Source organism: Nansenia antarctica (assembly GCF_963989245.1).
Source record: "Nansenia antarctica genome assembly, chromosome: 3".
In the NCBI taxonomy this organism is placed as follows: domain Eukaryota; kingdom Metazoa; phylum Chordata; class Actinopteri; order Argentiniformes; family Microstomatidae; genus Nansenia; species Nansenia antarctica.
In genome coordinates this window covers 47214346-47284328 of record NC_137688.1, presented here as the reverse complement: position 1 = coordinate 47284328, position 69983 = coordinate 47214346, and the positions used below count along the sequence as shown (strand labels likewise).

The following is a 69983-nucleotide window of genomic DNA, read 5'->3' as shown; positions in this document are numbered from 1 at the left end:
ACTGCCTAATGTTACACATATATTTTAAAATATTTTAAAGATCTTACAATCCTATCTAAAACTTGACATGAAATAAAGTTTTATTTTTTTTATTTTTATATATATATATATATATATTATTATTTTTGTTAAAAAATATCTAATAATAAACAAACACAACGTTACGTTAGCGACAAATATGTGGGGAAAAATATTTTCGCTGCAGTGGTGGATCATCACTGCAGCGACATCTAGTCTTCATTGGCTCCCTGTCCATGTTAGAGTGGACTTCAAGATGCTGCTACTAACTTACAAAGCTATAAATGGCACTGCGCCTTCTTATTTAAAGGACCTTCTCGACCCATATGTGCCCTCAAGGGCTCTGCGCTCACAAGGCTCTGCCCTGCTCATTGTTCCTAGAGTCAGAAAAAAGACAATCGGTGAGCGTGTGTTCTCCTTTCGTGCACCAACTCTCTCTGGAACCGTCTTCCATTGGACATCAGACAGGCAGAATCAGTGAAAGTGTTTAAAACTAAGTTAAAGACCCACCTGTTTTCTGTTGTCTACATGTCATAGGCTGTGTATTTGTGCTGTGTAATTATGTGTGTTTTTAAATTGAAATAGTTGTTTTTAATTTGTTTAAAATTGTTGTTTTTACCTATTGTATTTGTGCTGCGAAATTGTGTGTTTTTAAATTGAAATAGTTATTTTAAATTGTTTTAAACTGCTGCTGTTTCTAAATTGAAATAGTTATTTTAAATTGTTTTAAACTGCTGCTTACCTATTGTAAAGCACTTTGATGTAAGTGCTATACAAATAAAGTTATTATTATTATTATAACTTTTAGCAGCTTTTCGGTATGCTTTCGGGTGCAGCAAAGTGCAAAAAAAACAAAAATTAAGAGGAAGAAAGAGAACGACAGGGCTTTACACAAGTTTCTCTCGGACCCTTCAAAGCCCACAAGCCAGCCTCAATTACCGGCAGCAACTACACTTTTCGCTGCTGAGAATGGAGGCTGGCTGCGCAGATGATTCCTCTCCAAAAAAAAAAAAAAAAAAACACAAGCAACAAGGATGGACAGCGGATGAAAACAACGACAATGACCAAAAAAATGACAGCATCAGCATCACAGGACAAGACTATGAGAGAATGTGAGCCAAACGGTTTTGTTCACAGAACCTCTGGACCCAGACAGGGTGAGAGCTAGCTAAAATTTTGCCTTCAACCTTCAACTTACCACCACCTTAAAGCGGACAAAAGGCACTGGAGAACACATATACATTCACACCCTTTAATGAAGCAAACTAATTGTGGTGGTTCTGGGCACAGAGGGAGGTCAGCACACGTAGCTCCCCCTGTCAGTCACCATCATTTATATTTGTATAGAATTACATAATTGATGGGCTGAGGCTAGTTATGTTACAGTATGTATATCAGGGCAGACTCTGTGCTCACCACTTATATTGTATTGATTGTCTTGTCCTGTGTTATATGACGATATATTACATGTATTGTTGGCCTGTGTATAGTACTGTGAAATCAAATCCCCCCTGGGACATTAAACAAACTTAGTTAGTTAGCGTTACATCTTAGGATAGATTTGAGTCATGTTCTGTATACATACATACTACCATAAGGGCATACTTAATGTGGTTACTCCATGTTTACTAGCTGTAACATTAACGTTACATCATTCTTTTTCACTTGTTACTCAGTCAACCAGAGTGCAGATATCAAAGACTATCAGCCTGTTATTCACTTTATTTGTATAAGTATTATCCTTTGTTTGATTTCTTACCATGTACCGTAACTAGGGATGCTCCGATTTATCGGCCACCGATTTAAATCGGCCGATTTCACTCCAAATGACTCGATCGGTGATCGGCAAAAATGGCCGATCGCAAAAACCGATCTTTTTTTTTTTCTTTTTTTTTCTTTTTTCTGGGGAAGACAGATAACTGAACAGAAAACATAGGAGGACGTAACAGTATGTAAACCATGAAGGCCACGTTTATGATGTCTTTTATACAGCCATATCGACTGACTTGGGCTTCAGGCCCTAACTGGGTGATAGGCCAGACCTTTACTATGCCATAAAAATGGGTCTGCGTTTGCTTGGTGCCTAATGGATCAAAACTTTTGTCTAAAAAGCAACAAATATGTAGGCTATCCAGTCAGTAGGCCTACAATTATGTATTTTAAAAAAAAATCGGTATCGGTATCGGTATCGGTTGATCTTGAGGAAAAAAATCGGTGATCGGTATCGGCCCCAAAAATCCAGATCGGAGCATCCCTAACCGTAACAGTACCTTGCTATGTTTCATTTTCATTATAACATAACGTTATGTTATGATAGCCAGCTAGCATTAGCAAACCGGAAAAGTAGTGTCAGTGAGTCAGTCACCTTTCTAATAAGATTCACAAACCTGAAACATCATCACTGCTGGTGATGTTATTGTTGTCAGCTGCTGATACTGCTGCTGCAACAGTTCTTGGCGCTTGTTTTGTTGAAAACAACTTTGGGATATCCATCCTTACAATTTTGCAAGTCAGGCACTGAATGAGATCACTTCTTCTTCAGGGCAGGGCAGGCTACGCAGTACGCAGGCTAATGTCGCGCAGCTGCTGCCTCTCTGTTGGACTCCGGTACTGCACGTTACTCATGAGAGTTTTTTTTTTTTTTTTTTTTTTTTGTAAAACATTCGTGGCTTTTCAGAAAACATCCGGTAGTAGCCAAGTAGCCACCCCCTAGCGCCGCCCCTGCATCTGACCTTGTCAAACCCCTGTCCAAATATTGGGGATTTTTCTGCAACACTGAGAAAATATGGAGACACTAACTGAAGCTTAAGTAAGGAACATTTCCAAATCTGAATAACTAAAGACACATTCAAATCTAACACACACACACATACGCATGCGCGCACACACGCACGCGCACACACGCACACGCACACGCACGCGCACACACACACACACACACACACACACACACACACACACACACGCAGCTTGTTGTGCACGTTTACAACACCGCGTTTTACCGAGTGTTATAATAGGTCTTTACTGGGCTTGGCTTTTGGAGTCGGAAAAGTTATCTAGCTAGCGATTGTAAGGGTTGGAAAGAAAACCTGATAGTATTGTAGGCACCGGTAAGTGGAGCTGTTTAGCTGGCCGCCCCCCAGACAGGACAACTGTCTCTCATGCCACCGGACAACAGACTGGAGAGAGGACGACTGACTGACTGGCTTCCTCCGTGGGGCGTGCACCCTCCTTAGAAAGACGAGCATCATTGCAGATACACCGATATACAGTAAATGATCTATACAATCCACGACATTGGTTTTTATCTCTGACTTACCATATATAGGTAACAATTCCTCCAGACGAAGCGTTTGCCCATGCGACCCTTATCATACATGCTGCCTTTGATGCTGCTGCGCTTGAAAACATCCGGCGCGAGCTGAGAGGAAGTGAAACTAGCGCTACAGCGCCACCTCGTGGTTCACACGAATGAACTGACAGTGGTCATTTAATCATGTTAAGTTATCAAATAAAAAAGTGAGCGTTCTGCAAGTTGGCCTCCAGCATTTGGCTGCCCAAGCACCTCGGCTAAGGTGATCACGGATGAGTGGTGGTATTTTCACTATTTTGATCATTTACAATGGTGAAATGCATTCTTAGACATGTCTACGTTGTCATGATTACAAAGATGCCACTTGAAATGCATGACATCCATGTTTATTCGTCTTACACACACACACACACACACACACACACACACACACACACACACACACACACACACACACACACACACACTTGAATACTTTATTTGGTTCCACAAATTATATTAAACAAACAGGGAATCAAATATTTCGGGGCTAAGCAGCACTGAACACTTAAGGGTACACATAACACCTCCTTCTCCACACGGCCAAGCTGCCAATAATAGCTGAGACAGAGCAAAATTTGGCAACCTGTTTGGCCTTTCTTTTAGTCATTACAGCAATTCTCAGACCCCTCATGGTGTGTTGTCGATGTGTCTCTGTCCCACACACACACACACACACACACACACACACACACACACACACACACACACACACACACACACACACACGTGGGTCTAGCCCAGTCACGAATGAATACATTTTTAGGAGACAGGAGGAGAGAGCAGAGGAGATGAAATACCAAAGGAGCTACTGGAGTGGTGGCCCTGGACAGTCTGGATGGATTGATGGCAGCTGCTGGATTGAAAAATCAGGTGTAGTGCTGAGGCACAAAAATGTACATTTCAAGCCTGCAAACTGCGACACTTTAAATGAATGTGCAATAACACTATGTGCAATATGACAACCCTAGGGTACATAAGGTTGCAGAGAAATAGGAAATGTTAGAATAGGTATAGCATAGCATAGAGTACAGCACAGTGTATTATCTGTACAGTATAGTATAGTGGATAGTGTACATAGCCTTTATTTATGTAAACCAGCTCCTTTCCCTTCTTGTTTTTTTAGTTTTTTTTCTCTTTCCTAGCACCAGGGGAGCCCCCCCTCCCAAATGTCGTTGTTTGGTACCTGTACTATATCAATGACAATAAAGACCATTCATTCATTCATTCATTCATTCATTCATACCAAAGTCTCAACATCAAATAATAACAAAAAACTGAAAATGGTTTATGTGCATCAGCATTTTAATTGGACAAAGCAAGAACACATGGTTGGTTATAGTAGCAGAAACATGATCAAACTCCAGGGATAACACTTTTCAAATCAAAAAGTCTGGAAATGTCAGTAGGCACTGCCTAATCTTAATGATAATGTGTCAGTTAAAAGAAATCAACTCTATAAGGCAACACAACAGGTTTTTGTCCATTTATCTGGCATTACAAAGGGGCAATCGTATCATTTGATAGTGCTGCTACTAACAATTTTTATTTGTCCTCAGTTATCAAAACAAAAAGAAAGCAAGTAAGCTCTCAGGGTGATCATTAGCATTTGTGCAGTCCAGTTTCAAACTAATGGATGGTTATTCACACATGAAGAATTTCTTGGGGCTGTCCAGAGGAGATGAAGGTGAAAACCGGAATGCAAAAAGAAACCCTCTTGGGAATCAAAAGAAAAAAAGAAAGAAAAAAAAATTAGAAGAAATATATAATACAAGAGAATTGGGTGCAATATGGAACTGCCCTTACAGAAAGACAGTCCAAGACTTCACACATGATTCGCTGTATCAAACTCTAATTATTTAATGTTAAAAATGACAACCGTGTTGACTGCTCAAGAGAAACATCAAATGTAAACAAACCAAAAAAGAAGCCAATTCCAAAACAATCTTCTTTACAATTATATTAATTAACAGTTATTTTAAAAAGGTATAGCCCTGGCATGTACAGTCACTACCACCAGGGAATAATACCTGGGTGATTCCACTCCTCCATGACGTTTCCCCTTCCCCTTAACCTCCCATGAAATCAATTCCATAGGGTTTATAGAGGCTTAGACAACTTCCCCTCTAATTGCATGTACCAATGAGTCTTCATTCAAATTCAATTCAATTCAATTAAAAAAAAAAAAAAAAAAAATCAATTCAATTCAATAATCTGCCACAAAAGGAGGGGGGCACCAGCAAATGTGTAAAAGGTTGAACTTGACTATCCGCCCTATGAGTGCGTGGGGTATCCTGTGGCTCCCATACCGGACTGGTTTGCTAGCATACTCCCATTCAATCCCTGTGTAGGCTGCATAACCCCACCGTTACTGAGGCCCCACAAACACACGCACGCACGCACGCACGCACGCACGCACGCACGCACACACACACACACACACACACACACACACACACACACACACACACACACACACACACACACACACACACACACACACACGTGGGTCTAGCCCAGTCACGAATGAATACATTTTTAGGAGACAGGAGGAGAGAGCAGAGGAGATGAAATACCAAAGGAGCTACTGGAGTGGTGGCCCTGGACAGTCTGGATGGATTGATGGCAGCTGCTGGATTGAAAAATCAGGTGTAGTGCTGAGGCACAAAAATGTACATTTCAAGCCTGCAAACTGCGACACTTTAAATGAATGTGCAATAACACTATGTGCAATATGACAACCCTAGGGTACATAAGGTTGCAGAGAAATAGGAAATGTTAGAATAGGTATAGCATAGCATAGAGTACAGCACAGTGTATTATCTGTACAGTATAGTATAGTGGATAGTGTACATAGCCTTTATTTATGTAAACCAGCTCCTTTCCCTTCTTGTTTTTTTAGTTTTTTTTCTCTTTCCTAGCACCAGGGGAGCCCCCCCTCCCAAATGTCGTTGTTTGGTACCTGTACTATATCAATGACAATAAAGACCATTCATTCATTCATTCATTCATTCATTCATACCAAAGTCTCAACATCAAATAATAACAAAAAACTGAAAATGGTTTATGTGCATCAGCATTTTAATTGGACAAAGCAAGAACACATGGTTGGTTATAGTAGCAGAAACATGATCAAACTCCAGGGATAACACTTTTCAAATCAAAAAGTCTGGAAATGTCAGTAGGCACTGCCTAATCTTAATGATAATGTGTCAGTTAAAAGAAATCAACTCTATAAGGCAACACAACAGGTTTTTGTCCATTTATCTGGCATTACAAAGGGGCAGTCGTATCATTTGATAGTGCTGCTACTAACAATTTTTATTTGTCCTCAGTTATCAAAACAAAAAGAAAGCAAGTAAGCTCTCAGGGTGATCATTAGCATTTGTGCAGTCCAGTTTCAAACTAATGGATGGTTATTAACACATGAAGAATTTCTTGGGGCTGTCCAGAGGAGATGAAGGTGAAAACCGGAATGCAAAAAGAAACCCTCTTGGGAATCAAAAGAAAAAAAGAAAGAAAAAAAAATTAGAAGAAATATATAATACAAGAGAATTGGGTGCAATATGGAACTGCCCTTACAGAAAGACAGTCCAAGACTTCACACATGATTCGCTGTATCAAACTCTAATTATTTAATGTTAAAAATGACAACCGTGTTGACTGCTCAAGAGAAACATCAAATGTAAACAAACCAAAAAAGAAGCCAATTCCAAAACAATCTTCTTTACAATTATATTAATTAACAGTTATTTTAAAAAGGTATAGCCCTGGCATGTACAGTCACTACCACCAGGGAATAATACCTGGGTGATTCCACTCCTCCATGACGTTTCCCCTTCCCCTTAACCTCCCATGAAATCAATTCCATAGGGTTTATAGAGGCTTAGACAACTTCCCCTCTAATTGCATGTACCAATGAGTCTTCATTCAAATTCAATTCAATTCAAAAAAAAAAAAAAAAAAAAAATCAATTCAATAATCTGCCACAAAAGGAGGGGGGCACCAGCAAATGTGTAAAAGGTTGAACTTGACTATCCGCCCTATGAGTGCGTGGGGTATCCTGTGGCTCCCATACCGGACTGGTTTGCTAGCATACTCCCATTCAATCCCTGTGTAGGCTGCATAACCCCACCGTTACTGAGGCCCCACAAACACACGCACGCACGCACGCACGCACGCACGCACGCACGCACGCACGCACGCACGCACGCACGCACACACACACACACACACACACACACACACACACACACACACACACACACACACACACACACACACACACACACACACACACGATTGAAACCCCCCAAAATAACTTTGTCCCCAAAAAAGGATTTGAAACGCAAATGAAAAACGTATCTATATTTTTTCTCCTCAAAACTTTTACAGCTGTATAATATTTGATTGCAACAATATTTTTGGGGCTTTTTAGCAGTGTTGTTTGTTTCAAAATCTCGACAAAGACACAAATTGTGAGCTTAGAATTATACGGTTCTATCTCCGTTTAGGGTAGTTCAGAGATATTGAGCGTTTTTACATTCCATTATGTTTTGTGAGATGGAAAATGTCAACATTTTAAAAATAACACCACACAGGCATTAATAAACACCTAATGGATCAGATTATGTAAAAAAACAACAACTAAATTTTGACAATGCAGAAAAAATGTGAGGTATTTTTGTTCTAAATACTTTTTTTTGCTTGAAGTTTTAGTTTTTTTGCTTACAACTTACAACTTTGGATTGCAGCGTTAAGACACAAAGGTACCTCCATACACAGCCAGGTCAATCACAGAATGGATGGAGGACCACCAGATCAATACCCTGTCATGGCATCTCCAGACCTGACCCCCATTGAAAACCTCTTGAATGTGATCACCACCAGAGAGCCTTCAAACAAAGCTGAGCTGCTTGTTTTTGCACAAGGAGTGGCATAAAGTCACCCAACAGCAATGTGAAAGAATGGTGGAGAGCATGCTAAGATGCATGCAAGCTGATTGAAAATAAATCAAGTTTATTCCACCAAATATTGATTTCTGAACTCTTCCTAAGTTAAAACATTAGTATTATGTTGTTTAAAATGAATATGAACTTCTTTTCTTTGCATTATTTGAGGTCTGAAAACACTGCATATTTTTATTTTCATTTTGACCAGTTGTCATTTTCTGCAAATAAATGTACTAAATAACAATATTTGGGGGGGGGATTTGAGAGAAATGTTGTCAGTTTACAGAATAAAACAAAAATGTAAGTTTTTACTCAAACACACTTTTTTCCAAAGCTCTACTTATATAGAAAACTATGCAGCATCACCTGCTTGCATATTGACACTTACGTAAGTACACATCTACACTTCATGTGTTGTACTAGTAATGTATCCAACCTTTGAGTGTACAGGGCTGAAAGAAAATGACCTCACAAGATCGTAAATTACTTAAGATTTTATTCAATGGAAAAAAGACCTTCAGGAAAATACAAGAATTCCCATAATACACAGAGAGGACATAAATTAGAGAAGCATGGTAGAAACACTTGAGGAAAACATTTCACCTGGCACCCGGGCAGCAGAGAACATTGTCACAACGTTGCCACACAGCCAAGGGCACACTGTGCGTTATCCAAGATAATCAGTGATTCACACTCTGAATTGTGTAATTTGAAAAGTGAGCAGAGGTCGAGGGGGTTATTCCTGTACATGAGCCTCGAAATGATAATACAAAAGGGATAATACAAAATACAAAAGGGAAAATTGCCCTCAAATAAACCATAAATATTTATATCGATGCACATTTGTTTAACAAAACATTGCCTCTGTAAACATTTTCAACATAAGGTGTGCATTACAATTTCTTAAAAACCACTGCAGTCGCATAATTATCATGAGGGTTACTTAAAAATTACAGAAACAAAACTAAAAGCTAAATCTAAGGTTAAAAATATGTCCTTTGTCAATGCTTTTTTGTAGAGGTTTTGTAACACTGTCAGTTAAAAGGTGAGACTTTTGCCATTGTTGACATGCACTCTCTAAATTTCACAGATTTCAGAGAGTGGAAGCTTCTCAAATTAATATTCTTACAGCTCTCTGTTCTTAGAGTAGTCTCAAATGAGAGAGAAGCCTTGTCCAATTTTCGAAAAAGTAGGAGACAGCCCAATGTAAGTGGGTCAAGTTTTGGAGTGGCCATGGAACCATAGAAACCTCATTCTTTAAAAAGTCACATAGCCTACAAGAGATCAACCAGGGTGTCAGTCTCTCAAAAAACAGTGGCAGAGAAGACTTGAAACAGACTGGCTAACCCAGAGAGAGTATCAGGAAACATTGACAAACAAGTGCAGTCCCGATTTGTTTCAGGTTGGATGAAGAGGCAAGAAGAAAAATTAAAAGAACTGAAATATCAAATCAGGGCTGCTGGGGTTTAAAGAGACTTCCAGTTGTTGTCGTGCATCCCTCTAATCCACGAGCCTACCTCTGCTTGGACTGTGACACAGACTTGAACAACCCAATCCTCTTTTTGGTAAACAACAAAATGGCCTCACACTCTAGATGCTAAATATGCAGGTGGTGAAGCTACTCGACTATGGGAGACTAAAGGCCGGTTTAGGCTTCTGCGTAAAGTCGACGCAGAAGCCTAAACCGGCCTTAAGTCAGTGATGAAGAGCCCAACATCGAATCACACAGCTATTTCAAACAAATATATCAATCATGTGGGACCCAAGCTGCATCATATCAAGTCTTCAGGCCCTACTGTAGGCAATTGAAAATACATAATAGGGATCTTACCGGTTGATCAATCAAAGGCACAAAGCCTGCAGTAGCCATGCTGGAGAAATAGTATTTGAGTTTCAATCAGACATAGTATACTCGACATGTTTCTCAACCAAGAAACACACTTAGAAACTGTACAGAGAGATGGAGGAAGGATGCTTCGGAATAAAAAATAAATCTCACTATGTCTGAATGCCTCTAACTACATGTGTCCTTTAAACAAGGCTCAGATTCTTTCTTGAACCATTCCAGAAGTGTCTCCAATCTTCATTCTTGACGTGACCTTGCATTCAATGAGTTACATTTAATAATTCAATATCACCCCCCAAGGTACTGAATTGTTACATTTACTCCTTCCCTTACGACACTAGCAGAGTGACATCACCCTCGTCATGTGGATAAAGACATGTGTAACCAACCAATGTCCTGAATTAAGTGGAGGGGCCCTTAAAATAAAAAAAAACAGTGGTTTATGATACATTTAATGGGGATGGGGTATTTAGTTAAATAGGACACTTGTTCCAAACCATCCACTGGTCCTCATGCTACCTAATGGCCAAGACCATAACTGTCCTCTATGACTGTACATAACCAATTCACAGTTTGTCCAACATGGCCAAAGAGAGGCAATGTGGCACACACGTCAAAGTTCAGAGGGGGTCTCAAAGAGACCCTCAGGAGCTCATGGGAGGGTGGCCCAGAAAGGTCACAGTCTAGTTTGAGCATTCAAGTTGAGATCTTTGATATTGTTCCCTAGACAAGAATCCCCCCCCCCCTGTGTAACCCTTAAGAAGAAGGCCAGAGTGAAGAGACATACACTGGAGATTCAAAATGTCTAGCACAACAAAAATCGAAAAATATAACCATGTTTAGAGGGATTTATTTTATAAACGCTCAACACAGAATTCTACCCTGGGTCAAAAACCGGTTAAGTTGAACTGAACATTACCTGGACTAACACAGTAACAAACAACTATGGACCTGTCTAGCATACACGCCTCCCCCTCCTCAGTCCACACCCATGACCCAAACTGGCCCTTTCATCCCTTTCCTTCTATCACTCTCTTTCCCTCTATCCCACACACACTTGTCTTCCACCAATCCATATTGAAACCAACAGACACACACACATGAACATACACGAGGGAGTTTCAGCTCTCTGACACTTTGGGTCAGAGTACAGGGAGGAAGGGAAAGGCTCACCCATGTCAAAGACTAGCAGGGCGTGGGGGTGGTGGTGGGAGGGGGGGGGGGGGGGTAAACCCAGGGAAGTGGACACATTGTCTGTCTGTTGCCAGTGTTGTGCTGCCTGTGGGCTTGATGACAGCGCCTTCAACCTGACAGACACAGACACATACACAGTCCCATCACCCCCCCCCCCCCCCCGCCCCAGGCTAGTTGCCCCGCCCCCTTCATGATTATAGTCCATCCAGTTACTTTGCCGTATTCGGCGTGATCGTTTTCTGGACGGGTGATGTTGAGGTCCAGTATTGCACCGCTTGGTACTCCTGTCGTACATCAGGTTTCAAGGTTATGGTCTTCATCATCATCAGTCATCATCGTTTGTCACTCCGTGGGGAGTGTCTTCCATGGCGCCAGGTGTGTGTGTGTGTGTGTGTGTGTGTGGATACACACTACCAGGTGAGCAGGGAGGTGCGACCCAGGGTCATGAAGTAGACTTGGCTTGAGCCTCCGGAGCGCACAGACGCAAAGAACACCTGAGAGAGAGAGAGTGAGAGAGAGAGTGAGAGAGAAAGAGGTAGATAGACACACAGAGAGAGAGAAAGACAGAGAGGTAGATAGAGAGAAAGAGAGAGATAGAGAGAGAGAAAGAAAGAGAGAGAGAGAGAAAGAGAGAGAGAAAGACAGAGAGAGAGGTAGAGAGAGACACACAGCAGTTTAACACAGGGAGGTTCATAAGTCAATGCATTCTACACAATTACTATACGTGCCCCTAACTTAGCTTCCTTAGAGGAATCCTTCAATGCAAGCACTACCCAGGTGTAGGGATCTCATGTCATCACATTTCTCAGTGTGTGTGTGTGTGTGTGTGTGTGTGTGTGTGTGTGTGCGTGTGTGTTCACCTTGTCATTCCTCTCACACAGGAACTTGAGTCTCTGGGCCCTCTTGTGCATGAAGACCCCGTCCAGATGTCCTGTCTCCACAGAGCGGATCTCTATGGCCTTTTCCCCCCAGCCCATGATCTGGTTGGACCTAATGTAGGCTTCACACGGAACGAGACAACCTAGTTAGTGTGTGTGTAGCGTGTGTGTAGCGTGTGTGTGTGAGCATGTGTGTAGCGTGTGTGTGTGAGCATGTGTGTAGCGTGTGTGTGTGTAGCGTGTGTGTGAGCATGTGTGTAGTGCGTGTGTGTGTGTGAGCATGTGTGTAGCGTGTGTGTGTGTGTGTGCAGGCAACGTACCCACTGAGGTGGGCATCTCCCCCCACTGCAGAACCACGTCTTTGGTGATGCGTCCGTAGGTGTTGACGTAGACGCCCTCGTCCTCGTAACACACCAGCAGCTCGATGCCGTCCGTGTTGGGCAGGATGATGATGGCGTGAGACTGGATAATGGTCTGGATCTAGGGGGGGAGATGAAAGAAAGAGAGGGAAGAGAAAGAAGAAAAAAAAAGAGGGTGATTAGAGAAGATACAACAAGAGGCAAGGAGCGAGGAAATTATAAAAAATGTTTTAATAAAAAACAGGGATGTAAACTGGTGATGGCCCAAAAAGGTGACTTTTTTTTTGCCTGGAAACAAAGAACATGAAAATTGTTGACCTTTTTTCAGGTAAAAAACGGCTAAAAGGTGACAAGTTTGCACCCCTGGAAAAAATGAACACAAACATTTACATTTAAAAAACACATACATTTTAAAAATGAACACGTCTCTAAAGCGTGACCTTACATGCGTGGGCAGGTAGATGTCGTACACCGCCCCAGAGTCCACGTCCACAGCGTGGAAGCCTGAGCAGGAGCCGTAGATGACCTTTAACCTTTGACCTTCCTCCACTGTCAGGTCTACCAGGAGGGGCTTGTGCACCAGGTCACCAAACGACTGCAGGGAAGGAGGAGCATGGTTACTAACCAGGATGTCGCTCGTATTTATTATTGTGTTGTTATGACTACGGTGGCCCATCTGGCCCACCCACCGGGTGTTAGCTTAGTTCCTCAGAAGAAACATAGCTGTATGCAGGGCTCCCCACACCTTCTGAAACATCAAATTCAAGCACCTTTCAAAGACTTTTAAGACTCAATTCCCTCAAATTCAAGGACCCAACACGGCATAGTTTGAGACAGATCTAGATGAGAATTTATATAATAGGAACTATCCGCTCACAGACAACAATTAAAAAGAGAGGCTTGAATGTGTGAACACTAGATGGTCTCTTGCCTATATATTGTGAAATATGTGTAAAGTTAAGCAATACAGAGACTTATTTAGTTGACGAGCTAAGTACGAGCTAAGTAAAAGATTTTTGAATATATATACTTTTTTTTAGAGAGAGAGAGGGGAATTCAAGCACTTTCAATGACCCATGTCTATTTTCAAAAACTTTTTTAAGACCTTGATTTTTTTTTCTCTCAAATTCACAAACTTTGAAGGATTTCAAGGACCGGTGGGAACCCTGTGTATGCATTTAGAACATTCAAATCCAAAACATTCAAAAGGGTCATGTTTACACATGTATCAATGGTAATGATTACCCTTGCCTTTAGCCAATTTAGTGGACTACGTTGCCATTGACTGTGTTCTATCATTTAATGAGCTATTTCGGTGTGGGTGCGCACGTCTAATGGAATGGCCACGTGGGAGTGTGAGAGCATGCCAACTCACCTTGAAGGCCATGAACTTGTGGTACGGCTTTGGTGCCCACGCATACACCTCTACAGAATTCTTTAGGGCAAGGACCAAGAACTTGATCCTCTCGTATTTAACTGTAAAAAAAATATATTTATTAAATGTTATTTATCTATATGCATGTATGTTTTTTCCACTGCACATGACTGAGTCTTAAAATTAAACCTTACAATGACAGAATAATGGCAGCATCATAGTATGAGATGTACAATGTCCTATATCCTTTTAAAAACATCCCTCCCCGCCTTGACATCTGGGGTAGGAGAAAGCAAACTCCCAAATACAGCCGGCTCATCAATACAGCTTTCACTAATCAAGGAAGGAGAGGAGTATGGTAGCTTCCTTTGGCCTCGTTGGCTGCAGGGAGTAGAACGTACCAACTTTGTAGTGGACGCAGCCTTCTAGCTCCCCCACAGTGGTCCAACCCTGCTTCTTCTCCACCTCAGGGTCGTTGTGCAAAATCTTGTTCCTCAACCAGGACAGGTAGTACACTCGCAACTTGTTCTTCTTGCCTGTGTGTACAAGAGAGATGTGTGTGAAGGATGCAAGGTGACAAAAGTGTGTCTGTGTGTGTGCTTATCCGTGTATCTGTGTGTGACGCGAGGCCACCTAATATTGTGGTAACCAGGACAGTGTGTGTGTGTGTGTGTGTGTGTGTGTGTGTGCGCGCGCACATGCAGCAGCCTACCTGATATAGTGACCAGGACATTGAGGCCCTCAAGCACGTCCATCTGCTGGATGCGACGGCGGCTGATGAGGGGGTAGACCTTCCCCTGACCGCTGCGGTCCAGCAGCATCAGACCGCTCTCCGTCCCCACCAACAGGTTGACACCTGGGGGAGGAACAGCACTCAGTCAGCCAGTCCCCTGGAAGGCCTCTGGGATGAAACTGGTCATCAACTTGGTTGACTGAATGATTTATGATGCAGAGTAGTAGATGCACGTGTCTGTGTGGGTACTAGACCAGAATCTAGCGGACACGTTTCAGATAGTTGAGCTGAGGTTGATTTAGGTTACTTGTGTAACACATGGAACCAATGGAACAGCCCTAAAAAAAAGTACACCTCAAATATTTGTCTCATATTTAATCGTCTCTCTTGGACTACATACCCCAGAGTGCAGCGCACAGGATCTCAGAGTTGAACCTCTTCTTGTACTTGCGGATCTCGGGCGTGTCGCTCTGCGGGCGCGTGTTGACGGGGTTCACGTTCACCACCGAGCCCTTGCGGGACGGGTCCGCCTTCAGGGCGTCTGTCAGGCGCCCGTCGGTCCCGAAGGCCGCTGTGAGGAAGCCGAAAGGTCAGAGGTTAAAAGAGACGAAGGGTTTGGTTGTGGGAGAAAGCCAGGATTCCTTTTAACCCGTTCTGTGTGTTCTTGATCTACCCATGGATGAAACTGAAACTTCCTCTGGTAGGACATAAAACCATTCAAAACGCACGCACACACACACACAAACAGGTTGAGGGAAACGACTCACCCATGTTGTTGAGGGAGCTGCCGCTGGAGGGGGAGACCTGCAGGAGGCGCGGGTCAATGAAGGGGGTGAAGGAGGAGGACGACTTGTGTTTCTGCATGGTGCTACTGGCCGACTGAGTCTGTGACACAGGCAGGGGAGGGTGAGAACACACACACACACACACACACACACACACGAGGAAAGATCACCATTTACCTACTCTGTGTCCCTATGGCATCAATATCGCCCGTAGTCTGTTTCTTTTGGTGTCATGTTTGCATTGAGGAATACTATGGCAGTAGAGGGCGCTAGTGTAGCAATAGTGAGTCTGAGCTATAGATCTATTTGACGACACTCACGACAGTGTAATAGGAAAAGCCCAGCTGGCTTTGGAAGTTTAAACTGAATAACTCACACTGAACAAGCTGCCTTTGAGACTAGAGCCTCACAAAATGGCATCTAGCCACCTCTGGATGTTATCATACAGTACACAGCAGGACATTTCCAATTCTAGACATTTAAAAACAAACAAGGAATGAGATACACTTTATGGACGACAAAACAATACTTCTCCCAGAAGGCGTGAAACTTTTTTTTTTTTGCATGCAGTTATGCAAGTTGTTTTGAAGCAGACAGACACAAACACAAAAAGGTTAGTGATCGGAAACGGAGAGACTAGCAGAAGAACCAACATGGAAGACAGAGAATGATGTGTGGAGGAAGCAAACAGAAGGGTGAAATAATGGGATGGCGCTTGTGAAATGTGAAAAGAAAGAAGTCCAAATGCCAGTGTAAAGCACACAGATTTGAGAATAACCAAACTCCACCACCAAGAAGATGCAATGCTCTTACAAGGGCATGTAGGCTATTCCCACTTATTCTACACTTTTCAATAGCTTGTGTGTTTCCTTGAAAAGCCCTTCCCTTTGTATTGATGACATTCTCGGACACTCTATAATATTGTTGAAATAGTTCTCAGAAGGTAACTGACGTTCTAACTGCAGCGTGACTATTCCAGGGCAGGACACCTGGACAACTCGCTAAGACGGGGCAGTGGGCACAAACCCTTTCCTGACACTGGGTCTTGTCATGCTATTCTGAAGCATTTGAGAGGGTAGAGTGTCACCAACTGTCCAGACCACGGTTATTGTTGTCCTATGATAGCCTTTTGTCTTAGAGAAATCCCTTCGTTGTCTTTTCATTCATGTCCCAGTGCTTAAAATGTGTGTTGATAATTAGGTGGTAAAAGTCAGTATGTGCGTGCGTGCACGTGTTTATCGCACGCTAGACTAACGATACTGTGCGTTAATGGGGTTTTGCCATCTTCCATGATAGTAAGGGGAGGTTCTTGTGCTAACTAGCATAACACACACACCACTTGTCTCGTGAGGGACAAGCTAGCACTCTTCAAAAACACCACACCAAGCATGCTACCACCCAAGCAAACTACACTCCTCTCGGGAAGTTCTACAAAACTGCAACTGCTGTTGCAAAGCGCTTGAGCCAAGAAGAAATGGGAGGTGAAGTCCAATTAGATCCTCCACAAACTCTCAACCTTTGGCTACATGGACTAATTGGACTTTATCTCCCAGATAGCACCAGGGAATAACAAGCGTTTTGCAAGTGGCTTGTGTTCTAGCATTAGTAAAGGCCTTCTGCTTGCTCGTGGCTAAGGTCCCCCTCCAGGGGGCGCTGGTGTTAGAAGAAGGCAATGCTGTGAGAGAGGAAGGAGAGTTCAGCGCCCAGCAGCCCAGAGAGGTAGTGAGTCAGCCAACCAGCAGGGGGCAGCGGCGCAGAACAGCCAGCACAGTGGACAGGGGGACATACCTCCATGAGCTTTTCCAGGGGGGTCTGGGGGGACATGGCGGGGCTGACATTGCTGGAGGAGGGGGTGTTGGCAGTGGAGGAGGAGGAGGAGGGGGAGTGGTGGCTCTGCTGGATAAGGTCTGGCAGGAGATGAATGCGGCCGGCAAAGCCGTTTTTCTCCTGGTGAGTGTGGGAGTGAGCATGGCCGTGCCCCGGGTGAGGGCCAGGGTTGGGACCAGAGGAGGTGGTGGTGGTGGAGGAGGAGGAGACATTGACTGGGCGCTTTTTGTCACCTGCGCTCTGCAAGCAAGAACAGGCAACGTTTGGGTCTGTGCTCTGACGAGGAGGAGGAGGAGGAGGAGGAGGAAGAGGACTAACTCTAACCTGCTGGTCTCTATATCAGTCAGTAGCCCAATAATATCATCATTGTAATCATCCGCGTTATACATTTGTGAACAATGTCCATCTCCCTCAAAGCTCTCAATTATGTATCCTTAAATGATCCACATTTCCAACAAGCAGTATCCAGGAGATGGGTTAAAAAGTAGGTGCTCTAATTACAATTCCATTCTGAACATACAAATGAGCAAATAAGCTAAGTGACAGATTCTCCATTAAACTTGTGCTCAATCTAAACTGCAAGGCTACACAACATGATGTGCTTTACCAAGCAAAAAAAAAAGGAGAAAAAAAAGAAGACCATTAAAAACAAGCATGGAGTAGGTGGGGGTGAGTGAGTGAATAACTGGCCAACATTGACTAAAGGACAAAAAAAAAAAAAAAAAAGTGGGAGAGTGGACATTTCTCATGAGCGTAGAGTGACAGACAGAGGGGCGGCCTCCCTTCCTCTCCTACCTGTCTGATGACCAGGGTGCCGTCTTTGCTGGGCGTGGTGGCCTGGTCACTCTCTGAGTCGTCGTGGGCCAGCAAGGTCTTCAGCGACTCCGTCTCGCCGTTGCTAAGTCGTCTGAGGGTAACAACAGGGACGTTCGTCTCGTAAGAATAATGTTTTTACGTGGCATCGTTTTTTTGGACTGTTTTGGTTGTTTCTGCATGTTGATTGATCCAGGTAGGCAAATACACTTTTATAGTTGTATTACTTCAACTGAGGTTGAGTTTACTTTAGAGGTAGATAGCTAACATTACATTGATCATACTCGTAAGACTTTTCACTTTAAAAAAAAATGCAGGTCGAGAGAGGACGCTGGCGTTGCTTGTTCGTCGCTTCTCTGCCCGAAATCTAGGTGTAATTGCAGTATACAGAGTAGATTGTCCTACAAAGTAGGGCTGGGCAAACGATCAAAATTTCTTTTTCGATAATCGCAAGAATTAACGATCAATTATCGATTAATCGATAAGCTTTTTTTCCATAAATTAAAACTAGACACTACAGTCAGATAACAATCCTCTTAAACAAGGCAGTGAGTAGCTTAAATTGTTTAACTTAAAAACACATTTTGCGTTATAAATAAAAATATAGAAAATAAGTAACTCACCATAGGAGCAGTAAAAAAACAGTTACTCACAAATAGGAGGATGACTGAAAACGTTAGTGTCCTTAAGAGCGTCCAGCTTAACTTAAATTTAAACTCCAGCGAGAGACTGTAGGCGGCAGGCCTACTGGTTCTTGTTCAGAAAGATGATCATGTTAACATGTTCAGGGGTGAGAGACGAACGCAATCTGGTGACACGTGGACAAACTAATTTCCATTATTATTATAAAAAAATAAAATAAAATAAAAATATTAACGATTATCGAGCAAAATATTTTGTGATCGACCAAGATCCTTATCGATCGTCGATCATTGATGCCCACCCCTACTACAAAGACACTTAGATTTAGTAATCTAAAAATGTATTAGACCGCTATTCTTTCTTTTATTTATTTATTTGTTTCTTTTTATTTTACTACTCGATCTTTTCAGTTTGTAAAGCGTCTTTGAGTGTCTAGAAAAGTGCTATAAGTCTAATGTATTATTATTATTATTACTTCATTTCAGGAAGAGTTTAAAAATGGGGGGGGGGGGGGGGGGGATACATACCCCGCCCTGGAGTCTTCGGCCCCCGAGGTGGACTCGTCGGCTCCGTCCTGGTCCACCTCTTCGTCGTCGTCTTCGTCGGTGGTGCCCGAGTCCTCGCTGGAGGAGGAGTAGTCTGTCACCTTGTGGGGCGGGCGCACATCCTCCACCGCCCGCAGCTCCTTGGCCAGGGCCGTCAGGTCCTAAGGGTCAGAGGGCAAAGGTCACCTATGAGACGAGCTGCGGACGGAAGTCTCAATAAATATGTGTCTCTCCTTCCCTTCCTGGGCCCGGTGGTTCAAAACTGTTCATCTGGATCCGAATGATCCTGATTCTTTTCTTTGCTATCCAGGATCAGCTCTTATCTGGGTGATTTTGAGTCGTATAGGGGGAAATCAGCCCGCCTGATCTGATTCTGGATCAGAGAAAAGAATCGGAATCATTCTGATCCGGGTTAAACGTTTTGAACAACTGGGCCCTGGAGAGTAGTGGCTGATTTAACATATAGGATAGGTGAAAGCAGGGGGTTCCATGAGGTAGCCTTCACCCATCCAGCTGTGTTAGATCAGCGGTTATCCTCAATAACACAAGGTGAGGAAGGAAGGAGGCATATAAATCAGCCAGAGCAGGAGGGGATGGTCATCAGGGCCAGGGGGTGAAGGTTAGTCACAGCCTGGTGAAGACCAGACAAGCAGCCAGGTGGACAACCAAACATACAGTGAGGGTTAACCCTTAAACTGCCAGGTGAACACTGGTGACGTAGAGATGGCTACATTGGGAATGTAGCAAGCAGAGGCAAGAGGACAGCAGGGTGCGTGTGTGGGAGTGTGTGAGTGTGTGTGAGAGTCAGAAGCACATCATCAGCCAATCAAATGCTGAGAGAACAACAGCCGATGACGAGCAAGCCGAGAGAACAACAGCCAATGATGGCCAGGTGCAAAATGGGATAGGCGACGGGGTCGTGAGCTTGTCTAACAACTGTGTTGACAAGAGACCGTCTGTCACCGAGGCAGTGAGTGGGGGAGATGATTCACGCAAGCACAGCAATGGCATGATATATACTGTAAATATGACATCCTCCTTCCACTGCCTTACCACGTCACCCTACACAATTGCCCCCCAATAACCACCCCGTTGGAGTCAGGTGACAGCATTGGAGTCAGGTGACGTCACAGGACGGGTAGTCGTGTCATTAAGGCGGGCCCGCGTGGACAGATTCAAAGATAAAGACAAGGGGACAGACAATGTCAATCGTACTGCCTCATACCGCTTCAGTGTGTACTGCGACGGCACCATCAAATACAGTTAGACTGCAGTTTTAGGGTTCTTTTAATGATCCGAGTAAAACATTCTGTGTAAAAAAATAAATAAAAGTTTCAGGCCGATTCGTACGAGGTGAGAGCACTTACGGCTGGTCGGTTCGGTCTGGCAAAGTCCTTCTTGTCGTCAGGCTTCTTGGCGGCGTTGTCGGGCCTTTGCAGTGGAGACCCCTCAGACTTGGAGGACGCTGTAGGTGATCGTGATAAACCCGGCGTCAGTTATGAAGACGTACAAAATGTGCTACGTCACATTATCAACACAGGCAAGAGAGTACGCTACGACTGATTGCTTATGCAGGTCTATGAGCACTTTGAGCTGCGACGTTTGCATGAAAAGCGCTATACAAATAAAGTTATTATTATTATTATTGCCTGACTGTTTTGTTGCATTGTGTGTGTATGTCTACTCAGTATGTAGCGTGTGTGTGTGGTACTGTATGTCAGGTGTGTGTAGCAGCAGGGAGACTCACAGCGGGCTCTGAACCTCTCCCCAGAGCCGGCCTGGGAGCTGGAGTTGGAGGAGCCAGAGGAGCTGCCGCTGCCGGGCCTGGGGACCAGCTTCTCCACGCGGTCCCACAGTAGACGAGGCTCTGCACTACTGACACACACACACACACACACACACACACACAGGTAAGCAACTTGCTTGTACACACACACGCACAGTCCCTCTCAAACAAAGGGATAACACACCCACAGATAACATACACAAACACAAACACACACACACACGTGACAGCACCGGGGACCTGGACGTCGTCCTCACAGGGACCTGGCAGAGACACAACTCTAATTCCTCTACTGATAAGGTCCTAAGCTCTTCTGACTTCCTGGCTGAGCTGTTTGCGAGCCAGAGCCGGGGTTCGCCACTTACCTGCCGGCGGTCCTCTGTACGGCCTGGCTGCTGGGCTGCACTCCGCCCTGGAGAGGCGAGTCTCGGCGTGACAGCACCGGGGACCTGGACGTCGTCCTCACAGGGACCTGGCAGAGAGGCGGGCGCAGTCACACAACTTGGCCACATGGGGGCGCACTGAGGGCATAACGATAACAGACCCCCCCCCCCCCCCCCCCCATCTATCCCAGTCCACCAGTCCAACAGGCCCAAAGCACCTCGGGGTCGAGGCTGGAGCCAGCATCGATCCTAACCAAAAGCCGCCAAGCAAGCCAGTGTGGTTAGCGGGTGTGAGCGTGTTAGCATCAAGTAGCTAGCTAGTGTAAAGGAGGAACTACTTTCTACCCACCCTTCTGGGTCTGTGGTGAGGAAGACCAGGGGAAAAAATCACTTGGTCTACTAATCCATCACCGCTGACACTGGTCCAGGACACTAATCTACATATATGCACCCTTCTCTGAGACAACGTCTTCATTAGGGAGAAGGCCTCTAGTGCCATCGTACTGATCTAGAAACAGTCTGTGACAACATAGGCTGTGAACAAGGCTACCTTCACCCCCGGAGTGGCCATAGTGGAAGGGGTCAGGGGGAGGCTGCAAGGGAAGGGGTGGTGGTGGTGGTGGGGGGGGCAGGGGAGGGGGAGGGGTCTTCCCTCTGGCCTGTTCTTACCCTGGGGGGCACCTCCTCATTGGAGCCTGGGCTGGCCTGCTCAGCCCTGGGCTGGGGCTGGGGGTTGGGGTGAGGGTCAGAGGAGGTGGTGGTGTTGCGTGCGGGCGATGGTGCAGGGTGATGGTGGAGGAGGATGGGCTCCTGCTGCTGTGAGCGCAGGTGGAGGTGTGCAAAGCTAGGGACGACGGGCTCGCTGAAGGAGTGGGAGCGAGACACGGCGGGGGGGGCGGAGCTACCGCTGCCACCGCTACTGCTGCTCTTTAGAGCGGCCAGGTGGGACCACTGGACCTTACAGGGGGGGAGAGAACAGGACACACAGGGGGGGAGGGGGGTTGGGGTGAGAGCAGACCACAGAGAGAGGTACAGAGATGAGGATGAGCATGAGTTTAAACATACATGTGCATGCGTACATGCATGCAGACGACACGCGAACGTACGTACGTACACACACACACACAGTCATATACTGAAGTCTTGACGTGCTGCTTTAAACAGGACTGGGAGCATATCAAATATGAGAAACGCTTGATAAGAAAGGCTGCCTTCATCCAATCCGTGATTTTAATCACCAAAGACAAACGCTGTCTAGAATAGCAAGTGACATACAGTGATAGTTCTACAGCTTATGAACGACATAAATCGTATGTTTGATAAGACGTTTAATTTTGATCTTCTGAATGACAATTGATAGTTCAATCCTGATTCCGGATCAAAATTAAACAATTTGACATTTTCAAAAATGCTGCTGGATGGATCGAGGACATCGCAGCTCGTCTCCAAACAGACATGACGAGTCAAAAAAAAATCTGTTGAAATCGGATGGTTTAAAATATCCTAGTTGACAGTAACAGCCACACATTCACACACAGATACACAAATCAAACTCACAGATAAGACACACAACAGGGGCGACTGCATATTGCAAAACACGGTGCTTGGACATCACATACGTTGAACGGCATGGTGAGAGAGGAGCAAGGAAGGAGGACGAATGAGGGGGCACTGAGCAGCCAATAGCAAGCAGCCTCTGTGGGCATCGGCCAATAGCAAGCAGCCTCCATGGGCACCCTGCATCAGGCTCAGGACACAACCTCTTAGGTCAAAAGTGACATCAAAATCCTATTTGAACCATTATGGAGTGCTGGTGGACCTCAGCATAGCTGGTTTATCGGGTTTTAGGGGAGACGGGACGCATTATTCGATCTCTGTATGCACGTGTGCTGGGGAACACCCACCCACACTGACTGGCTGTCAGACAACCTGCTGTAGGGGGAGAGAGAGAGAGAGAGAGAGAGGAGGAGGGAGTGGAGGAGAAAGAGAGATTAGGGGGCTGGACAGGGAGGAGGGCGGGGGGTTACCTGTGGTTCCATGGGCCGGTGCATGGCAGGTGGGACAGACTCTGAGGAGCTCCCGTTAGAGAAGGGTTCGGAGCGGGGGGGCACAGGGGGCTGCTTGGGTGGGGTGACCTGAGAGGAACCCTGAATATTCTTGCGGTACCGTTCGTCGGCCTGGGAAGGGAGGACAGACAGACAGACATGGGGGCAGTGAGGATCAATTGGGTAACAGCAGAGTCACTAGAGTGGCTCACAGTGACTCAACAACAACATTAACAAACAACAACAACAAAAAAACACACACAAGAACAATGACAAGTCAACACCGAACACAACAAAGTGTTATCAACAGGGACAGTTTTCTAACATGCTCTTGAGCCCAATCAAGACTGTATGTATATATAAAAGGGATAGTAGTCAGAGACCAGTGGCACTGGCTCACGGTAACCTTTTTATTTTCCTAGAAAACTGTTTCACTGAAGGCAACGCAGGGCACAGCCGTAAACATAACGACATCGCACAGATCCAGAGACGAGTCGTCCCAGAGGACAGGCTTCACTCTGGGATGCCAGCAGCACGCATACGTTAGTATGGGCCTCAGCCGTCCACATGCAATGGCCCCCTCGTCCACACATATTGAAGTAAGGCGACACAATGGACACAAGGCACAGAGACGTTTTCAAAGACAATGCATTTATCAAGTAGGTACATTAGGACAGACAAGCTGTGTAAACAAAGACACAAGAAGGAACCCCTACCAATTAAGAGAAGCTTCTTCTCCTCCGGATCGAGGAACTGTGGTCAAAATCGAAACGCCGGGTTCTGGTTCTGTTGTGTGCTTTTGGTTATTAGTTGAATGGACTTGACTGTTGAAGAGCTAGCCGGCGGCTCGCATTTCTATCCTTGCCAAAAATTTCAGTTGAGGGGACATGGTATATTAATTTTACCCATGCCCAAGTTTGACAGCTGGTTGTTAATACAGAACCAAACAAACCACAATTACTCTTATTCAAGCCCGCTGGAATGTTTTTGTGATGTTCTACTAACGCAATCGCACTGTGAGGCCAAATATGAAAAAGGAAAACAGATGACTTTGTCGGAGAAGAATGAGGAAACAAAACTGTGGCTAATGGCTAACAGAGACGGTGTCATCCAACCACGGGTGCCAAACGCTCAATACTCGTGGAGACTAGCAGCTAGACGTTTTTACATCAGCGATTATGATGATCTCTTAATCTAGCGGGTTCTTAAATCCTCCTTGCAGGCTTCTTGCTCTGCCCGCCCTCAAGAGGGATTAAGAAGTTTCATCTTCAGGAGTTTAGTATTAGTGGAGAGGAAGCAGATAGGTAATCAAAACATTAGAAGCAAAAGTGAAGAAACAGCTCTGGTTTGATTCAGTTTTTTTTAGAGAGGTAGTGGTTGTGAGCGAGTGGTTTTCTTTTCTCTGACTACCCCCTCCTCTTAATGGAGGGGGGGGGGTGGCTATTTAAAGCACAAATGGGTTCACCAACAGTTTTGGTGTAGCACCACATAATCAAAAAAGGGCAACAATAACAACATAACAGTATTGTTGTCTGCACACTAGAGTGACACATGGCCCTCCGGTTATTTTGTCTGCTACGAATGAACACTAGTTTGTTGTCTCCCATTTTCAAACTAGATTACACAATGGAGGTATTCCATATTGTTTCAGGGGTTGGAAACTTAAAGGAAAAAGAAAACCATAATTGCTGCACACACCACCACTAGGAACAGGGTCAGGCTGTGTGGAGAGAACAGGCAGCTTGAAGCAGCAGGCAGCAGGGGGAAGGAAGAGACCGAGGGGGGGGGGGTTCACCTCTCTGATAGACTGGGGATCACAGACCGGGTCTGTAGGCTCCAAGCAGTCTGTCTGTGGGGGGTTAGGCCCATCTGGGTCTTCGGTCTGGGGGGGGGCAGGACTGTCGGGGACGGCGGGCGGGGGTGGTTTAGCCTCGCTACTGTCGGGGGATATTTTGTCTGGGGAGTCTCTCTCACTGAGGGGTAGGGTCGTTTTCGGAGGGGTCTTATTGGCGTCCGGAGACATGGCTAGTAGGACCCTTGTCGTTTCTGCGGACATTCTCCGAGGAGGAGGGGCGTTAACGTTGTCGGGGGGCTGTGTGTGGGGGGCCGCTGTCTGGGGGGCTTTAGGACTGTCTGGGGACATTCTCTTGGGGTCTTTAGTCTTGTCACAGGGCTGCTGCTGCTGCTGCTGCTGGTGCTTGTGGTCCTGCTGGAGGGACAGCAGATAGGCCTGCTCCTGCTGCAGACGCTTGTGGAGCCTCTCTGCCTTCCGCTGCTCCTCCAGCTCCCGCCATTTGAACTCCTGATTGCACAGAACGTGTGTGGCTGAGGTGAGGCATGGGGGGGGGGGGGGGGCTGGATACTAGCTACTACTAAACAAGAGCTCTTCAAACTGTAGACATAATATTTTCTCCTCAGAAATGTCTAGAAGATACCAAAGATAGATTTTTTTTAAAAACTAGACCTTACCAGAACGAACCACTGACAAAATGATAAGAAAGGAACTCAAGGATTGTGGTGAACAGAGAAAATAGACTGATTCCATTTCCTTCACATGATTTGTTTCTGAAAACGGTTGAGAAATAATGTGGCAAAATAATGGGGAGCAAGACAAAAAGGTAAATAACAATGAAATGAAAGGCAATTTTGACACTGATATCTGCTTGTTTCCACTCTATCCGAGGATGTGAAAGTGGCCGCTTGGTGTTACAGCGCCTGACCGACTTGTGCACAACATCACGAGTACCATAAGAATACGAGTATCAAGTCCTAATTAACAGTTACAAGTATAACAACATCTGCACACCCCTAATATGAACCCCCCTCTTCCTGTAGGGCTGTTCTTCTGAGAGCTCATCTACCTCACTCCAGTGTCTATAACCATCCAGGCCATTGACTACACGTTAGGTACTTTATAGCTAATTTACACCACAACCAAGAGGATGATATGTATCCAGGGTTCTTACACATTTTCCAAACTTTTAAAAGTTTTGGAAATGGTCAATATTTTTACTTTTCCCAAACCTGTCTAGGAGCCTTGGTGCGTCCGAAATTCTGTTGTCTCCGAAGCGAGATGAAGACGCGATTATAGCTACTGTACATTTGAGAGAAATGCGCTTCCTCAGTGGTTTGCAACTTACAGAACAAGATCGTAGATAGAAATGTGATGCTTAGAGCCCTTCGGCACCATTTCCTCTCCTACACAACAAAGACTCATCGTGTCTGTTCTCTTCTGTTCTGCGTGAATCATTTTCGGGGCGGTCAGCAGCGCTCCGGTGAACGGCCGTCTGGAGAAGGGGGCGCGGGGAGGATGCAGGCAGGTGGTTCTTACCAGCAGCATGGCCTGTTCATGGAGCAGCTGCTGCTGCAGGATCTCCAGGTGCCTCTGCTCCTCCTCCAGCTGGCGACGGATGTACTCCTGTCAATCAAACGCGAGGACCTCCGTGATTTGTTTGAAAATACAGGAAACAGCACGTGTGTGTGTGTGTGTGTGTGGGGGGGGGGGGGATCTAGTGCTTCCCATCTCTAGAGTCCTACCTGCTCGCGGTCACTCCTCCTCTTCTCGTCCTCGGCCCTCCGGCGCTCCTCCTCCTCTTTCCGTCGCCGCTCCATCTCCTCCAGACGCCTCTTCTCCTCCTGCTCGCGGCGGCGCTGCTCGCGCTCCTGCTGCCTCCTCATCTCCCGCTCGCGCCGTTGTTGCTGGAGAGCACCGGGAGGGGGAAACGAGAGAGGAGATTAGGGACACAGAAGACCCGTTCTACAAGGAAGTTACCACCACTTTCAATTATTTTGTATTGGTTTTATGTTTTGTTTTAACAACAACAAATGCATTGAATAGGTAGTCCCTTATGGGCTCTCAGGTAGTGTTATCTTGGTGCCACACTAAGGCCCCGGCCACACCGAACTATGCCATCTGTTCATTACGGATTGAGACAACGGTTCCTCTATGGGAGTCGTCTGTCGATGGACAACGGTCTGTGTCTGTTTCACACGTTTTGGCAGCTTTTTGGCCAGAAATTGAATTTTCCACAGTCCGTTTGTCTATTTAGACACTTAGAAACAAGGTTTCATACTGAGTTGCTAGGTTGCATTGTTCAGTCGCTAGGTTCTTTTAAAAAGTCATACCCGCTCAATCGGATAGTGATTTCCTATGTATACGTTTTTAACAGTTTTCCTAAAAAAAGACCCTCTGGGCTCCATCCCCCCTGCTCCATGTTGGCCTCGCTACCTCCTCCAATCTCCTCCTCTGCTCCTTCTGCTGCTCGATGCGCTTCTGCCTCTCGGCCAGTAGTTGGCGCTTGTACTCCTCCTGCTCCCTGAGCTGCTGCTCCTGCAGGAGCTGTTGTCTGCGCAGCGCCTCCGAGCGCTCCTTGTTCTCCTGCTGCAGGCGGATGAAGTCCCGCCTCAGCGTCGACTCGCCCGGCTGGTTGACGATGGAGCTTCAGGGACGAGCAGAAGAAAGAGGAAACATGTCTTAGTGTGTTAATGTCCAACGTTTGGTGGTGGAGGAAGAGGCCGCTGAGTGACCCGGCTATAATGTGAAGCGCTATGAGACCTAGCGAAAAGCCTCCATAAAAACTCAATGCATTTTCATTCTGGGGGAAAAAAACATGAAACCATTGTTCTTTATCATCACTTCAATCATTCGGTTGTTAAGTCTGACCGTTGAACAATTTCCGAGTCCAAATAGAAAAATAAAAGAATTCCCCGCACCAGAGTACCAGTATACTAAAGCGGTAGAATGACAGTTCAATCGTTTTTTAGACTCGGATCTATTCATACAACAAGGGACACAGCACTGTGGCATTTCGAAGAGAGCGCCTCAGCCAATGTTGGACCGGGAAACACGTCACGACTTAACAACCGAATAAGGTTACATGGACCGGTTACGGCGTTCACGACAGCCGTTCACACTGCAGCATAGTGAGCATCGTACCTGGGCTCCCCCTCCTGCTCTGGAGGATCCTCGTCCTCCTCTTCACTCCCACTGTACTCGTACTCAGTCTCATCTGCAAAGGGAAAACACAACACCGCCAGGAGTGTGATTATTAGGTCGATTTATTATTAGGGTGATTATTTATTATGTACAATAAAACATGGAGGACATTTGATGTGAATGTAAAGCACTTTGATTTCAGTCCATATAATATACAAACAGAACTCTCGTTATGGTCATCGAAAGGTCCGAATCGGAGCCGCCTACCCTTCTCCCCTCTCTTCTTCTTGGTGCGGTCGATGTGGTCCTTGAGCTGGATGCGGACCTGCCTCTCATTGGGCTGGTCCCTGATGTAGGGGTGCTTCAGCAGCTGCTCCGTGGGCGGGCGCTGGGTGTAGTTCTTCACCAGGCAGCCCTCGATGAAACTGAAGAACTTCTTCGACCTGAGGGGGAAGACAAAGAGATTAGAACTCGAGTTTCATGGAGGTTTATGAATTTGGACATACAGCGTCAAGTGCCTCAGAAAAGCCTTGGAAAAGCACTATAGAAATGTAATGAATTATTATTATTATTAAGTCTTTCATAGCCCTATATCATGGAAATCTGTCTCAGATGGGGGAAAAAAGCTGTACGGAGATCAATACGGAGGTGCTGGTTGGAAAAACAACATTTCAGAGGGGTTGGGGTTTTTCCTCTCCAAAATGTGTCCGCCGAGGAGATCTCGTCGTGTGCCAACGGGCACGGCTTACAGGCCAGGTGCGCCACAGCTGTTCAGCTCCGGAGCGGGCAGAGGAAGGAAACAAAAAAAAACAAAAAAAAGCGAAAAGCTTGGAGACAACACTCACCATTTCTTGGACTTGAGGCGCGGGGGAGGGTTCCTGGGGATGAGGAAAAGCGCTCGCATCGGATGCATGTCACACAGCGCTGCAGACCGGACAGGAGGGGGACAAACAGGCAGGGTTAGGATGGAGATGAGGGGGGCTGAAGAGAAGCAAAAGGCACATGGACAAGACCAACAGAGTAGAAACCCATGGGGGCTTGAGATGGAGCGAGACAGAAGTGGAGGTGGGGTGGGGGGGGGGACTGGTACTCACGGGGAGCTCCTTCAGCCATCTCAATGGCAGTGATCCCAGTAGACCACAAGTCACTCTGCAAGGGGAGGCACAGAGCGAGACACACACGTCAGACATGGCGCGAGACACACACACACACACACACACACACACACACATTTAGCTAGAGCAAAATAAGTTACTACACGTAATGAACCCTCTGTAGTGTATAATAGTGTACAGATGCGAAGCACACAAACAGAGTCAAACTGAGCCGCAACATCTGACAGTCGGTAGGTAATGAGTGCGTAAGTGGTGCGCATACTTCAGGGAAAAGGGTGGAGGATCGGGAAGCTCGTCTGCTTGTGGTCTGTTTACTGAACGGTGCTTGGCTTGACATGACATTGTATGTTGTTTGTGTCTGAATGAGGAGTAAGCTACAAATGAATTGCCCCTAAAGTTGTCTGAATCTGAATCTGCGAGGTGGAAAAAATAATAATATATATAAAGGCAAGTGCCTACCCTGTAGTCGTAAGTGGCGTCCGGGTTCTCGTCGCAGGCGATGACCTCGGGGGCCATCCAATAGGGCGTCCCGATGAAGGTGTTTCTCCGCCCCACCGTCCTGTCGAGCTGGGCGCTCACGCCGAAGTCCACTGCGAGACACACCCGTGACGAGATGAGAAACAAACAGTCAACGATTTCAAACCGGTTCTACAACAGCTACGGATAAAAAAAAATGACTGTGGCCTGGAGCGATAACGCCTTGGACGAGCCAGGAGTTCGCTTTGTCGGGAGGGTTTTCCCCTAGCAGACTAGAAGCGCGGCTTTGCGGTAGCGACCGCGGTTCGCTGGGGAGCGCCGACGCCTCGCCACTTACCCAGCTTGACCTCCGCGTTCTCCGTCAGCAGGACGTTCTGACCCTTGATGTCACGATGGATGACGTGGTGGGCGTGCAGGTGGGCCAGTCCCTGATGAGAAAGAGGAGGAGGTGGAGGGGGGAGGGGAGAGGGGGGTTAGCAGAGCTGAGCATTCAGGACACATGAGCACGTTCTAAAAGGAAGAAGGCTGCTGCATGCTTTTAGAGAGCTTTAAATGATTCACTGTTTATAGGTGGGGGGAGGGGGGGACAGAGTAGACTTTACGGTGTGTGCCGGTTGGTGGCGTGGTAGAGAGGAGAGACTCACCCGGAGGATCTCTCTGGAGATGTAGGCGATCCAGTCCTCCTTCAGCTGGTTGCCCTTGGTGTTCTTGACAAGGTCTGTTATGGAGCCCGCACCACAAAACTCCATCACCAGCTACAGGGCGGGCACACACACACACACACACACACACACACACACACTTAGAAGACACACAGAGGCTCTCCTGAAATCTTAATCAGCGATTAGCTAAGTCAGTAGAAAGATGGGACACACACACACAAACACACACACACACACACTCACCCAGAGCTGGTCATCGTGTCCCACGGGAGTCTTCTTGATGAAAGCACCGTAGTATGTGGCTATGTTTCTGTGATGGGAATACTTCTTGAGCATGTTGATCTCCAGTTTAATTTCCTCCTCTTCATCCTACACAGACACACACAGACACACACACACAGACACACACACACGAAGGAAAGAAAGCACAAAGAGTATTTGTATGGTATAAAACCCCATAACTTTCCCAGAATAGGATCAAACATTTCGTTCAGGTCACATTTTGTGAGGTCGATAGCTCGGGCCTTAAGCGAAACCTAGAGGAAATTAAACCCTCGTCCTTACACCCTAAACAAATGGAATTAATTCCCAGACACTCAACACATCCACTGTGTTCCCTAATGACTTCTTTGTTTTGGGATTAATGACGCGTGTATGGGACAGTGCTCCGTGGCTGACAACCGTCAGTTTATCAGTAATCCATCTCGCCATACGACCGTACACAGCCAATCTCTGAACAAAACTATTTGCATTCCATTAGTCCCGACGCCTGTCATTATTTACAATAATAGTGAAGAGCGAGGATAAACAAACAGACTTTAATCAAGCATTATGACGGTTTCGGTGGTGTACCCCCCCACCCCCACCCCACCCCCCCCCTCACAGAGACGGTATGTTATCAAATGGAGAGAAATCCATTCCCTATACGGGAATTAGCTAGCCATCTTCCATTACAACCACTTGACAATGATTAACAGCGACACACTGATTGAACACACGCACAGCATGCACACGGAGCGGGTTTTTCCCCGTCTTATGTGGCTCGACTTATAGAATGCCCCGTGGGCGGGAGGGAGGTGAATTATGAGGGTATTATAGCGAATGGCTGCAATGCTGTTAACATGGGCACCCCCCCCCCACGACTGCATTCCTGGCCGTCCCATTAAGTGCCAGTATGGGGGACTGCTGTCTTGTTTAAAACAGACGCTGTGGTTTTCTGACTTCCTCAACCGAGGCCCTGCTGGCAGAGAGGCTAGACCCCCTGTCGCAAAGGCAGGCATCTGTACTGCTGCACTCTGTCGGGGTGACGTCAGCCTCTCTCTAGTTTGTTCGTTCCCTCCGTCCCGCTTTCCCACTCTCTCTCGGGCGATGTTTCCTGCAGCTGTTTGGATTATTATTCTCAGCCGTGAAAGCTTCATCACCGCCGTGTCACATGACCAGGGACAGACAGACGGGGCGCTGCTGACAGTGCCACAGTGACGGGAGGTCGGCCCATTGTAGGTCAAAGGGTAAAACATAATGATGAACCAAAAACATATCCTACCTCAATGGACAGACAGACACAACCCTAACCCAAAAATGTGCCCAAAAGCATATTTTTATCTCAGTGGCTAGACAGACAGACACACTCAGACACACACATTGGTGACACCCTGCAGGGAGATTATGTAACTCTCTTTCTGCCCATCCAACCGAGAATTAGAAGGTTGGAGAGTTTCAACTACATTGTCTTGAACCTCAACTGGAGATCAAATTAAATTTAAAAATATGTTTTAGATTGAAACCCCCCCCAAAAAAAAAGAAATCGCCTTCCTCATGTTTATAAACAGCATGCAGAGTGCTGTGGATTTGAAAATGTAGAACAGGGGTGAGATTCTGGGTCACGGCGTGCGCGCACACGCACACACACACACACACACACACACTGAAGCACGCCTGTGGAAGTGATCCGCACACAGGCAGTTTAACCGCGAGAGATCAGGCAGAACAGGGAGCTAGTGAACGCATCCCAGCCCGGCCCGGGCCTGGCCCCAGACCCGCATCTCTGCACAGCAGAAACAACAACAACAGCAGCAGCAGCAGCAGCAGCAGCTGGCCATGAAGACTAAGAAGGCTGTTGTTGGGAAGACACTGACAGGTGTTCTGCTCACCTGGAGCCTGTCCAAGAGGTTTGACCGTTACAGAACGTTCAGATAAGAAATGTAGGAGTGGAGGAGTGGAGTCAGGTGAAAGAGGCAGTCATGTTAGCCCTGTAAAAGGACATTTTCACCTGCAACGTTCTGAACATTTCTCCTTCTACTAGGCTGTGTGCTACTTCCAATGGAGGAAGTTACAAAGCACTAATAGTTCCTGTTATTTAATATTTCCCTTGTGTGTGTGTGTGTATACACCTGCCTGGTCAACATGGTATATAGGGGCGTTCGTTAACCTCCCCCTGACGGATGGTTGGTCGCACCCGCACACATCACCACCGTATGACAACTATCAACAGAGCAGTCTGTCTGCTCCGTATCCGGCCCCTAAGAGGGCCCTGTCCTAGGCTAGGCCACTTCCTAGGCAGAGCAGGTGAAAGGTCCTGTGTAGCTGTGTCAGAGGGGAGGGGAGTGGCCCACTGGCACACCTTGAGAGCTCCGGACGCCCACGGCAGGAAACGGTTGGGCAACACTCCCTGTTCCGAGGGCTCCTTGTGACACCGCAAGACCTCTTACTCATGCCACTCGGCAGGGAGTGGCTGGAAGGCAGGTCCAGACACAACAAGCACAGAGAACTGGTCCTAGAACCAGAATCGTCACATTTGGTTGAGCCAGGGCTTTGAGAAATAGGTCAACAAGACTTCAGGTGCCTTGATAGGTACACACAGTGCTGATTAATAGACGGCTTTAGCCAGAGTTGTGCCTTTTCCCAACGAAGGTAGACTCGTGTTAAAAGACTAGGGTGACTTCCTATCCTGCTTACAGGAACAGAATCCAAATCTGCTTAAAGGGCTTCTTCTTAACAGGAGCCCTCCCTTGAGGAACCTTTAATAATAATTGAGAGTAAACGACTGCTATTTGAAAAATCGGGTCGGAGGAGTTCTTCATGATGGTCTGTATGGGTGGCCCCCGCTAGCGCTGTATAGACTGGGAGGTCCCCTTCAGAGATAAAAGGAGACTGCCACCACAGAGCAGAGGGCTGCTCATCCGCCTGCCCGCCTCAAAGTGACGCAATTCGGTCGGAAAGAAACATCATGCTGGCCTCGATGTAATGATCTCTGCTTATTATAGGGGAATTAATGGGTGCCTCGTTATGTAGAAGTCAACTATGTTTCCCTGGAATGTAGGAATGTCTGCGACGATGTGGGTAGGACAGACGGGAAAACGGTACGCCAAAGTGGGGAGAAACGTCGAGTGTACATAACCTAAATCTCTGGATCTGAAGCTAAAATTAGGGCGATCTTAAAAGAAAAAAATCGGAATTAAAGTAGCTGGAATGGCCAATTGTTTTCAAAGGTCATCCAGGACATTCCAAGACTCCATTGTTCCCGGTAGACCTCACATCCAACATCCTCCCTGACATATATACACACACACACACACACACGCACACGCACACGCCTGAGTTAAACTTGCTTACCTCTGTGACATCCATGACCTTGATGGCCGCCAGCTGTCCGGTTTTGACATGTCGCCCCTGTTGAGAGAGGAAGGGAAGGTGGCGGGGTCAGTCAATACATCACAGGGCACACACTCTTATCAGAAGGTTATCAAAAGGTTAATTAATCTGCTGTGTGTGTGTGTGCGGGTGGTCTATCCGTTTTAGGGTTGAAAACAGGGGGGAATATTTCCATGGAAAGTATAGATTGCAACTATAAAAGCATAACAAAACAGAAACAATTACTCTAATAAAGAGAATACAGATGTTGTCTGAAATAACCATAACCCTGGACCGCTGGGTGGCTAGATTAGGTGAGTTGATTGACAGTTCCCACAGTGCTCCTCTCCCAGCACGCAAGGATACGCTTATCATACCGTAGATGCACAGCTGGACATCGGACGTAAAGCTACATATGGATTGGGTCGTAATCCCCGAACTGAATAAACATTCCCACAGTTCTCCTCTCCCAGCAGCCCTGGCTGCTACACAGGGACAGAAATAGAAAGGGCCTCCTCCCCTCTTCTACTCCAACCCCACTGAAGGAGAGAAGCTGGCTTCAACAATTATTTGGACAAAAAACAAAAACGGACAAGGGGTATTCCCCTCCATCGTTTCGGGAGGCGAAAGTGCATTTAAAGGACGCTCCGGCATTGTCTGTTTGCTGCTGACGATCGCAGCAGCTGTGAATTTGAGGCAAACACGCAAGTACCCCACTGGCACGCACGGACAGACGGACGGACGCACAGCGCACACACAATCTCCGAACCATCTCGGTCTCTGATGGAATGGTGGAGCATTCCACAGTCAATTGAATATGCGTGGATTAGGACAATAAAAGCCAGCCAGCTTATTCTTTACAGCGAGGGATGAGATGAACGGCCCACTCTTCTGACTTAATCCTCTCCTCTTTGATCCCGGGGGCAGCTGCTAGAAAAAACATCAGCGACAGTGACGTTATCGCTCCAGGCCCCAGTGCACTAACCCCCCACCCCCCCACCCCGCCCCCCAAAACACTAACTCTCCTTTGGTGGAGGTGAGAGGTCACAGGTGCGTTGGAGGGTTCAGCTTTCACCCTCCCCCCTCCCCCCTTCCGCAGCCTCCCCTCCATCAACACACAGGCTGGAGTGGTTTAGTCTTAAGGGACTGTGTGACGATGACTTTCTAGATGAAAATGACCTGCTTCCTTTCACACACTGTTTGAATACTACCTGAACATGACCCTTTGTGGCCCTGAAACATGTTCTCCCTGTGGCATTAACCCGTTTGGACAGTACCTAGAATCCATGAAAGTCCATCGGTCATGTGTTTGACTGAATGTCTGTTATTGCCCACTGGTTCCTCTCCATCTATCAGGGCCAGGAGGAGCAGCCCTAGATAACACAGCAGCCAGGAATGCAGACAGGAAGTAGAGGATAGATCTATCAACCAGTCAGTGTGATAAGGCCCCCCCCTCCCCCTCCCCCTCCCCCTCCGTGTGCGCTCCAGTCCGCCCATATGGCCCCAACACTATCACATTGTGACAAGAGCCAACTGCTTCACCAAGACAACCAGCTTCACCAAGACCGTCAGCTTCACCAAGACCGCCAGCTTCACCAAGACCACCAGCTTCACCAAGACCGCCGGCTTCACCAAGACCACCGGCTTCACCAAGCACAAAGGCTTCACCAAGACCGCCGGCTTCACCAAGACCACCGGCTTCACCAAGCACAAAGGCTTCACCAAGACCGCCAGCTTCACCAAGACCGCCAGCTTCACTAAGACCGCCAGCTTCACCAAGACCGCCAGCTTCACCAAGCCCAAAGGCTTCACCAAGACCACCTGCTTCACCAAGACCGCCGGCTTCACCAAGACCGCCGGCTTCACTTCCATAGCTGCTTACAGTGGGCTGCAGCAGACTGAAGGGTAAGCATGGTAACCAACCCCCTCCATACGCCACTAGAGGATACCAGTCCTACGCCAGGGTAGGGGCAGGGGTCTGGACCCTCTGAGCCTGCGTCCCAATGGTCTAACGTGGATTCCTCTCCTCATGCCCTTTGCTTCTTCTGCACAAGGGTTGGGCCGATACCAGATGATTATCATCAGATATTGTGATATTTGGCGCATATTATTATTTGGAGCATATTGGGATATTGTTTTGAAGAAGATAGTCTGTAAAAGTGCTTCAAACTCCAGGGGGCTGTATGTGCAACTACAAGTATGTCATATGTCACTTTTCGCAAGGCAAAGCACATCTAGCAGCGAAAACAATGTCTCTGTTTCACAAGACTTGTTCAAAACACGAGCCACTCAGCCACACACACTTTAGGCACTGCAGTTCAATCGTATTTGCTTACTCTGGCCTGTCTCCACCATACCTCAGCAATGACAGATATATTATCATATACGGTGATATTTTCTGAAGTAATATCATGAGCAAGAAAATAGTGGGATATCGCCCCAACCGAAATCTGAGCTGATAATCGGATTTGGCCAAATGAAGAATGTGACCGATGGCACGAAATGCCACATTTGTACCAAATCAGTGCAAATGAAGGAGAGGTCGTGAGGAGAAGGAGCACATGGAGGGCGATGTGGACTGGAGACACAGCACAGGGCTCCAAGGGTGTCCATGCCCAACCTATGGTACCTCTGACCTATAGTGGGCCCCTGGCACCTAGGGGGGGGCAGGCTACAAGGCACTAACTCGGGCTCGTTCGTGAGGCCCTCGGGCCTCTGGCCTGGCCGTGGCCCTGGAGGGGTTATCTAAGGCAGTGAGTTATCACTGAGCCCCTCTGCTGCAGCTCCAGTCTCCCATTAAGCCCCCTAAGCACAGCCAGATGTTCTGCTGGCCTCACTCCAGCACTCCGGTCCGCCTACAGCCTCTCCCCCCCACACCAGTACAAAACCAGGAGAGAAAAAAAAAGAATATAATCTCAAAAGATCTTCTCTCATAATCTCCGTCTCAAAAGGCATTGGAGGAGATCAAGGGTTACTCCCCTTAGACCTCCCCGTTTCAATGTGTTTTGAGGAGACTAGGAGAAGGAGGTTTTCCAGGACAGACTTGGAGGAGATTTGGCTACTCTCCGTCCTAGCTAGCCCGATCCACCCAGTAACCAAAAGCAGCAAAAGCAGCACACCAAGACCTACTCTCTCTACTAGTAACCCTAGTCCTCGGTAGACCCACACATAGGGGCGGCTGTGGCGCAGGAGGTAGAGTCGGCGTCTAATGATCGCAAGGTTGACAGATCGGCGGTTCGAGCCCCGACTGGCCACACGTCGAAGTGTCCTTGGGCAAGACACTGAACACCAAATTGCTCGCAATGAGCGGGCCGGCGCCTTGCATGGTGGCTTGCCGCCATTGGTGTGTGAATGTGTGTGTGAATGGGTGAATGAGAGGCCATTGTAAAGCGCTTTGGAATAAGGCGCTATATACAGGGGTGCACATAACTGGTGCGCCAGTGCGCATGCGTCGCCAAAATGCATGCTGCGCGGAAGATCAGCGGCATGAACGCGCTCTTGCGCACCAACAGCTGGGAGCGCTGGGAGAGGAATTGACTTCCTCAAAATCCACCTGCTGACTGCTGACTGCTGCATCACTGCAAGCGCCGTAACGCCATCACAACGACCACGGCGACTCCCCTCACGAAAACATTCGGAAAGTATCGTAACTTGTACTTTCATTCCGCGTATCGCGTATCGCACGGTTATCACGCCGACACGTGACAATTCAGTCCCGAACGACTCGTCGCTAAAAGGAAAAACAACACCAAGGAACTTCACGTTTCTTTTCTCTGAAGCTTTCAAACGTTCAGACGTTTATTTTACAGCTTCATTATCACACCTAGACCCCTGACCCAGGGAATATGGTTGGGAATTCTATTAGAAAAAAAAATAAGACTTTGTTGCACAATCAAAATAATGAGCTATTTAAAGTGATAGCCTACAACATCCTCTACCATGGTTGAAATTGAGGACAGTGATAACTTACAGCAGTCAAGAGAGCAGTGCTGATGATGATTAAGCTTGTAGCATAAATAAATGCTTAGGCTGTAACTTTTTGTTGAAAAGTTGATTTCAGTGTTTACAGAACAGAGCAGTGCTTAAAGAGATGTCAGTTGATTTCATTGTGTTTAAAGAACAGACATTCAGTTAGTGCTTAAAGAGATGTCAGTTGATTTCATTATGTTTAAAGGAGTCTGACAGACTTTCATGCTTAAAGAGCAGTCATTTGATTTTGCGTTTGTTTCTTTTGTTTTGCACACAATCATTTGTTCGTTCATCTTTATTTATGAATAAATGTCGTTTTGCTAATATAAGTTATCCATGTATCCCTTTTTTATCCATCCTGTGGGACGGGTCGTGACTCGCGAGCTCGGGGAGCACCAAGCAGCATCCCTAGGTGCTCCTCTGAGCACTGGCCCCAAAAAGTTATGTGCACCCCTGGCTATATAAGTCAGTCCATTACACATTCTCAGTAGACCCAGACACCTCCCAAAGATGGAGGGACACGCCACCGTAGCACATGTAAAACCTGTTTTGGGAGGACGACAGAATGCTCTTATTACTGAAGTAAGGCCTACCCGTCACATCAACATTTTGGGGGTCATAAGGTAAATCAGCCGTGAGCCCACAACAACAGAGTCTGCTTTTCTGTGTTATTACTCCATACACAGTGATGCTGCCATAGTCTGTAATACATCAAAAGCTAGTTGGGGGGGGGGGGCGGGGGTAGGGGTTCCTGGGTGGTAATCAGGGTTGCACAGCCTCTGGGGACAGAGGGTTCAGATGGAGATGGAAGGTGACATTTGAGCTGGGAGAGAGAGGGTGCGGTGGCAGCACTGGTACATGACGAATTGGTCCACCTCAGGGAAAAGCTAGGTATATGCAACCAAAGAAGGACATGTGCACACATACTGTGTCTCACACACACACACACACACACACAGTACAAAGACAGAGACACATCACAGGAATTCTGAACCAATCAAGCACCCACATGCACACACACACACACACACACACACACACACACACAAGGAACATGCATTGACATTAACCCTCCTGACCCCCTCCTCTGCTCAACAGAAACCAGATGAGCAGTGTATGAGAGAGAGAGAGTAGAGAGAAAGAGTAGATTAGAGAGAGGAGAGGAGAGAGAGTAGAGAGGAGAGAGAGAGTAGAGGGGAGAGAGAGTAGAGAGGAGAGAGAGAGTAGAGAGGGTAGAGAGAGAGAGAGAGAGAGAGTAGAGAGAGTAGATTAGAGAGAGAGTAGACAGAGTAGAGCGAGTAGAGAGAGAGGAGAGAGAGTGGAGAGAGAGTAGATTAGAGAGAGAGGGTAGAGAGAGAGAGTAGAGAGAGTAGAGCGAGTAGAGAAAGAGGAGAGAGAGAGTAGAGAAAGAGTAGAGAGAGAGGAGAGAGAGTAGATTAGAGAGAGAGAGAAAGAGAGAGAGAGAGACACCGTTTAGCAGCTCATGACAGAGCTCTACAACATACCAGCACACTGACCCACTTCTGAGTAGATCAACTCCCATGGCTGTGACACACAACACCTTTTGAACCACGAGGAGAGAGAGAAGCACCCAAATGCTTGGTCGTTGTGTGTAGGCCTTAAGCCAAGACAACCAAGTGGGCTGGTGTTGGGAGAGGGACCAGTCGATAACCACGGAGCAGCTATTGATCACAGTGCAGCAGCCACACACACACAAAAAAAACTAGCTCGATAAAACAGGGCTTTGGTCTCTGGGCGGGTGACAAGCAAGTTTTTATTTTTTATTTTTTAAGTTGAATAGAACCAAAAAGAATTAAGCGTTGCCTATTTTACAGGACTTAAAATGGAAAAGAGAGAGAAACGTGACACTGGGACACTGGTAAAAGGAGAGTCCTGCGGATAGCACGCCTCAAACTGCACTAGCCTGTCTGGTCCGTGAGGGCTTTTTATGTCTGGCCTCACCCCTGTCTGATAATGAGGTGGCTCACAGTGGCTCCCCTCTCCCCCACCCCACCCCCACAGACACACACACACACACACACACAGCAGAGTTCTGTTCAGGCAGCGTCGTGGATAGCCATGGGCCGTTGTGGGTCTTGTGACACCCGTTAGAGACAGGGTCAGTGTGGGGGAGAGAAAACAAAAGGGCTGGTCTGTGTGTGTAGGCTGGAGGGTAGCAGGACGGATGGATGGGTGGGTGGGTGGGTGTAGGTTGAGAGATGTGTGAAGATGGAGTTGGACACGAGACACACACACACACACACACACACAGACAGACCCACACACCCTGCATTACTGAGAGGACAGCATGTCTGATGGCGAGAGGGTGAGCATGACAGAGGGTGAGACCTTGGCCCTGCTGCTGAGTGGGTGACACATTCAACACTCGACCAACTGACCCCTCCCCCCCCCGCCACCAAGAGGACAAGAGGCCAGTCACCCAGCACTGCTGCCACTGCCAGGCAGATAAGCAGCCTCGCCTAACCCTCCCCCAGAGCAGTCCAAGGACACGCTCCGATATGAAATGTCATGTCTCACCTTCCTTGAGGTAGGCAAACCTCTGATCTCTTGGCGCAAGTCAGAATTCCAGGGAACGTTTCATCCACACTCCCCTGCCCCCCCCCCCCCTCCTTCTACAAGGGCCCAGTTCTACAAGGGCCCAGTTCTACAAGGGCCCAGTTCTGCCATGTGGTAAGGACCCCCCCCCCCCAGAAGGACTCCGAGCTCGGAAAAGCAGGAAAGGAGATGCCCGATTAAGAGCGAGTCTCGAGTCTCGCCGTGATGAGTTCACTAGAGAGACATGCCGTTGCCTATGGCCCGGGCCCACCACTCCCTCCCCAGCACACTAACCTACAATTCTGCCTCCACTGTGGTGGGCTATAAATAGTGCTTAACCCACAGCTAGAACCATTTAACTCCTAACGCGCCGGTTCCCCTGCATGGCTCGGGGGGGGGCTTATAGGCCAGAGCGATCCATCTACAGGGTCAGGTGTTACCCCCCTATAGATGCGTGTCACACAATGCGCTAAACGAGACGACTGCGGCACTCCAGAGGATCTTTCACGGGATCCTCTAACCCGTTCGGACCGTTCGCTTCCTGGGCCAAGTCGATTGGTGTGGAGAGAGAGAGTGGAGAGAGAGAGAGTGGATAGAGAGAGAGAGTGCGTTCCTTGTTGAAAGGAGCCAGACGGGAGACGGCACCAAACCTGCTTCTACACCCCCTGTTGCTCTACGCCGAGGCTCCCTCCTCCTCCTGCTCCTCCTGCTCGGGTTAGTTAGGCTGCAGTGTGTGGTGGGGGGGGTTCCTGTGTCACTCACTACAACCCCCCCATGCCTACCCGACCTGCACTGCCCCACAGAGCACGGGCGAAGATGCCCCGGGACAAACAAGAGGATGAGGGAGGGGGGGGGGGGGGGGTGGAGGAGGGCGGGGCGGTCTCGACAATAAAGATGCATGCAGGCAGGTACTTGCATCAATCTTGCATCATCCGTCAGTACAGGCCAGGGATAAACTATCCTTAGTTTACATTCCTTCTCGTTACATTAAGCCAGGGATTTAAGTTACCCTGGGAAATGACAATGTCCTCACGTGAATGCATGAAAGAGGCTGAAGCGGTGTGGGTGACGGAATCATCCATATCCTCCACAGACAAACAATACTCCACTGAAAACATGAGACCATCCCAAATCCAAGCCCCTGATGCTATCTCAGCAGCAAACGACGGCAAAACAGATCACATGTTTAAAAGCTAATTCAGTACATTGAAGCCTACCCTACACATTCAGGAAGACAGCACCCCTATAGAGGCTCTCTTACACACACACACACAGTGTTTCCTCTACATGCATTTCATCGTGGCGGGCCGCCACGATGGAATTTCCTCCGCCACCATTCAGATTTCTCAAAAAAAAAAAAAAAAGAAGAAGTTCTCCAAAAAAAAAAAAAAAAAAAAACATTTTAGCTGATTAAAATATATCTGATCCTAGATCAGCGCTATAATCGATGTTGACTAAAAGTGCACCTAAATCCACGCCCATCTCTCTCTAACCGCTGATCCAAAATCAGATTAATGACATTCAGTTGACGACGTGACACAAGGGCTCCTGATTGGTCTAAATGTGAACTGTGGTATTATTGTTATTGTGTACAGGCCACCGTAGTGACATCCGGGGGGTATTCCATCAACATCGCTAAAGGGAAAATCCAGGTTTAGTCTGATAAATCTCGCGAGAGTTCTTACAAATATCCAGGCATGCTTGAGTGTGTTGTTGACAATCGTTCATGTCCTTCATTAAACGTTTAGCTTTGTCATTTGATACGCCGCCTACGACTACCATCTCTCTGCACTACAGTAAACAGTTAATCAGTAACGTTAGCCGCTTTTGTGCTCATGTAGGCCTACTTCGTATTATATTATAGCTGATGATCTTTGTGTGTGTATGTGACTGTCAGTCACAAGTTTATATTCTGTATATTCATTATTTTATTTTTTTGGCCATCCTCTAGTTTTGGCTGTGATTAGAAAAAATAAAAAAAAATAAAAAAACGCTGTTTTGAGCGCGCGTGCGCGTTTCATGCGCGTGCACGCGGGAAAAATCGCGCGCGCTACGCGCGCGGTCACGGCCACCCGCCACCATTGTAACAATTCCTGGAGGAAACACTGCACACACACTACACACACACACACACACACACACACACACACACACACAATGTGTCTCTCTGAGAAAGCAGACATCATGGGTCCACACAACTGTAATTCTGTGGAGGGCGAGATAACGAAAGACAGACCGGTATAGGGGGGAATGTTTGAGGGTGAGAGCAAGCAAGAAAGACGGAGGGGTTTTGCGAGAAAGATAGGGAGGCGAAGAGAGAGTAAGAGATAAGGGAGGGCAGGAGAGAGGAGAAGAGAAAAAGGGAGTGGGAAGAGAGAGAGAGAGAGAGAGAGAGAGAGAGCAGGAGCAATGAGTCGGAGGACCAGCCGGTGTGAGCAGGAGGGCCAGTGGGGGAGTATGGGTATATTCTCCCAGCATCCCCACAGAGAGCACCAGTGGCGCAGGCCTGACTATATAAGGCCTCTCCTTACAGCAGAGGGAACCCTCCCCTGCATACCATACACAGGCACGACCGGAGGAATTCTCTCCTTCTCTTAAACCTTTTATCATTTCATTTTTGTTCCTTCCCTAGAAAAAAACACCTGAGGCTCTCTCCATCTCACGGAGCCAGCTGGTCCACAGCCAGAGTGATGAAGATGACCTGGGTGAATCCCTTTAGCGCAGCGTAGGAGGTGGGGTGGGGGTGGGGGGTCAATACTGCATCAGCCTACCACAATGAGATTGAGATGGTCAAATAATGACGGCCAGACACTCTTTTGAGCAAACCATGAAAAGCGGTGTGCGTCTGACATCAGCATTGACAGTCCAGACACTGATATCTACTGCTCTAAACAATGCCTGATTGTTCCGTTACACAGGGAGCGCAGTCTCTCTGGAGGCTGGAGACAGGGCTCGGCTTTTATGGGATGAAGAACTACTGTGGTTAGGGCCTAGCTAGCGTTTTGAGACAAAGCGGAATCGAGCGTAGCTAGCAATGACATTTTTGGCTGGTGCGACTGCAGCACGACTGTTCCCGGCATGCCCCTGTGTTAACCTCTGCACAGTCTCAATGCACTTAGTGTGATTGGGAAAACCGGGGGTTTATCGAATGTAATTCATTAAGACATGACAGGAGCCATCATAAAAGGAAGGGGTGCAGGAAGGATTTGTGATCCAACGTCATCAGCAACAAACCAACCGCCGGATCCACTACTTAACGATGAGGCCTAGCCATTAATTTGATAGGGGTCTTCTTTAAAAAAAACAACAACAAAAAAACTGTAACTTGGTCGGCCTATATCCAGGCCTTCATTCCAATGTATTGAATTCAAAAGCGTTGAGCGTCATCCCCCTCACACACAGACACGCACAATTATCATTCGGCTTCGGTTCAGTCAAGCTAAACCCCCCAGTGTTTCCTGAGCTTCCAGGACGTTAAATCTGGCCACCGCCACCCTGGAGACAATCACTGCCCCCCCGCCCCCCCCTTGGCATGACTCCAGTTATCGGTCATTCGCTGCCATGTGAATGTGTTACGTGAGCAGAGCTTTCATACGGCATTTCAGTTCTTAGAAAGTGCCCCCGCCCCTGCCACGAAGCTTAGAATCAAAAGGTCACCCATTCAGAAAGGTAGGCCGTGTCATTTGGTAAGCTGGATCATCAAACAGGTATGTAGGCTAATGGGGGTTGTTACTGAAAGAGAGGGCAATATCTCCAAACTTGTTGCAATAACAACAAGAACACGGTTTACAGATGGGAAAAGAAACGGAGAAAAAAAGGCTGCTATGCCTATTCAAGGAATAAATCAATCCAATTCAATAAAATGTTTATAAAACGTATAAAATACATTTTGTTTCAATAAATGTTTTCTACAAATAAAATAAACAGTCATTACAGACCTATTGTCTTGAGGAAATGAGGAAAGGAGGGAGAAAAAAAACGTCTTTACAAAGCAGAAGAAAGCATCACATAAAGGAAGAAATCCAGCCCTTTCTCGGTTAGGGCCATTTGATTATTCAGTGTTTGAGACCCAACTGACAAACACATCCTTTCTGTGGGCCTACGAAGCAGGTCAGGGGGACCCAAAGAGCCAGAGACAAGCAGACAAAACCAGCTTTGTAATGAGACGGGTAGGGCTCTGTCTGGGCCTAGACAGCTGCTCCTCTACCAGTTGCAGCGCCCCTCATTCATACCACATGCTCATTGGCCTGTCTAATAACCCGAGTTACTGCACTGACCTAGCAGTGGGACAGCTGACAGGGGTGTGGGGGTAGAGGGGGGTAACTCACATGGTTACAGTACACGCAGTATTAGCCCACCTAATAACGTGCCGTCTCACCCCGCGAGAGAGAAGGAAAAAAAGGCTGATCGGAGCAGACTGGTTTTTGTCATGACATGTAGGCTAGACGCTGGCATGGTAACGACTCCAAAGAGGCAACGTGGCTTGGCCGGAACACACCCTCCTACACCGCTGATCTCAACTGGGTCTAGACCAACCCCAGAGCATGTAGGCTAGGCCTGAAAGGAGTTGATATGATGACACTATGGTGTGGGAAATCCAGACAGCTTGCACTGTTGGAAGAAAACATTTGCCAGATTGCCGGTATATCAAAACAACCCAGAAAGAAAGATTTCCTTGGAGTCATTAGACCACAGATATCCTACATTTTATTGAATAAACAGGCACATATAAAGACAGCCTGGGGCCTTCATACAGGACATCTATTCCATGCAATGCGATGGCTCATGAACTGCCTGACTAAAAATAGCAAGGAGCGCAAGTGTCTTTGATGTAAACAGCAGTTAGGCATAATGCTCCAATTGCAATACCAAAACCTTAAGCGGTGTATAGGAGTGGCAGTAAAAAAAATGTTTTCAAAAAGGATAAGATAAGACATTTAAAAGCAGGAGCAATCACCTGCTTGTGGAGGGATCACGGCATAACACAACAGCATGTTGACCCCAAGAATACACCATTAATCTTAAAACTGTGCTCTATAGAATTACATTAGATGAATGCTTCTGGAATAACATTCTAGGATTCAGCCTCCAGTTGATTCTCCTCAGCCAGGATGACTGGACCCTCCTGCCCCTGACAGCTGGGAGATTAAATGCAGGCCACTGGAGCAGTGCAGCCACAATGAGAAGGCCCAGCTGACCAGACTTTCTAGTTATTGTTTTCAAGCTACTCTACTCTATGCTCATACTACTACTACCACCCCCATGTAGACCGATTCCTTGAAAGAAAGGGGTTCAAAATGACAGGGCCTTCCAATAGGCAGAAGTCAGGAGGGGGGGGTAACTCACCAAGGGAGAGTGAGTCAGTCTCCTCAGAGGAAATAGAAGGAGCATACTGATTTGACTGGGGTGTTCCACTTGCTTAAACAGCTCAGTGTCTTTCAACAGTCGCAATGTTAATTTTCACAAGAGAAATATGACACCAAGAAACAGATGGTTGAGAGGGATTCACATCTACTGGCCTGGAAAAATCCTGCTGGGTAACACATGAAATTGTACTTTGCAAAAACTGGCTATGAATCAAAACCTATTGGATTGGCAGCACAGTAGTATTCCCCCCATTACCACTCCAACGGTGAAATAGAAGATGATACTCTTCAGACACATTGGTAGGACACTAGATTCCTAACAGTTCTCAAGGAGATCTAAACGAATCAATATTGTTCATGGTCATTGATTATTATACTGGAAAATGGCCTGGAATTCAAAATCAATGGCGCATAACATACAGAGGGAAAGAAACCAGATTCAAGTCTAGGTTATATCATGAAGATATGGAATGGATGGATGATGAATACCTTATCTATCATACCAATCTAGGCTACCGTACAACTAAGTAGAAATAAGATAGATACCCTAGTCACCTCGCCACACCAGCATCCATCTTTTTAGGGTGTAGTGAGGGATGTGTCCTGAAGTCGTGAATAGACATTGTTGACGTGAATACATCGACCACAGAGGGTCTTATGATTGTCAAACCTGTGTCATAACAGGGGGGGAACAACGATGTGTGTAATGTCTCGAGCTCATAATTGTGCAGGCCACAGACAGCGTTGGAATAGCCATTTCAACCAACCTTGTATACTTGTCCATAGGTGCCATTTCCGACCACTTCCACCAATTCAAAAATCCCTGCCGGATCCTGAAACGAATCGAAAACAGTGATATTTTAATACAAAAACAAGCACACAAAAACATCCACGGGTCGGTGCTTTTAACGGGCATTAGAAAGATTGGCTGGAGCCTAACGCAGCTGTTGCGTCCTGATCTCTCCAACATGCCAAACGCGTTTGGAACAAAGGAAAGCCAAGCACGATAGCTTCTCTCTCGCTGGATAACAACTAACAGTATCAACGCATTGTAACCACTCGAGTAAAAAACGGATGCTCTTTTAATTAACGAAGCATCTACACATTTGGTGAAATATAAATCTCTGGGAATAGGAATATATACTATATTTAAAATCAGGGATTTTTACTGCCCTTGTCCAGTACTCACCCGCAACGAAGCCAGGTCTATGTCTACCAGACTTTTAGCTGGAGAGTCGTTCGCCATCTTTTGAAATCTAGGCCGATCCTTCCTTCTACTAGATAATGCTGAAGCTTTAGTGCCGTAGTATCATTTGCGGTGCCTCCCTGTAGAAACGAGACGAGTCGCGTAATTCCTCTTTTGCGGTCCGCTATGTTGACGAGGACACAAGGCGACACTACTCCATGTTGAGGTGGCAGCTCGGCCCTTCCTTCGTGCAACTCCCAGCTCTCCGCTGCTCCGCCTCTCTCTCTCTCTCTCTCTCTCTCCCAGGGTTGGGAGAACCACCGCACACAAACACAGGAAGCCGGTCGGCTAAATCACAGAGAAAAGGGCAGGGCCTCGATGCAACCGTAGGGAGTGAGCGAGCATTCGGCAAAAAAGAGTCTACTAACTAGGCAACACGAGGCAGTTCTCCTTCTCCTTTGCTTCGGTTCATGTGCAGGGGTTCAAAGTAATGATTTTCTATTCATATGTAATAGGCGCTAGCTATAGCTTTGCGATGCAGGCCTCTAGCTATCTCAAAGAACCCGTCTGAACATGCGCACGTGAGCCATCAGTGTCACTATTCGTAATCATGGGTGTGGCAAGGGAACAATCGAACGAGTTGAAGTGTGCATATGGCGTCAGGAATATGTCATACCTCAGTGCTGAGTACTGGATTACCATGGGGGGGGGGGGGGGGGGGGGAAGAGTCTAATTTGGTGTGGCACCCTCTTCTGCACATCCCTTTGCTCACCTCCCCCTGGATCTTGAGCTGATCCTTACCTGTCAGTGAGCATCTGGCCAAAGAGCCCAGTCAGAAAGAAATCCCATAGGATTACACCAGTGAGTTTTATTAGCCAGTAGCAATCATGTCATCAGATTCTGTCACATCATGTAATAAACTCTATAGCCTACAGCAATATAGGCCCTAGACTAGAGTAAGGCTACTAATGTGTTTCACTACTGCTTTTCAAACACATGAGTTTGATTTATTAGATCCCCAAAAAGAAGGCAACTTTATGTCGTTTGTATGTCTCAGTCTGTCCAAATTGTCCCTAGGCCGACATGCCCTTAAATTATATCTGAGACAGAAAATGACTTCTCTTAGGCTACGTGTATTTACAGGGTTCTTGGGGAAGTTCCATGGTAGAGGAGCATAGTTGAATCACTGTGCAACCATAACGTGTTTACCTGACTTCACGATGAGTTCATGATAACCCAAATGAGTCACCAACCCCTAGATCTGGTGTGTGTTCATTGTCCATATGGCTGGGAGAAACTACTAACTCCAGCTAACTGGGAGTCACCTCACGTAAACTAGCAACCAAGTCAGAAAGTTAATTTGAGTTGATTTGGCCATAGAATATTTAACTTTGTCTACTTGCCCCCATCAATCCCATCATTTCAAATTAGCCCTAAGGTTAAAGTTAGATGGAGTTAGTACCGTAGTGTTTTTTTTAAACAACTCTGATTCTGAACAATGGATTATAGTTTCTCCTGCCCCATGGACTACTTTCAGGATACGGAACCATCTGACAGTGTTAAAAAGTCAGCTATCCCTTTAAAATGTTAGGGTTAGGGTTGCAAAAAAACAACAAAGTAATAACTGAACACAATGTTCTGTAGCTGTACATTTATGGGAAATAATAATTGTGTAGTAGATCAGATATTAATAGAAATATGTATATATTTATATTTATATAAGAAAGAATATCCATGGCATGTTTTGGACCATGGGCTACAGTCTACTCACCCAGCTGGCCAGTGCACAACATCCTTGAATTCCATCCCTGCTGTTAAGGCGTGTCTGTGTATCTGCAACACAGTGGGGATAAATACCACCTAAACTCACCTTTTGCCTCCTTCTAACTACTAGACTCCCTTGAATGGTTCTTCTTCAACATGGGACAGTTAAAAGTTGCTTATGAAACAAACCTCAGTTCCTTGCATTGAGCCACTGATCAGGCTTGACTAGTCTGGTCAAACAGGAGAACAGACAGTAGTGTTGGTGAGGAAACAATGGACATCTGAAGATGCAGAGCAAAAATATAACGTCGAAAATCAGTGATTTGGAGGCCAGTCTGTTCCTAAATTTGGGCTTCACACCTAGCTAAAGCAATCACTACCCCACAAGTCTCTAGGTGGTAGAAGCAGATTCAACAGGCCTTGAGGTGTCTGTCTGTGCTGATGAGGACGGAGGGGAGTTAGTATCTGGCTGCATCGAGTCTCTTTGCTCACACTTCTACTGCCACCGTGTGGTCATATGGTGCTTCTGCAATGTCTGTTACACAGCTACGAAAATAGACATAATAGAATGAGTGATAACTCATTCTATTCATATGGCTACGAATCACTGTCTTGCACCAAGCAGTTTTAGCATGATAGATACAATAAAGCAGGATATTTTATTTTTGCTGTGGAAGGATGGTGTGTGTGGCCAATAGACAGCACGATTATTTAACTGGCCATTTAGGTTATTACAATGTTGGCACAAAACACTAATTCTCGAAATTCACTATCATCATTCACTATACACCATCATCTTATGAATGATTAAGACTGAGGGACATAATCTATTTATATTCAGTGCTATTTAGTGCTAGTTCACTATTGAAAGCAGTTATTTCCTGAAAATAGGATGCAGAATTGGAACTTAGAATACGTTTTTTAAAGTTATTGTATGACTAGTCATTCAGAACAGTAGGTAACTTTTTGTGGTGTAAAATGTTTTATATATACAGTATACTGTATATACATTGCTCAAAAAAAGGGAACACTTAATCATCACAGTATAACATCAAGTCAATTAAACTTCTGGGATATCGATCTGTCCATTTAGGAAACGTAAACGATTGTTAATCAATTACACCTGCTTTGGTGGAAATGAAAGTGACAGCTGGTGGACAGGAGAGGCTTTGCAGGTGGTGGCTACAGACCAGTTCTCTCTCCTTATCCTTCCTGACTGATTTTTCTCTAGTTTTGCATTTTGCTAGTGCCCTTGTCACTACTGGTAGCATGAGGCGGTACCTGCAGCCCATTCAGGTTGCACAGGTAGTCCAGCTCCTCCAGGATGGCACATCCATACGTGCTGTCGCAAGAAGGTTTGCTGTGTCTCCCAGCACAGTCTCAAGAGCGTGGAGGAGATACCGGGAGACGGGCCAGTACACAACGAGAGCTGGACAGGGCCGTAGAAGGGCAACAACCCAGCAGCAGGACCGGTATCTTCTCCTTTGTGCGAGGAGGAACAGGAGAAGCACTGCCGGAGCCCTACAAAACGATCTCCAGCGGGCTACTCGTGTGCATGTTTCTGACTCCATGAGGGTGGCATGAGGACCTGATGTCCTCTAGTGGGACTTGTATTCACAGCCCAGCACCATGCAGCTCTATTGGCATTTGCCAGAGAACACCAGAATTGGCAGGTTCACCATTGGCTCCCCATTCTCTTCACAGATGAGAGCAGGTTCACACTGAGCACATGTTACAGACGTGAAAGAGTCTGGAGACGCCGTGCCGAACGTTATGCTGCCTGCAACATCATCCAGCATAACCGGTTTGGCGTGTCAGTGATGGTCTGGGGAGGCATATCCTTGAAGTGTTCCCTTCATTTCATTGAGCAGTGTGTACAGTTTTTCACATTACGTTGCTTTCTCTCTCCATATGCAGTCACTCTGTGTGGTGGTGCATGTTGGCATAGGCTCCTGCTCAGCACTTGAGTTGAGGGGGGATGAGGGAGGATGGCATCCCCCCGAAATAAAAACGGTCAAAATCATCCCCCTTCTAAAACTGCCATCCCCCCTTTCCATCCCTTATGTCATTTTATCAATGAACGTGGTATTACTGCTATTTCAACATTTACTTTTGCGCATATTGAGTAAAATACTATGGCGAGGGGGCACACACACATGCAATGACATTTTTACCAAGTCACTGACACTGAAGTCACTGACGCTGTGGGGATGCTAAAATTGTCCCCATATGATAAAATCCACCATCCCCCCTGATTTTCTTTTACAACTTGAGTAGCACAGAGTTGGGATTTTATGGGGTCTGATGTGGGCACTCAGATAAATCAGCTGTAGGCCTTGTGTAAATTACCTGAGACCTGATCATTTCATGCTTTTCACTCACACTAGAATTGTGTCTTGGTAGAAAGGAGGGGGCCATACATCCCCCTTCACCCCCTTCACATCATTTTAGGCAGCACACCCTCACGAAATACACTTCCTACATCCCTGGTTGATCCACCTGCCTGTCTTTACTAGCACATGCTTCTGGCAGCCATACTCCACCATGTTGAAGTATCTGACAATGGGTGGACTTTTACAAAACGTTATAGTAGCTCTCCCTGCTGCGTGAACATATATCATGACGATTTTCTGTCTGTGCTCTCAGATGATTTTGACCCTTATGGCCTTATAATACCATACGTTTATTTGCGACAGTATCCACTAGTTAAGAATCTTGACTTCAAGGCGTGCTCGGCTTGGGACTAAACTGTGTGCTGGGTGTCTGCTACCGTTATGTGCGCATATATACAAGGAAGCACGCAGGGCAGCCATGGCTCGCCATCTTAACTACCACCTCAACATGTTTTTTCTGCAGCTTGTGCCATTCGTCTACTGTCTCATCTCTACTGCATGAACAAACCATGTCCTTACACTTGTCTCAAGCAAGGCAAGGTCCAGGAGGGGAAGGTTCAGGAGGAGGAGAGGGTCCAGAAGGAGAGGGTCCAAGAGGAGAGGGTCCAGAAGGAGGAGAGGGTCCAGAAGGAGAGGGTCCAGGAGGAGAGGGTCCAGGAGGAAGGGAGTGTCCAGGAGGAGAGGGTCCAGGAAGAGAGTGTCCAGGAGGAAGGGAGTGTCCAGGAAGAGAGTGTCCAGGAGGAAGAGAGTGTCCAGGAGGAGAGGGTTCAGGAGGAGAGGGTCCAAGAGGAGAGGGTTCAGGAGGAGAGGGTCCAAGAGGAGAGGGTTCAGGAGGAGAGGGTCCAAGAGGAGAGGGTTCAGGAGGAGATGGTCCAAGAGGAGAGTGTCCAGGAGGAGAGGGTTCAGGAGGAGAGGGTTCAGGAGGAGAGGGTCCAAGAGGAGAGGGTTCAGGAGGAGATGGTCCAAGAGGAGAGGGTTCAGGAGGAGAGGGTCCAAGAGGAGAGGGTTCAGGAGGAGATGGTCCAAGAGGAGAGGGTTCAGGAGGAGATGGTCCAAGAGGAGAGGGTTCAGGAGGAGAGGGTCCAAGAGGAGAGGGTTCAGGAGGAGATGGTCCAAGAGGAGAGGGTTCAGGAGGAGATGGTCCAAGAGGAGAGGGTTCAGGAGGAGAGGGTCCAAGAGGAGAGGGTTCAGGAGGAGATGGTCCAAGAGGAGAGGGTTCAGGAGGAGAGGGTCCAAGAGGAGAGGGTTCAGGAAGAGATGGTCCAAGAGGAGAGGGTTCAGGAGGAGAGGGTCCAAGAGGAGAGGGTTCAGGAGGAGAGGGTTCAGGAGGAGAGGGTCCAAGAGGAGAGGGTTCAGGAGGAGATGGTCCAAGAGGAGAGGGTTCAGGAGGAGATGGTCCAAGAGGAGAGGGTTCAGGAGGAGAGGGTTCAGGAGGAGAGGGTCCAGAAGGAGAGGGTTCAGGAGGAGAGGGTTCAGGAGGAGAGGGTCCAGAAGGAGTCAGAGAGCAATGTCTGGGGGGAAGAGAACCACAGGAGGAGCACGGGAGCAGGAAACAGAATCCTCCCTCTTTCTACCACCTACTCTTTCTCTCTCTTTCTCTCCTCTCAGGTTGAGTGTCTGTGTAAATACTACCTCTAACCCTAACCATTACATACTCTTAGAGTATGCCATTTTAGCTTTATCTCTGATATATATATATATATTTTTAAAAACAGACCTCTAACTCTATCCAAACTCCCGATCCAGCCAGAAAGCTATTATGCATGCTCACTTAAACCTGGCTGCTAACTTCAACTGTTTGAATTGGGCTTCCCTTCTTGACAGAGCATAATCAACCTTATGAGGAGACAGTTTGACTGTAAATGCATGGTTGTTGCTTCTTCTGTCTTTAATAGACAACCACAATTGTTCTCCTTACCCCAACTGACTCTGAATGGAAGCAATTCAGATAATAATAGCAATATCTGGTACACCTGAATGACACATCCCGAATATCTGGTCTCTCCAGATGAATATTTTAGAAAGAAGACAGTCACAATATATGTCTCATTGACTTTTTACAATAGAGGATGGTGTATAGTTTGATGTAGTCAAAGTTTGAGGAGTGTCAATTTCACCATTTCCTTTAACAGTTGGAAAACTCCTATATAACTGGTAATCCTAAAGAGCATGATTGGAAGCATTTCATGCCTGTAACTATTCTTAGAGTAAGCAATCTTTGCTGTATTATTCTTTTTAAAACAGACCTCAAGCTCTATCCAAACTCCCGATCCAGCCAGAGGGCATTGAAAATATTGTTATATCGTTCTTGCCCCTGTTTTATATTGTCCCATTATTTTATTCTATTTATTCATATTGTTCTTGCTCCTGTTTTATATTTTATATTTTATATGAAATTCCCATTATTTTTATCCTATTGCTCTGATCAAATTGTATTTTGTCTATTTTTGTTGTTGATCTGGTGTTGTTTCATTGTGTAATTGTGCTGTTTGTTTTAACTATTGAAACTTGATGTTTTTAAGCTGCTGTCTTGGCCAGGCTTCCCTTGAAAAAGAGATCATTGTATCTCAATGGGACTGACCCTGGTTAAATAAAGGCAAAACATTTTTTAGAAATGAATGGAGGCATATTCATCTCACCCTTAAGTCAAAAATGTGTATGCTCCAAGCTTCTGATTGTACTGTATCCTTCTTAGTACTATCCCTGATACTTTGTTTATAATAGCAGAGCTATAGCCTACCTGCAAATAATCCAAACTTTCCTTGACATTCACTTCCTCAGATGTCCTTTTTTTCACTCAATAAAGCCTCTTTTGAATATTTTTAATTGAGGGTTGTTTTTATGTCTTTTGTTTTGTCTTGCTTTGGTTGTTTTTGTTTGTTTGAAACACTGTTTGAACCTGTTTGAATCTGTTGCTTGTTTTTTTTAAGTATGCTCTGTAAGGTGTCCTTGATTGCTCTGAAAGGCACCTACAAATAAAAAGCATTATTATTATTATGATTATTATGATATTATAATCGCTTAATACTACCGTCTTCTGCTTCAGGAAGTGTCATTCAGAAAAAAAACTAGTTATGTAGGTTGAAGATTAGGGTTATACTGCAATCATGACCTATTTGTATACATAGATTTTTACGTTGATTTTTATTATTATTTTTTTATTATTTAAAAACACTCTTGTCTGATGTCAAAAGGAATGTGTTAAGTCATTAAAATGTTGATCAAATACCTGCCAAAGGTCAAGCATGACTAATGACAACTAAAATGACTTATTCCTGGAGTAGGCCTTCACCTTGAATTTTGCAAGGGGGATAAATTGTTGAAAATGTAGATAATTAATTTAAGACTATCAATCATCACAGGAGGTGGTAAACATCCTCTTAAAATGTTCGATGTCTGACAGCATCAGATCATAAAACGTGGTATATACACCCTTGATTTGAACAACAGAGAGATGTTCAATCATCCACTCTTGGGGAACAAAACATTTAGAGGAGAATAATTTTAAAAAGAAACCTTTTTTTGTTGTTGCTTTGAGAACAGACAGAAAGCACACTGAGGTGTGGCAAGTGCCACTTGCAGGTGCTACTGACGGGTGTCACTGATGAGTGAAAGCTTCATTGTTTTAAAGCAGGGTTAGGATAAAAAAAGATCGATGCACAAGCCTAATAAATAGCACATATACCACATCAATGTGATCTGTGATTTCCAGTTGCATGTGGCAGCCCCTAATTAGTATTAATGACCGTTTCGTCCAAAACCCTTAGGCTACATGCCGGGCAGTTTTGGTATTTTAACAGATTTCACTAGAACAACATGTTTTCTATCCACATAGTAGCAACATAAAACGTTTATAAACGCAACCCCTACCACGCTGCAAGTCCATTTCGGGGGTTTGTAAATAAGAGCCTATTAGGGAGGATTCGGCGTTCTTTATTATTCATTTCTGTCTTCAACTTTTCCACGTCATGCTTGTTGGTCTAGGTTGGACATTCCCATAATCCAACTGCGTTAACCATCTCGTCCACTAGATGGTAACCCATGATCGTATCATATCACACTTCTCCCGGGGAACAGTTACGGACGTTTTGCCTACCAAATTAGCGGACAGTTCACGACCACCATTAAATTGCGGAGATAACTAGGCCTGTTGTATAATACGTCAAAGAGTGTGTCTTTTGTAGTAGACAACGTTAGGTCCGTTAATTACTGGTAGGGTATTGGTATTTTTCAAAAGCTGGCTAAATTGGAAAGAAATGCAACACGCCCTTTTTACATGTATGGCTATCAATGATTTGAATAGACAGTTATCACCTTTACGCGTAGGCTAGGGCCTAATCTATATCTCCTCAAATCATTAATTGGCACAGCAATTACTGAAAATCCATTCCCACTAGCGTAGCCTAGCCTGTGTGAAATAAATAAGGAATATCATTAGATTGAAGCATTCACGAATATGGACTTTAACAAGGGAGATGGAAACGCCTATATGTAAAAGTGCCATGCGCTCTCTGCATGGATGAATGAATGACACTGTATTATCCGGATCTCACCGCCCGTGTGGCTGGCTGCTGCTGGACTAGGCTACGTGTCCGGGCCTGTGTAATCTCCGTTCTCTTCGCTTCTCTTTGACAGGAAAAAAATACGAAAACGGGGCCGTCCCTGGAGAAGAAAACACATTAGGGGGCGATGAAGGTCAGGTGATGTGAGGGTTAGAAGAGGTCTCAGGACGAATATAGGCCTATGTCGGCACTTCTCCTTCATGTTCACGAAATAGGCTAATTAGAATATGCATGCATAATTTAGCTAAAATGTAATGCAGTTGTGTAATTGAAGATGCTGGGCTATTTAGGCTATTTGCCAATAGGCCTTGTGCGTAATTCTATTTTTCAGCCGGGGTGGCCCCTTTCTAGTGGGGTGGCCCCTTTCTCATGGGGTGGCCCCTTTCTAGTAGGCCTAGTCTAATAGTGAAACATTGTTGAACACCTGTTACAAGGTTGCCTAACGTTCAAGTTAACTGTTAAAACATAGGTTGTAACAATCTAACAATCTAACAATCCCGACATCCAACATCTGCATGTTTGACAGTAATTTAGAACTGCACTTTCTAATGCATCTTGCTCAATTATTGAGCCTTAATTCTCAGTTAGCCAACTTCTCAGTTAGTGTAGGATAGACAATTATCTTTAGAGTGATAGGCCTATTCGAACGTCTCAGACTGTCTGTCCAACGCGCATTTCCCCCTTTGTTCCCTATATCGATCGGTTACAATGCCAATTGCTGTGTGTGCGTTCATCCCGCTCATGTGAAATCCTATGCGGTGCAAGCGCAATGCATGTGTGACCCATGGGTCAGTTCCCTGGGGATCTGGGGGGGATGGTAATGGTACATTTCAACGTATGTACCATAGTCCTATGGGCACAGTTTGTGCGATCACTGTCTCTGTGTTTATGGTCTCTACACATTGGAAGTAGCCTATATTGCAGATATGCTTTATTTCTTTATTTTTTAGGCTGGTCACTCAGTCATGAGTCACTGTAACCATACACGATAAGGATTTCAGCTTCTTATGTGGATTTACCTGGTAGGTGACATGACGTGCTGCGCATAGCCGATGAAAGTATGAACAGCAAAACGAAGCTATTCATAGCTTTCAGTCACGTGGTTTCTTCCCTAGCAACCACCAACCTGAAGGGCAAAAAGTATCATAGCAACATCGCTCAACATGGCTGCCTACTATTTAGACCACCTCACTCATGAAGAACTATCAAGATACACGACGGTGATAGGAGTGGAGGATTGACACCATTCAAATAGTGTTGGATTCCCTGTCTTCTACTCTATCCGGACACGTTGGAATTATTTTCCTAACCCCCGGAGAATCAAAGTTATTGACCTGCAAAGGGTGCCTCCTTGACCGGCTTTTCCCGTGAATAACACCGGTTATGGAGGTGGTACAAACATAAGACTATTATTGCTAAATTCACCATCAGTATACGGTCATTTTGAGCCCTTAACCACCGCGCTGACACCCCGAGAAGATATACTTTTAATATGAAACTCGATCAACCGGGCGTTCACCGGCTGCTGGACGAAACTCCCAACTCCAGCTGTCGGCGAGGGAATATTTATATCCGGGAATTCGCTCCTTGCTGTGTCCACGGTGATAGGAGTGGAGGATCGACTCCATTCAAATAGTGTTGGATTCCCTGTCATCTACTCTATCCGGACACGTTGGAATTATTTTCCTAACCCCCGGAGAATCAAAGTTATTGACCTGCAAAGGGTGCCTCCTTGACCGGCTTTTCCCGTGAATAACACCGGTTATGGAGGTGGTACAAACATAAGACTATTATTGCTAAATTCACCATCAGTATACGGTCATTTTGAGCTCTTAACCAACGCGCTGACACCCCGAGAAGATATACTTTTAATATGAAACTCGATCAACCGGGCGTTCACCGGCTGCTGGACGAAACTCCCAACTCCCGCTGTCAGCGAGGCGAGGGAATATTTATATCCGGGAATTCGCTCCTTGCTGTGTCCACGGTGATAGGAGTGGAGGATCGACTCCATTCAAATAGTGTTGGATTCCCTGTCTTCTACTCTATCCGGACACGTTGGAATTATTTTCCTAACCCACGGGAAAAAAAAGTTATTAACCCGCAAAAAGTGGGTTTTGCCCGTGGGTTTTGCCCGCAAAAAGTGCCTTTTGCCCGTCAGGTGGGCGTTTCCACTATGCTGTGACGTCACATGAAAGCTATGAATAGGCCTGTATGTATCCTATTCATTTTCTAGGTGTGCGTTTTGAAAGAAAATACCCGTAACTAAATTCCCACGGCATGTCGAGTCTACCTTGAATCTCACCTCAGACCCCTCGCGGCTCCCGCAATCTTCTTCTAAACCCCCCACTCCCGAACCCCCGTCTCGTCTCTCCTCTCCTCTGCTCCTCTCCCCCTCCCCTTCATTGTTTTCACGGAGGATCGAAGCGTGCTGCTGGAGGTTTATGGTAATTGCGGTTCCCCGACTGGCCTTCTGGGTGGAGTTTGCGACTGAAAGCCGCTCGCATTTTCATTCCCCGCTCCGGAGGCGGCAGTTGTGAATGGTCTGCACGGTGCCGCGCGGAAGAAAACGGAACAGTGGAAATAGGACGACAGGAAAACTCCTGGAATATTTCCCGAAGTATACCAGGCATCGAATATGAGATTATAGACACCGTGAGCATCACCGATTTTTTTTTCTTTTCTTCGTAGAACGTAGAATGAAGTGGCGTAAAGAGACTCGCCATATTTTTGACTTGGCTTATGCGCTCCATGACGAGCCCAACATGGCGCTGCAAGGCATAACCAGACTGTATTAGTTTGTGAAACCCAAGGACCGCCGCCACCACCTGTGCTCCTTGAACTATTCACGACGATTTAACTAGGTATCTTCTAACTAATGGATGTAAGCCTATTTGTTTTTGGGCTGAAACGAATCACAGCAATTCCGAGGATGTTTACATTTTAAGATAGTTCTAGACGAATCTACATATTTTACCAACTGGAGATGTATCAGGAATGGTTTTGAGAGAAAGCGAAATATTCATCTGTGTTGGCTGCGAAGTTGCGCTCCGTCTCCTGACACACGGACGTAGGTCGTCGGTCTGTGTCGTGTAGAGAATCTCGACATACAACGGAAAAGTTGGAAATATTGAATTTTGTTCTAGAGTGATCGAATTTACCGAAAATATTCCAGAATTGATTTTCAGGTGAGATTTATTTTTTGCAATATGTAGCAGGCTATGACATTGTTTACCTTTTCCATGTTTGTTTTTGGCTGTTGTGTGTTCGCTTACCTACTATGGTTGAAGTCTCGATCATGTTCGGCGTCAAGCGGGACCGTAGGCTAATACACTATGGATATAGCGATCTGATAAAAAAAACAACAACAACAACAACAACAACAAAAATGCTTCAACAAAGAACTGCAGTAGGCTTTAGTGGAATATTACGAGTGCTTATGACAGCCTATGTTTAATTGTTGGCGTTGTTACAGAAATAACGCATAAGATAGCCTACAGATAGCCTATCGATAATTGAATTGATGGTGTTATAATTAAGGATTCAGGTATATAATGTTAACTTGAACTGACTTATCACACTTTCGAACGGTCGTTGCCTAAATGTGGTCATGGGTGATGTTCAATGTTGTCACGGGACTTTCCAGCGAACGTTTTTTGTCAGTCAGGCAGCACATTCTCAAAGGGAGGAATCTGTGTGTGGTTTCGGTGGAATTGAGATATGTTAATTATAATTGCTTAAAATAAGACATAGCCCGTTTGAGCTTTAGTTTTGATGACTTAAAAAAAACCTCCAACCCCATATTAGCCTATTAATTCGCTGCCTCGCCCATATTTGACACTATCCCATAGGCCTACATTGTGGAACGACTTTGCAGATAAACGCTTGTGGAGGTCATCTGCGTAATTTTCAGTGCGCATTTTGTGAGAGAGGATGATGTGGTGGCCTGGGTCTATATCATTTCCACCAGTTGGCTGTATGTAGGCCGTGTAGTCAACAGAATGCGGCAGACTTGCTTGTCATGAATAGTTACAACGGCACCGTGCTCAAGCGCAATTAGACACGTGTGGGCTAAAGGCAGCCTACGCGTCTGAGATCACTCCGATAATATTGCTTGTTTTCTTGTCCACTGATGTAATGCTGACCACTTGATGTGCGCTGTCACCTCAGCAATTCAAACTTGTTCAAGTAAACGTCCTGTCCTAGCTCGGGGAGGGGGAATTACTTGGGTCACACGCGCACGGGGTAGCCTAAATGTTTCAGTTTCTTGTGAATTCGAGTCTTAATTGTTATGACTGCATGTCGTTATTACTATATACGACCTTATGTGACCTCCATATTTGACCATTAGCCGAGCCTTAAGTTCACAAGTCAGTTTCTATAGTGAACTCAGAACTGTAACATAGGTAGGCTACGGGCCCATTATTCCGGAGCGTCCCAACAGATCTCATGAGAAAGAACTGTGGGCTTGAAAACATGTTTATTTCAACAATGATTTGTTTGTTGTCAATTCCATTCGATAGATCTAGGTGAGTAAGGACTGACAGAGACACAAAGCGGGACCACGAACGGGTTAATTGCCTCATAGATGGTTAATTTATGTAAAACGCTTATCAGCCTACTTCTAACATGACCAACCAATTGTGGGCCTGATGGTCTTTCCTCAATTAAGTGTTTTTTTATTTACTCAAATAGCCTACTTATACCTGTACTCCATACACCTTGCCTATAGCCCGTAAATATGTGGCGTTGTCTTCGGAAACAAACGAATAAGCGCTCATGGAGAGAACCGCACAGTCGTGATTAATCATGTTAACTATTTCAAGACCATACCTAATTATTCGGTTCTTAGTCGTGTTATAGCTGTTACATTGGATCTCTATGTCTATTGACTACACATTGTATCTGACATTATTGAGTTAAAAATAACAGCTGTCCTTAAAGCAATATAATTTCAACATGGATAACGGTCGAAGGATCTTATTTTACGCACAGTGCATACTTTTTCTTTAAACCTTATCTAGGCGTAGCCTAAACAACAGGCGTTTTTTTTTTTTTTTTTACTATCAATCCATATTATTTTATAGCCTACCTTATTATTATGTAGGCTATGTTATTTAGACCTGTTTCTGTTGAAAAGAGACCTCCCTGCTTTTGGATTCATTGTTTGTTTCGTTTCCTCCCACCATTCTGTCTGAGGACAGCCCGGGTGTGTTTGAGTTTTTCTAGCGCAGCAGTCTAAGCTTAGTAATACCCTAAGCTTGACTACAGCAGTGTCTCCATGTGATAAGACAAGTGTCGGTCGTTCTCTGAGAAGGAAAGCAAGAATATTCTGCGTCCATAAAGCGCTACTATGGATGTTTAGGGAGATGGAATAATGTTCCCAGGTGTGATGCTGGCTATTGTTATAAAAGTCGTCTTGAATATTATGTTTAGAAAATACGAAGAGCATGGATATTCTCAGATGATGATGTTTTCATAAAGTTTTGTTCTCTTATGTCGCAATTTGGCTAAATTCGTCGGCCATAAAGCACATGCGGAGGGGAAAAAGCACAATGGTTTGGAGCATCTCATTTCCAAAAAAGACTCCCCCTTGACAAAGCAATAATGCCAACAGGTTGCCCCGTTTTAGGCCTACGTGAGAAAAAGAATCATATACATAAATAAGAAATTAGTATTGGTATAAGTCTTAGCAATGTATTGGTTCATGTATTGGTTGCTAACAAAAAGGAACAAAGACAACCCCTGCTTTTATTGTAGGCCTGCTGACATTTTGGTTCTGAAAAGATTTATTGTGCCAAGCGTCATTGACATTTCTGAGCCCAAATTGATGAGAAGAGCCTATGGAAGCCTTTCCATAATGTAGGAAATAGATTATTACACCAATATTCTTATTTGCTTACAAAATTAGTCGAATTGATCGGGAGGAATGTAAACCCTTGGTGGGCCAATAACTACCGCGTGTGATCGGATTTCACAAGTCTGTTCCCGCTACAGACGTCATGGTTTGATTGAAGCTTCTCCTCGCCCGAGTGTCCCGTGGGACGGCAGTCCCGAAACAGGAGAGCTCTTCTCTCCGCCTCAGCGACTTCTGTGCCGCAGCAGGAGCGCCGTGCACACGGTCCGCTGCGCTCTCTCACAAGGACGCCTCCCAACGCCCACACATTGTTGTCTTTATGCTGAATTCTCACCAGCAGCGAGACTCGGAGCCTTAACTACACAGTGATAGCGCGGGCCCCTTTCAGTTAGCGCTTTTTTCCCCTCGAACGGAATTGTGGTCAATGTCATCTTCCCAGAACCTTCCGTCCAATAGCCTGGGGCCAATGTGAACTGGGTAGCGGAGGTTTTGGTTACGGACTTCGAAGAACTCACCTCCGCTAGTGCGTGTTTTCGAAATGGTCCCACCGGGCGTTGAATTACATTGCATGGGTAGATATGCATTTATGAAACTCGCATGCCACGGGTCTCATGAACTCGCTGGGGCGCTGGACCTATCTGTCTATCCTGTCAGGCCTATAGACTAGTTAGCTGTTACATAGTAAAACATGTTCATAGTTATGTTATTGATTAATTAATTAATTGAGATAATCACACACTAAAACCGGGCCGGATAATGGGGGTGTTACGAGCCTTACGAGCCCCGTATGCCTTTGAGCATTTTACCTTGTAACTATTTATACTGGAAAATAGATAACACGATCTTCCGTGGTGTGACGACGGTCTTGCCCATCCTGGCCCCTTTCCATTAACCACATGACAGGGCTGGTACAATCGATTGACAGCACAAACCCGCGCGCCTTGGTCGACACAGTGAAACTACGCGTTGCTCTCCAGTCATTTATTAATCTGAATGCAAAACGTTCATGTTCTTATGTACACGTTCTTAGTCAGGTAATTTGTGTTACTGTTTTTTTTTCTGGTTATCTGGTTATTGTAGGCTAAAGACTGTGCTGTGCGTTGGCCAATATCGCACGAAAACGAATCATATGCGTTGACCACTTTAAAAATAATAATATATCACTAAATAATCATATAACAGATGTAATAATTAATTTAGAAGGCCAATTCCACGAGGCGACAGTCAGTTGATCAATGACAAACTGATTTTATGACTCCAGTTTCATGAATAGGCCAAGGGGACTTCATTTCGCTGCAAGCTGGCCTAGCTTGGAGAGACTCTGCGAGAGACTGTGTGGCGGAGGGGAAGTCGTTTCGTAACAAGCTTATCAAAAGCATCAATATCTACGGTTGAGGAGCGAGGTGCAAGCTGCGGGCCTGCAAGCCCTATTCTGTTTGTGCTCTGACCAGAGTGCGCGGTGCTCAGGCGTCACGAGGGTTGGAACCGGGATGGCGATGGCTCCAAATGTGGCAGATTAGCCTAATGGAAGCGAGACCAAAACAACAAGGTGGCATTTTGAATGTGAACGGGAACGAAACCAACGAGAGTTCATTTCTTGTAATTTAGTGTCACATAAACAACGGATCTTGCGTCATATTGTTTTCCAAAGAGCCTCAATTTTACTCCTCTGTGTGTCCTTTTTGTGTTTGGGGAATAATCCCTATTCTACTGTATTTTCACTGTGCGGAAGGCAGTTCAGGGTATTTGAAAAAAAGGAGAAACGAAGGACATCTTGCTTTCTATTTGGAAATATGCTAAGCAATAAGTCACTGCTTTTTCAATGGATGGTTTTGCTTGAGTTTGTTTATCTTGGGGGAGGGGGCACGGAATGGGTTAATCCCATTTTCTACCTCTCTGTTGGCTGACTGACAGCTAGGGTCATTGAGGGTGTAGAAAATGAATTAGGGGAACGTGACTCAATTGTTGTTCCCTTTCTGGGCTAGCCCTCCTTTGAGCAGTGTTTGTGAATGCGTAGGTAGGGACTTGGTGAGAGATTTTGCTATACATTGGAATTGCCCAGACACTGTTCTGTATTGCTTTTGTTTGTATATGATCTTGAGTTTATATTTAAAAAAATAATAATAATCAATGCTGGTGTTCACATTAATTTAATAGGACTACATTTTATTTGAGGCCACTTCATATATCTTCATTTATACAGACAACATATTTCCAATTTAGTTTGTGTCTTATGTAGAGAGATATTTTCTCTGCTACAACAATATGTGCTAATCCACAGGTTGATACTTATTTTTTAAGTAAGCCCAGAGTAAGTCCTCCTGACTTGCATTGATTTGGAGTCATTTCTTTGTTCAGGTTGCTTGGCAATGTTGCAACATAGCCATAATGTTGCTATGCAAATGATGATAGCAGCCAGCCAGTGGCAGGGAGGAACAGGAAGGGAAGGATGGAGGGAGATTGAGGAGGTGGGGATGGCTTGATGGATGAAAGTGGGCAGTCCCACCCCCCTTCCTCGCCTCCCCTCCTTCAATGGCAGCGACTGGAGCCATGTCGCAAGATAAGGACAGGCCTGCATTATTGAAATCCTGGGTCTGTAAACCCATCAATAACACAGTGTGTGCGTGTGTGCGTGTGTGTGTGTGTGTAGTCAGCTGCCCGTCAAAGGGCCCCTCTTTCATGTCACAGCCAAGCTGTGGGGCTGGAAAGCCAGAGCGTTGCGATTGCATCTTCCTCAGGGCGTAGCGCTGAGAAATTTCCCTGTGACAGATGACAGCCATTCCGGCCCCAGGATTATGAGTTCTGCCGAGGAGGCATTCCTTATCAGCGCTCTGGCTCCCTGATAACGAGGCACGTTGCACAGATCCCAGCCTGCTTCTAGGCATGGCTGTGTAATCCTCCTGTAGACCTGTGTGTGTGTGTGTGTGCGTGTGTGTGTTTGTGCGTGTGTGTGTGTGTGGGCGTATAGGCAGGCAGGGGGGTTGGCTTTGCAAATACAGGTTGCCTTTTGTTCATATTTTTCTTTAGTACGCACCCTCCCAAGTATCCTCATGCGTCATGTTTTGACAGACAAAGACGTTGACTCATTGATGACGTGAAAAACCTAAGCGCTTGTGCATGCAAGCATGGCTCATTTTAGGTTGATTTCCAATGCATTTCTGTCTCAATTCATCAAATTGCCCAAATGTTCTTCGCTTGATGATGACATGGATTCAATCTGTCCAAAAAGTACATGTATTAATGTTATTTTTTCCCCTTCTTACATTTTGTTGGGCCAGGAATGCTTCTGTGAGGGATGGTGAGGGGCAGAAAGCACACTTGGAACTAACAGCTGGGGATTCACAGCACACAAAGCATGGTAAGCCTCTCTTATCCTGAATGGCAAACCTGTCGTAACATTACAGAACCTTATGATGCATATATAGATATATGTTGTGTAGAATAGGTATGGTTGTCTGTCATCCGGACGAGCCACTCATGCCAGCTCCACAAAATACATTTCTATGTGCAATGTTCTGAATGTTTCACCTCACTGAATGCACCACTGTAAGTCTTGTACAGTGGTTCTGGTTTTCATTTTGATGTAGAATTACTATTGGCCACTATTGATGTCGGATTTACTGTCCGCCAGGCGGGTATAATTTGTAAATGGGACCCACAGTTGATCCTATATGAGATGAATCACACACCCATAGGAAAGGAAACTCAATTAATCCTCTTCCTGGCATCAGTATTCTGCTCTGTGCGGAGCAGAATAGAGGGGTGGGTAGCGTACTATATTAGTCATCCAGGAAGACATGCCTCCCGGTTAGGATGGGTCAGGCAGATATCAGGGTGGAAGGGTAGAAATCTGAGGACGGCCGCATTGTAATGCACCACATAGTATCAAATTACAGTGAGACCGCTTTCCGATGTCTGGCTCCACCCGCCCGCCTCCCCTGGCAGTTGTACAGCCTGCGTGGTGGTCGCATCATTGTCTCAATCAAAGGTTTCTGTCGTCGTCGTCCCCCACCCGAAAATCCGTAGCATATGACTCCTCTATTTTTAAAGAGCATGGAGCTAAAGTGTGTGATGCCCGTGTGCTCTCTTCAGTGACCTTGAGTCACTCGTCATTGAGTGGCCTTGCCGTAAAGAGCCCAATTATAGCATGGAGACTGACATTTTGAAATGGAAGTCTTTGTGTTGTTAATTAATCCTCTATCGTTGATTATTAGATATGCCAATAATGGAAAATAAAGAAAATGCATCCAGGTTTCTTGCCAGAGGTCTAGATGAATATTAATTTAAAACCGTTAAATCGCACCTTGTTAAAGTAATTCAAGTTGAGGCATTCATCTATGTTTCATATGGAGGGAAATGCTTTTTACATGAACATATTAGTTATCCTGGTTTAACATTTAAAATGAATGACAAAAAGTCTGTAATGACATTTTCTTGCAGTGTAATATCACTAGAGCTTCTATGGCTACAGTGCACATCCAAAACCGTAAATACTGTGGTATTATATATAATAATGTATGCTTGCATGGAAATTCCATCCCCAGCCGCATTATAACTGCTGAGTCTCACCTCTCTGTCGACCATTTTGTGTCGTAGGTAGATGCGAGCGCTGCCTGCAGAATGAACCCCCTAGCTGCCCTGGGCATGGACCGCAGCAGCCTGATGAGGGAGAGCCTCCGCGTCCACGGGGGAATGGTCTACCCTGGTATCCGCACCTTGTCTGCTGAAAAAGGCAGAGAGGGCGTGTCCTTGCCCCTGGGCTACGACCTCCTCTACAAACCCGAAATGACCATGGACGGCAGGAAGCCCGGTAACGGTTACGTGGGCCTTTATAAGAGCCCGTCCCCCGGGGAGGGGCTGGGGCTGGACCGCCGCGTCGGACCCACGGACAAGCACGCAGAGTTAGGCCTCAGTAGCAGTAACGGCTATTTACGGCTCCCCTGGGTGAGCCCGTACGCAGAAGCCGGGATGTACCCCTTCCTGGACTCCTCCAAGTATGCAGCCCTCAACATGTACAAAGCCTCCTTCCTGTCCCACCCTTCTCCATACCTGCCCCAGCACCTGGCATACCAGTCTCTGTGTGCCGGGGCGGGGGGCAGCGGCACCGGGGCAGAGAGGCTCTTCTACATGCCCCCCTACCCTCCGACGCCCATATCCTCTCCCCTAGCCCCTCCCATGAGGATCCCCACAGCCACTGTGGCCCCTAGTGCCCTCTCCCCACTGGTGCACTGCCAGGACAAGAGCATGCAGGGTATGGGCCCCCGCATCCACCATGAGCCTTCCGCCTTTGGGTCTCAGCTCCACCAGCAGTCCCATCACCAGGCCCAGTCCCATCACCAACCCCTACCCCAGTCCCATCACCAGCCCCAGGCCCAGCCCCAGTCCCAGTCCCAGTCCCATCACCAGTCCCATCACCAGTCCCAGTCCCAGTCCCATCACCAATCCCAATCCCAGTCCCAGTCCCAGTCCCAGTCCCATCACCAGTCCCAGTCCCAGTCCCATCACCAGTCCCAGTCCCATCACCAGTCTCACCAGCAGCCCCACAGTGAGAGGCAGCACAGCAGCAGCAGCAGCAGTAGTAGTAAGCCTATCCGGTCCTCCTCCAGTAAGAACTCTAGCAGCCACAGCCTCAGTAGTAATAGTAGCAACAGTAGTGGGACTGGCATGAGCAGCAACGTCCCGTTGGACTCCACTCCAGCACTTGTGATGCAGTCTCCCCGCACAGCTCCTCGGCCTCCCCAGGCCTCAGCCCCCCCACCCCCTCCTCTAATAGACAGCACTTTGGACTTCCAGAAGCCCCTGTTTAGAACCCCCCCTTGCTCTTCCTCCTCTTCCTCTGCCTCATCTGTGTCTCACCCGTTCTACATGAGCAGCATGGCCTCTGAGCATCGTTCGCCAGTGCGTCCCAGCAGCCACAGCCACAAAGCCAAACCCAAAGAGGGAAGCTCCGACCACAGGAACTGCGAGAACGGAGAGAGGAAGTTAAGTAGGTCCCCCTCCAAGACATCATCGGAGAGACCAGCACTACAGGCTCCTCCTGCCAAAGACCCCGCGGACAAGCCTCTGGATCTATCAGCTAAAATCATGGAGTTAGAAGGAACTACCAATGGATTCCCCCAAAAACTAGAGGCCATGGCTAAGCTGGGGTACTCGCCCAATGCTCGATATGGCTTTCCCCCCAGCCGAGAGCTCCTCAAAGAGACCCTTTCCCCGTCCTCCTCCATCGGGGGTTCTTCCTCCAAAACCCCGGACCGGCCTGAAATCATTAGCACTTTACACTCCTCTTGGGTGGTACCCAGTCCCAACCCAGCCCCCGGTTCCGACTCACTCAATCACAACAAAGGCCTCTCCTCCGTGATCAAAAATAAGAACCTCGAGACCGTTTCACAACAACAGCGAAGCTCCTCCTGTCCAAGGATAGGCGAGGTGAACGGTGCTGTTGTCCCCAGCCCCGTCCCAGCCGTGGTTACACCAGGCGGCCGACCGGCCTCAGCCTCCCCCTCCCCTAAGGCCAACAACGAGTGGTCCAGGGCCTCCCCCAACCACTCCGAAAAGTGCTCCCCAGCCAAAACAGTCAGCAGCCACCCCTCCTCAGGGAAATCAGCGAAGACCCCCCAAAAATCAGAGGCCCCAGAGATAGCCTACAAATCCCAGCACCAGACGCCCCACCTAGAGAACGGCCATCCCTCCAGCCATCTTTATATGCCTCAGAGCCAATCCTATCCTCTGCCTCCTAGCTTAGCCTACGCCAACCGCTACCTACCCTACCCAGTTCCAGAGAGCATGTCCCTACCCCACATCTCAATGCCAAGCAAAGGCCCAGTGTACCCCCACCCTGTCCTACTGGGCAGCAGCAGCCTGTACCCGCCCCGCTTGGCCCCAAAGCACGGCCTTCCCTACGGGATCCCCCCCAGCCACGGAGACTACCTGACCTACCACGACTCCCAGGAGATGGTCCACCCACTCATGTCCTCCCACCTGGGTCTAGACCCCAAGGCCAGTGAGCAGCTGGAGATCAGGTCCAGGCCCCAAGAGAAGCCCTGGCAGCGAGAGGACTACAACAAGATCCAGACAGCCCCAGGCGCCGAGTCTAGCCGGCGGGGCGACAGAGACACAGACAAGCTGGCAGGCCAAGGCTCAAAGCCACCCAACAAGCCTCTCACAGGGGGGAGGGAGGAGATCATTTGCATCGACTTGATCCAAGACGATATGGACAGCGACTCTCCCCCAATCAAATACGGTTCCCCCAGTGCTATGAGAGGGGATCCCTTCAAGCCTGTTGGAAACGGCAGCAGTTTGAACAACAAAAACAACAACAACAGCAGCAGCAGCAGCGAGGGGAGAGAGCCAGAGCTCAAACACATCCTCCGCTGCTCCGGCCAGGCTGCTGAACACAGGCCAACCGACGGTGACAGGCAGCCAGAGCAGCGCTGCCAGCCCAGGTTGTTGGAACAAGGCTTCCCCCCGTCCGCCCTCCGCCCTAAACCCTACTCCCTCTCCCTCTCCCCCGGGCCCAGCCACAGCGAAGACAGCCCCAGCCCGGCAGAAAGCAGCCCCCTCCCAGATCTGCCTGAAGAGCAGACCCTACACTGCGCCCGCACCTCTGGGGACCGTATATCTGGGAATCGTGCTTCAAAGGACCACGCCTCTCGGGACCGCACCCCCGAAGACCGCGCTTGCGGGGACCACGTTTGTAGGAACCATCATTCCAGAGACCGTACATTTGTGGGCCACTCATTTGAAGATCGTATTTATGGAGACCGTACTTTCGGGGACCGCATCTCTGAGGACCGCTCTTCTAACGAGTCCGGATTCAACGGCTCTGAGAGGCACAGCGGGGTTTCTGTGAACCACTACTCGGACTTGAGCAAGGATGATGACGCTGAGTCTCACGAGGATGACGATGATTGCCACGGCTGCCCCAAGAGCCGCAGGTCCAGCTTGGCCAAGCGCATTGCCAACTCCTCAGGCTACGTG

General features: G+C 46.6%; 2 protein-coding genes across 4 annotated transcripts in view; one reads left to right on the top strand and one right to left on the bottom strand.

Moving 5' to 3' along the window:
- Nucleotides 1-11636: 11636 nt before the first annotated feature.
- LOC308153259 (mitogen-activated protein kinase kinase kinase kinase 4-like) lies at nt 11637-47550 on the bottom strand. 3 transcript variants are annotated; one of them, XM_080526344.1, is made up of 32 exons: nt 47434-47550; nt 47012-47077; nt 34336-34392; nt 30967-31092; nt 30706-30816; nt 30399-30489; nt 30044-30174; nt 29564-29618; nt 29315-29393; nt 28737-28912; nt 28470-28542; nt 27762-27972; nt 27071-27232; nt 26865-26951; nt 23516-23665; nt 22158-22445; nt 21471-21577; nt 21067-21191; nt 20687-20784; nt 20373-20381; nt 19302-19480; nt 18115-18226; nt 17281-17559; nt 15475-15592; nt 15108-15278; nt 14687-14830; nt 14376-14510; nt 13975-14075; nt 13045-13194; nt 12561-12720; nt 12223-12362; nt 11637-11856 (listed from the first exon to the last, which is right to left on the bottom strand). In XM_080526344.1, exons 1-32 carry the CDS (start codon nt 47488-47490, stop codon nt 11773-11775), a joined length of 4032 nt encoding a protein of 1343 aa, XP_080382470.1. In that variant the 5' UTR covers nt 47491-47550; the 3' UTR covers nt 11637-11772. The 3 variants fall into 3 exon arrangements, with proteins under 3 accessions (XP_080382470.1, XP_080382469.1, XP_080382471.1); XM_080526343.1 differs by lacking the exon at nt 20373-20381 and having other exon boundaries at nt 21067-21194; XM_080526345.1 differs by lacking the exons at nt 17281-17559; nt 20373-20381; nt 20687-20784; ... (1 more) ...; nt 21471-21577; nt 22158-22445.
- An 11683-nt stretch (nt 47551-59233) lies between these two features.
- The window catches only part of LOC308154147 (BCL-6 corepressor-like), a 49101-nt gene continuing 38351 nt past the window's right edge, over nt 59234-69983 (top strand). Inside the window, 4 exon segments of the mRNA XM_080527323.1 lie at nt 59234-59337; nt 65285-65364; nt 66603-67471; nt 67553-69983. The exon segment at nt 67553-69983 is cut by the window's right edge and continues 78 nt beyond it. Of these exon segments, the coding sequence (XP_080383449.1) occupies nt 65362-65364; nt 66603-67471; nt 67553-69983 (3303 nt within the window). The 5' untranslated portion in view covers nt 59234-59337; nt 65285-65361.

Coding starts and splice junctions, on each gene's coding strand:
- LOC308153259 (XM_080526344.1), bottom strand. CDS start 47,490: ATGGCGAACGACTCTCCAGCTAAAAGTCTGGTAGACATAGACCTGGCT. Junction 15,593..17,280: donor CCCTGGAAAAGCTCATGGAG/GTATGTCCCCCT, acceptor CCTGTGTCACAG/ACTCAGTCGGCCAGTAGCAC. Junction 11,857..12,222: donor TGTGTGAGAGGAATGACAAG/GTGAACACACAC, acceptor TCTCTCTCTCAG/GTGTTCTTTGCGTCTGTGCG.